The sequence below is a fragment of the Raphanus sativus genome, unplaced genomic scaffold, assembly GCF_000801105.2.
Source record: "Raphanus sativus cultivar WK10039 unplaced genomic scaffold, ASM80110v3 Scaffold0125, whole genome shotgun sequence".
NCBI classification, from domain to species: Eukaryota; Viridiplantae; Streptophyta; class Magnoliopsida; order Brassicales; family Brassicaceae; genus Raphanus; species Raphanus sativus.
Window position 1 is genome coordinate 1 of NW_026615445.1, and position 63,389 is coordinate 63,389.

Here is a 63,389-nt window from a genome sequence, read left to right on the forward strand (position 1 = left end):
TTGTTGTGCATGTTTGTTTATGTGGCAAGGAGGTAACTTATATACATGTTCTCTCTCTTTTTTTTTCTTTATACAGTTGGTGACTTGAACCATTTGATATTTGCTCCTCTCACCTCAAAAGGATCTCAGCAGTACCGCTCCCTCACTGTCCCCAAACTCACCCAGCAAATGTGGGACTCCCAAGACATGATGTGTGCTGCTGACCCAAGGCACGGGGCGTTACCTCACAGCTTCTGCCATATTTCGTGGTAAGATGAGCACAAAGGAAGTCGACGAAGCAGATGATGAACGTGCAGAACAAGAACTCTTCCTACTTTGTTGACAGTCTGTGACATCCCTCCCACCGGTCCTGAAGATGGCATCCATTTTCATTGGGAACTCAACATTGAGATGGAGTTCACAGAAGCAGAAAGCAACATGAACGATCTTGTCTCAGAGTACCAGCAATACCAAGTGTGTGTGCAATAGTTAGGAATATATAAACATATCAAGAGTGAACTAATTAGCTTTTTTGTATCATCAACACTTAAGAACTCATAATTAAGTAACACCATTGCACACACTTTTGTTATAAGAATCCTTAATTATTTAAAAAATAAAAAATAATATTAAACTAATCCTAAGGATTCCATCCACAAATCCACTATTGCACATGCTCTAAGAGGTGGGTTCCACAGTTTTTATAAAAACTGTGTCTTCCGCGTCTTATATAAGGACCGAGTTTAAGTTAGTTCTTCCACTGTTCGTGGATCCCACTGACACGTTGTAGTCTTCGAATTTTAATTTTTTTTTATCAGACAAAAAAAATCAAACAAGAACCTGCGCAGAATTAATCATGTTCTTAGGGCATTTACCAACTATATTTAGTAGTAGGGAGGCGGAGTATAAAACCCATCATAGTATATAGTTATTAAATTAAACTATTAACTTCTAATCTGTAGATATGAACTTCAATACATTATACATACAAAAACTACCGAACCTCAATACATTATATATATACAAAACTACAGCTCCAATTTGCCGACCCAATCAAGTTATCTCTCTTGTCTATCTACCTATCTGAATCAATATTTTTATATTTATTTTCAGATTTGTTTTTCTTTTTTTTGGGGGGTTGATTTTTATTATAAATAGGGCTTGCCACATTCTGTTACAATCACAAAATCTAAAGATAACAAAACAGAACAGTAATGGCAAGCTCCGAGTCTCTCTTGCTGGTCAGTTCCCAACAAGATTCATTTTCCGATTCAAGTTCCAACTCGATCTCGGAGACAGTCCGGAGAAGACCCATCAAAGTCTATTTCGCTGTCTGTTCCGGTTTTCTATTGGTCGCTTTGTACGTTGCTTTTGTCGTCACAGACGGTTCCACACCTAAAAATGGCACAAATGATGAAACAATGGCGGAGACTCGTGCTCGTTTGGCCGGCGTGTCCGAAAAGAGGGTTTGGAATGTTTTCGATGATCGGAATGGAGAAGCGTTTGCATGGAACAACACCATGTTGTCGTGGCAACGAACGGCATTTCATTTCCAGCCCGAAAAAAACTGGATGAACGGTATTAACAACAAAGCTTGGTTTATTAATTATATATAAAATTATAGCTAAAATAGTCTTTTTAAAAAATGCTTCCACTTTTTCCCAAACAACATCGAAGAATGTTTGTATTCTTTGTTTTTCTTTAGGTATTTAAGTTCCATAACGAACACAAGTTAAGAGACATAGTAACGGAGCAAGGAAAAAGAAGTTAAGAGACATATAGTTATTTAGTTAAGCAACTCTGATATCCAATATTTACAATTTCAAATACGGAGAATTTTAATAGTAATCAAACAATTCATTGTATTTCGGTTACATATAGAAGATATATCATTTCATTTTCTTATTTATTTTATCTTTTATGTTTCTTGTTTTTTGTTTCCCCATTCGATGGCGTATTGTGAATGGCAAAATTTCTGATTCTTCGTCTGCAGATCCTAATGGTAAGCTCTAGATCCTACATTGAAGTCTCCTTCTATTTTTGTGCTTTTAGAAGTTTACATATTTTTCCTTTGACCTTATAATTTTTCATAAAATGGAAAACTTATTATCAGAAATGGATATATCTAAAACCCAAAAATATTGGTAAATGGGCAACAAGGCACGTCGATTGCAGACCACAACTGATAGTATCATTATTACAAAAATATCTCACCAAAAAAAAAATTATTAAAGAAACTAAAAAAAGAAAGAAGAGAATTATCAACAATATTGAGGGACTCTTAATAATGAGCTCCAGTTGCATAACTAAGTTACATCCGAATTATTCTTAGGTTCACCCGAACCTCAAGGTTCACCAACCAATAGTGTTTGAGTATTTGATATTTGACATCTTTTAAAAAAGAAAACAAAATTTAATTTCCAAACTATATTGTATTTTAAAAATAAAAAATATAAATACATAAAAAATAGTAATAGTTACAAAAAATAAATACATTAATATTATTAAGCTTTTAGTAAAATATTAAATCCTATACTCTAAATACTAAACCCTAAAATCTTAGGTAAATCCTAAACCCAAAAATTTTAGATAAACCTAAACCTTTTTATAAATCCTAAACCCTAAATCACATATATTAAAAACTAAATCATAAAACACTAAACCCTAAATCATAATCACTAAACCCTAAACCATTGGGTAAACCCCGAACCCTTGGATAAATCATAAACTCAAACATTATATATTGGTCGGTGAACCTACAGGTTCATGAATTATCCAAGGGTTCGAGATTTACCCAAGGGTTTAGGGTTTAGTGATTAGAATTTAGGGTTTACTGTTTTTATGATTTAGGTTTTAATATTTATGATTTAGGGTTTAAGATTTATCAAAAGGCGTAGGGTTTACCTAAAATTTTTGGGTTTAGGATTTAGGGTATATGTTTTAGGATTTAGGGTATATGATTTAGTATTTTAGTGAAGGCTTAATAATATTAATTTTTTTTTTGTAACTATTACTATTTTTTATGTATTTAATATTTTTTTTATTTTAATCTAATTTGAAAATTCAATTATGTTTCTTTTTTTTAAAGATATCAAATATCAAATACTTAAAAACTATTGGTTGGTGAACCTAAAGGTTCAACATAGGGGGTGAACCCAAGAATAACTCATATTAATATATTAGTTTTTAGAAAACGATTTGAGTAAACTCATCAATAGTATTGCTCCTATATCACTGGAACAAACCATTGCTTGCCCATTATCGTGTGTTGAGATATTATTTTCTGGTCTGATTTAACTCGTTTTACCAACCCAGTAATCTTTGGAACATCATACTTTATAGGGGTGATATATTTAGTAACACGTGATCAACTATATAGATTTATGCTAATTTTCTAGATGCTAAATATATATCTGTTGATTTTATATATCTTAAACGAAAATTTTAGACATTGTCTTATTATGGCCCAACTATACATTATGATAAAGTTTGACCTTTTGATCAAAAAAAAAAAAAGATAAAGTTTGACCTTTTCTGGTCTCTATAATTTAATTATTGAGAAACGGAAGGTTAAACAGCTGTCCAGGTCCATTGTTCTATAAGGGCTGGTACCATTTCTTCTATCAATATAACCCAAATGCAGCCGTGTGGGGTGACATTGTTTGGGGTCATGCCGTGTCAAAGGATCTTATACACTGGCTTCACCTCCCCTTCGCCATGGTTCCTGACCGATGGTATGATGCTAACGGCGTTTGGACCGGTTCGGCTACTTTCCTTGACGATGGTTCTATTGTCATGCTCTACACTGGTTCCACCGTCAACTTCGTCCAGGTTTTGATTTTTGAAGATCCTTATCTTTGTTAACTAAGTCTTTGATTCATAATGCTTTTGAATTTATATCAGTTACTCTTTTGATATACTTATGAGAGCCTAATATAAAATATATATAATTCTTTGATAATTTTAAAATTAATTATTATTATTATTATGCATTTAGGTCCAAAACCTTGCCTATCCTGAGGACCCCAATGATCCACTTTTGTTGAAATGGACTAAGTTCTCTGGCAACCCGGTTCTCGAACCCCCTCCGGGTATCGGTGCTAAGGACTTCCGTGACCCAACAACTGCGTGGAAGACATCAGCTGGCAAATGGCGGATCACTATTGGCTCCAAAGTCAATAGAACAGGAATATCTTTGGTTTATGACACAGTCGATTTCAAGACCTACGAGAAACACGATATACTGTTGCACCAAGTCCCAAACACAGGAATGTGGGAGTGTGTTGACTTTTATCCAGTCTCAAAGACTAAACACCATGGTCTTGACACTTCGGTTAATGGACCGGACGTTAAGCATATCGTGAAGGCTAGCATGGACGATACTAGAATTGACCATTATGCCATTGGGACATACCATGATTCTAATGGAACATGGGTCCCGGATAATCCTTCGATCGATGTCGGGATCAGTACCGGTTTGAGATACGATTACGGTAAATTTTATGCATCCAAGACATTTTACGATCAACATAAGGAACGGAGAATCTTATGGGGTTGGATTGGTGAATCTGATAGCGAAGCAGCTGATGTACAGAAGGGTTGGTCTTCTGTTCAGGTTTGATTTCTTAACCTTACGTGGTATGAAAAATAGGGTTTTAAGATAATACTTCCTTGTTGTCTAAGTTAGGCTTTCAATTCGTCATGGAGTCCCGAGAACTGTTCTCTTGGACACAAAGACGGGGAAGAACTTAATCCAGTGGCCAGTTAAGGAAATCAAATCTCTAAGATTAACAAGCAGGAAGTTCCAAAAGAAGGTTAGACCAGGGACAGTGGTTCCGGTTGTAAGCTCAAGGTTTAGAGCACTTGCGTGAACAACTGAGCGATGTGCTACACGAGTGGAATCGTGTGTAACATGATTCTTTGGAGAGGTTATGAGACAATGACGTGTCGGACGCTCATTGGCTGGAGTCGTTACTTTGGTGCAAAGTAAAGAAGATTTGGTGTTATCGCAATCTTGGGAAAGAAGATATTGTGGGAGGCGTATATAACTGAATTACCTTGGGTAGATTTAGGTTACGCGTTTTATGAGAAAAGCTTGAGCAAGAGGTGTGTTATTGTCAAGTTCTGGTTAGGTCGAAGTTCGTGTGTGAACAGTTCGACTATCTCGAGTTAGAGAGATTAGAAGCTGGTCCGTCTCTAGTCGTGTGTGACTGAGTGTAAATCGGATTAAACAGATCTAGGGAGATTGTTTAAAAGGTTTCTAATATACAAGGAAAGTGTTCTTGAATCTCTTGTTCTGTTCCTTGTACTAGTTGTCTCTGAACTTTCATTTGGTATCAGAGCGGGAAACCTCTGTGGTATCTACTACTACTAACAGGTTGAGATCCTGCGAGTTTATGGACAACATGAAGGAACTTGTTACTCTACAGAAACCGATCATCCTCGATGGATCCAACTTTGGGCATTGGAAAGCTAGAATGCGACACCTAATACGAGGGATTGATGAGGATGCTTGGACGGCAGTGGAAGATGGCTGGTCTGTCCCTACCGTTCTTATGGATGATCAAACCCTGAGTCCCAAGACCAAAGACAAATGGACTGACTCTGAAAAGGCTGCATCTAAATTTAACTCCAAGGCACTTACTGTCATCTTTGCTGCAGTTGACCTGGAACAGTTCAAAATCATCCAGGGGTGTGAGTCAGCTAAAGAAGCATGGGATACTCTCGTTAATCACTTCGAGGGTAACACCAGTGTTAGAAGAACTAGAATTGATCATCTTGCTTCAAGATTTGAGAACCTTAGGATGGAAGATGATGAACCAATTGATGGTTTTATCTCAAAGATCAGTGAACTAGCCAGTGAATCATCTGTCCTCGGGAAGAAGTATGAGGAGAAGGACTTAGTTAAGAAACTGCTGAGATGTTTACCACCACGTTTCGAAGCATACAAAGCAGTTCTGAACATTGCTGTTGACACTGATGAGATGAAATTTGATCAACTATCTGGCATCCTGAAGGTTCACGACCTTGAAAAGTCTGATCGTTTGGCGAGCACTCAGAAGAGCATTGCATTCAAATCTGAATCAAAGGAGGATGACAGAGTATCAAAGATCGAAGAAAATCTGGGATTGATGGCACGAAACTTCAATAAATTTGTGAAGCGTATGGAAAAGGGTGGAAACCGGTCAAATGGACGCTTTCACAAAAATGAGTCTGATAGAGGAAGCTCACAACACTCAAGACAAGATTCATCCAAAAGTTCTAGAAGGAAGGATCTGCAGTGTCACGAGTGTGAAGGATATGGCCACTTCCGGAACGAATGTCCTCTAGCCAAGAGAAGAGAGCTGAAATGCATTGAGTGCAAGGGAATTGGACATACCAGAAGTGAATGTCCTAATACCTTGAAGAAGGATAAATCCTTAGCCTGCTTCAGTGACACCGACTCAGAAAGTGACAGTGACGGTGAGGAGATGCATCTTAACTTCATGGCGCTGATCGGAGAAGAAGAAGAAAAGATATCCAACGACACAGCAGTCGTAAGTGATGAAGAAGAAGATGATGAGCTTATACATGATTTGGAAACAGGGTACAAAACTCTGTTTGACAAATTCGCTGAACTAAGTCACGAGAATCTACAGTTACTTAAGGACAAGGCGATGCTTAAGGCGCAAGTCAATATACTGGAGCTGGATCAACCCTCTGTGGAAACTGCGAGTCACTCAATCATCAACGTAGCTGATCAGGAGATATTAGCTTTGAAGAGAGCTATGACTGAGCAAGCAAGAACACAGAAGCTAAGTGAGACAAGGATTGATGAGTTGAGAGATCTACTGGTTTCAGAGATTGATAAGAACAAGTTGCTGGAGTCCCAACTTTCTGAAAATCTTAAGAAAGTCAAAATGCTCTCATCTGAACAGCTAAACTTGATCAATTCTTACTTTGGGACAATCTCCGAGTGCTAACTGGGGCTTAGGATTTCAAGGCTCTACATCAAAGTCAGCTGTAATTGGAGAACACACAGTTTTTGTGAAAAGTGCTACAACGGAGGAAAGAAAACTGGAATCTGAGACAATCAAGAGAACAGCTGAGACGACACTGAAACCAATAGCAGAAATGCGTGTGACTAGAAGACGAGGCAATGGGTGCCAATTTTGTGGAAAACGTGGACATCATGTCAGATACTGCTACCGTCGTCGTCAACAGTATGAAAGAGCCTGGAGAATGAACGTATGCTTTGTGGAGCCATCAGCATATGGACATGTCTGGATTGCCAAACGAGATCTCTATCCAAACTACAAGGAAGCTTCGCAGACTGTCTTACATTCTGAAAATGCTGTGCTACACACCAAGTCTGAACAAGAAATTGTCTGCAATCTCACCGTGATGCACAGTATAACCAATATGACAAGCAATGTTGCTTTCACAAGCACCGAAGATAACAGTCAGGAAATCACACCATGGTACTTTGATAGTGGTTGTTCCAAGCACATGACTGGGAGACAAGACTACATCGAGAAACTTGAGTGCATCAAAGGAGGCAAAGTGACTTTTGGTGATGGAGCTCAAGGAAAAATTTGAGGTGTTGGCGTTCTTGAGAGACCTGATCTTCCTAGACTTATCAATGTGTATTATGTGGATGGACTCAAGGCCAATCTTATCAGTGTAAGTCAACTCTGCGATGAAGGACTGGAAGTTATATTTAACAGCAAGGAGTGTCGTGCAGTTGATGCTAAAGGAAACATAGTTCTATGTGGAGTTCGTTCAGGAAATAACTGTTACATGTGGAAACCCTCACATACCCGTCTTTCGGCTAAGGAATCAAAGATTGATCTCTGGCACAAGAAACTTGGTCATATGAATACTAATGGTCTGACAAGACTAGTGAATGCTGAAGTTGTACGTGGAGTGCCTGATCTGGAGAGTCAGACTGATACGGTGTGTGGAGGATGTTGCCAGGGTAAACAGATCAAAGTCCAACACAAACAGATTGCTGAGATTCACTCGAAGGGAGTTCTGGAACTGATTCATATGGATCTCATGGGTCCAATAACGCCTGAAAGCATTGCTAGAAAGCGCTATATTCTCGTTCTAGTTGATGACTTCTCAAGATATACCTGGGTTGATTTCTTGAGGAACAAGTCTGATGCTCTTAAGAGCTTTCGCATCTTGGCATTACAACTCAAGCAACAGAAAGGAGGTATAGTTCAGATCAAGAGTGACCATGGAGGTGAATTCCAAAACGAGCAGTTTGATCAGTTCTGTCAGAGTCAGGGGATTCGCCATCAGTATGCAGCACCGAGAACCCCACAGAAAAATGGAGTTGTCGAAAGGAAAAACAGAACTTTGCAAGAGATGGCCCGAGCCATGTTGTGTGGTAATAATGTCCCGTCTGGATTCTGGGCAGAAGCAGTAAGTACCGCTTGCTATGTGATCAACAGGGTCTATGTGAAACCTAAGACGAAGACTACACCATATGAGATCTTCAAAGGAAAAACTCCTAATCTGAGTCACATGCATGTGTTTGGTTGCTTATGTTACATTCTGAATGATAAGGACCACTTAGGAAAATTTGAAGCCAAGAGTGATATTGGGATGTTTCTTGGATATGCAACTAACAGCTCAGCTTACCGAGTGTTCAACAAACGCACAAAGTTGGTTAGTGACAAGATAAATGTTGTGTTTGATGATAGTGTTGGATTCTATCAAGACAGTGTAACACAAACCATCGACTGTGTAACACCATCTGTCACAGCACCGGCAAAAGCACAAATCAAGGACGAGTCCGAAGAGGAAACTGAGCCAAATGCAATAAAAGTTGATCTTGATCAGGCTAAAGTTCATAAAAATCATTCAGCTGATGATGTGATTGGTGGTGTGTTTGATGAGAGAGTCACACGCAAGAAGCAAATCGATTTTAAGGAGATGGTAAAGCTGGCTTGCTTTGTAGTCAAAATGAACACAGTAGAATGTTTCGTCTCCTTGATCGAACCAAAAAATCTTCAGGAAGCTCTGGATGATGAATACTGGACAGACTCAATGCATCAGGAACTAGAGCAATTTGAACGATTACAAGTGTGGGAGTTAGTTCCAAGACCCGATGGAGTTAACATCATTGGAACCAAGTGGATACACAAGAACAAAACTGATGAAGAGGGCAATGTTATCAGGAACAAATCGAGGCTTGTAGGGCAAGGATACTCTCAAATAGAAGGTGTTGACTTTGATGAGACCTTTGCACCAGTCGCAAGACTTGAGTCAATCAGATTACTGTTTGGAATGGCTTGCAATCTCCGAATCAAGCTCTACCAACTGGATGTCAAGAGTGCTTTCTTGTATGGAATCTTACAAGAAGAGGTTTATGTGGCACAGCCAAAAGGATTTGAAGATCCTCACTTTCCTGACTATGTGTATAGGCTCAAGAAAGCTCTGTATGGACTCAAACAAGCACCACGCGCCTGGTATGAGAGACTGACTGAATTTCTTATCAAGGCGAGATTCCAACGAGGAGGAGTTGATAAAACCCTGTTCATAGGAGAAAAAGGCAATGATATCCTGATTGTTCAAGTGTATGTCGATGATATCATCTTTGGTGGGACATCTACATCGATGGTAAACGAGTTTGTTCAAACGATGACGAAGGAATTTGAGATGAGTATGGTTGGAGAGCTCAGCTACTTTCTTGGACTACAAATCAAGCAACAGTCGGATGGCATTACTGTCTCTCAGAGCACTTATGCTAAGAACCTTATCAAGAGGTTTGGGATGCAAACAAGCAAGGTTGCTCGCACTCCAATGAGCACAACAATGAAACTATCAAGAGATGAGGATGGAAAGTCTGTGGATGAGAAACTATATCGAGCTATGATTGGCAGCTTATTGTATCTCACGGCAAGCAGACCCGATATATGTCTCAGTGTGGGCATCTGTGCACGCTACCAAGCTCGACCAAAGGAATCACATATGAATGCTGTCAAACGCATCATCAAATATGTGAAAGGTACGTTGGATTTTGGACTTCATTATACATTTGAGACTAATGTGAATCTTGCAGGTTTCTGTGATGCTGATTGGGCAGGTTGTTTGGATGATAGACATAGCACGTCTGGTGGATGCTTCTTTCTCGGAAATAATCTGGTTTCATGGCACAGTAAGAAACAGAATTGTGTGTCTCTGTCAACAGCCGAAGCAGAGTACATAGCCTTGGGAAGCTGTTGCACACAATTACTTTGGATGAGACAGATGCTAGTAGACTACGGTATCATTTCTGATCACATGCTAGTCCACTGTGACAATATGAGTGCCATAAATCTATCCAAAAATCCTGTTCAACACTCACGTACCAAACATGTGGACTTCCGACATCATTTTGTGAGGGAGTTGGTTGAAATGAGAATTGTGATCCTTGAGCATGTATCAACTGAAAAACAACTGGCGGATCTCTTCACCAAGCCATTGGACTACAACACCTTCCTAGGTCTCAGGAAGGCGTTGGGAGTTGTCAATCTCTAAATGAGTCCTATGCGAGAAGAAGGTACCTGTACATATACTTGGACTACACACAGTGAACTCATCGCAACACAAACACTTTGAACCACCAAGCTCTCTCTGGAAAATTGGTTACTTCAGTTCCTTCTGTCACACTCATTTGTCTCAAACATGAAAGTGAGTACTTGTGTCAAACGACTAAATCGATGTGTAACACACTGAATGAGTAAGCAAGTAAAAGGCCTGGCGTGATGGATACTCGTGTTGGAGCTGGGTGTTACCACACTTTGACTTTGAGTTCGATCACTGTCCTGACTAGGCAGAGACGACATCCTTCTTTAGGGTTAACTCAATCGGAGCAGGATGTTATACCATTTTGCCTCTGGTCTCGATTATTAACTCGTGAATATTGATTGATTCTCTCTTGATGAACAACTTAAAATGGACTGTCGAGTTGAAGAGACAAATGTAAGGCCTGGAATGACAGACACTCGATTTGGAGCTGGGTGTTACCACACTTTGACTCTGAGTTGATCACTGTCTTGACTAGGCAGAGGTGATATCACTCTCTAGAAGTAGCTCAGTCGGAACAGGCTGTTACCCCACTCTGTCTCTGGTCTAGATTCCTACTTCACCATATTGAGTGATACTCTCTTGGGACACGAGAAGGAATAGTGCATCGAGTAGAAGAGATGACCACACAAGACACCTAAAACATGGTTCCAAGACCAACACAGATGAGTGTTACAGTGGAGCTTGGTTCGACTGATAGACTTGAAAGGACTTGAGTTGTGTTCACTGATTTTACTCCATGAAACTTTTGGTGCTAAGCTGTGTATGGTTCAATGGTGTCTGGTATCTTTCTCTCGAACAAAAGGCATAAGAGTGTGCCTTGCTGGTGTGTTTAATAAATGGTTGGTTGTTGCTCAGTTGATTAGCTGCTTGTGGAGGTACAATTCAAATCTCTTTCTCCTCCCTTACATCTTATAAGTGTTGTCGTTCCACTTTTGGTTACATGTTCTTATGGGTTTTAAAAAAAATGAAAGATTTCTTATGTTGGTTTGGGCTGAGCTTGGGCCTTTTGCCATAAGCAATACTAATGAATGGTTGAGTGTGTTAGGTTTTTTTTTTTAAAGGCAAAAAGGCTTTTTGTGTGCTACCTCTCTTTCTTCTTGGCCGACACATCTCTCTCTCACACTCCCAAAGGCGACATGCAACCTGTGCGCAGAAGCTCGCGACTTCGAAGCTCCGTTGCAAGCTCCTCCGGCAATCAGTCATCCTCAGAGCCTCCCGCGACTCGAACAAACTCATGCAAGCAAGCTCGTCGGCGCACCAGATGCACTCCACCGCCGGAACCATCTGAAGAGGAGGTCGAATCTCTGTCCGAAACCAACGCCTCCGACGAGGACTCCGGTGACTCTGATGCTTCCATGGAAGAAAACTTTCTTCCTCAAGAAACGAGATATGAGGCGAGCAGAGCTACTTTTCAGGCTCTCTACCAAGCTAATCCTCAGTTTCTCCGACCAACGAAACCTCCTCGGTCTGCTCGATTTGCGACGTCTGCAGCGCTAGCACGGTATCGGGATCTGAAGGAGCGAAAGTTTGTGGATCATCAGAGCCTGACTCTTACTGATGAGAAGCTTGCAGACATTAAAAAGGTGATACTTCATTCCGGACTGATTTACGCTGTCATTGATGCTGATGCATATCAGCCGGCTGTGGTTCGTGAGTTCATCGCAAACATACCTGATGCTGTCAAGCGAGGTGATGGGCTTGGTGTCTATGTCCGTGGATCGCTCGTTGATTTCTCTCCAGAACTGATCAACACGATGTACTGCATTCCTGAGGTTGCGGAGGATCCAGATTGGCTTCATGAGGATATTGATAAAGTCTGCAGCTTTCTCAGTGGAGAACGAGTCAATCGTTGGGAATGCATGGCCTCTAAGTATCCCACTCTTACAAATCAGGTTCTGTATAAACTCGTGTGCTCTAACTGGCTTCCTACTATGAACTGCACATCCATGAATCAGGAGCGGCTCAGGTTCATCTACATGATGTATCACCATCGTGGATTCAACTTTGGGAAGATTGCGTACAATCAGATTCTGACAATGGCTGGGAAAACCGACAAGGATAAGAAGCGTCGGATCATTTTTCCCACTCTCATCCAGCAAGTGTTGCTTTTCCAGCGTGTGGTTCCACCGGATGATCATGATGAAGAAGAGACTGGATTTCCTAAAACAGTGGTCAAGGATGGAAAGGCAGGGAGAGGATCAGGTGCTGATTCAAGTCATCCAGATCTTGCTGACGACATTGACCGTGCCATTAGTGCTCTTAAGGCCATCCGTATTCGTCTAAGGAGTAAGCGTATCCTATTGGTTGTTGAGTTAGTTCTCTGAATTCTTAACATGTGTTTTTGTCTGTATGTGCAACCAAGCAGGGGGAGATTACACGGTTCAGGAGGCTTCGCAATCACAGGCAGCAGATGAAGATGCAGGAGAAGACAGTGGCTGATCAAGTGTGATAGGCATCTCAGCTTTTTGAAGGCACTCTTGTGTCTTTCGTGGCTTTCTGTTTCATTTTTCTCTATCGGTGTTGTATGAATCAGAACTTATGCTATGTGATGTTTGAACTCCTTGCAATCTTATGAATCTATCTTTGATGATTGATCTTTGTGCTATTGTGAGTGAGTGTCATGAATTCTGGTCTGGATATCTTGGTGTGTTCGGTGTGAACTGATCTTTTTGCAGGATGCTTGGGTTGTCACATTCAGACAAAAAGGGGGAGAATGTAAGCTCAAGGTTTGGAGCACTTGCGTGAACAACTGAGCGATGTGCTACACGAGTGGAATCGTGTGTAACATGATTCTTTGGAGAGGTTATGAGACAATGACGTGTCGGACGCTCATTGGCTGGAGTCGTTACTTTGGTGCAAAGTAAAGAAGATTTGGTGTTATCGTAATCTTGGGAAAGAAGATATTGTGTGAGGCGTATATAACTGAATTACCTTGGGTAGATTTAGGTTACGCGTTTTATGAGAAAAGCTTGAGTAAGAGGTGTGTTCTTGTCAAGTTCTGGTTAGGTCGAAGTTCGTGTGTGAACAGTTCGACTATCTCGAGTTAGAGAGATTAGAAGCTGGTCCGTCTCTAGTCGTGTGTGACTGAGTGTAAATCGGATTAAACAGATCTAGGGAGATTGTTTAAAAGGTTTCTAATATACAAGGAAAGTGTTCTTCAATCTCTTGTTCTGTTCCTTGTACTAGTTGTCTCTGAACTTTCACCGGTCGATGTTGGTCCCGCCAGTCAGCTAGACATAGAGGCTGAGTTCAAGATCAAAAAGGACGATCTCGAAGTAATCTTTGGAGATGACTCTGTGGAGGACGACAAGGAATTCAGTTGTGGAAGTAGCGGTGGAGCCACCGTACGTGGGGCTTTAGGACCTTTTGGATTCTCTGTTCTTGCTGACGAAAGCTTGTCGGAACAAACTCCGGTTTACTTCTATGTGACTAAGGGGAAAGACTCTAAACTCAAGACTTTCTTCTGCACTGACACCTCAAGGTAAGCAATTCTTGTTTAACATATTAACCAATCAACAAGTTTCCTTTTAATCATATATTATTCAAAGTAACTTTTAACCTATAGGTCGACCATGGCAAACGATGTTGTGAAACCAGTATACGGAAGCTTCGTACCTGTCCTAAAAAGAGAGAAATTGACCATGAGAATCTTGGTAATACACTATATACTTAAAAACCTATTAATAAATCTTAGTATTTGAAGGTGTATGGGAAGACGATGCTGTAGCAGAGCTGAAGTAGTTCATGAAGTGTGACATGAACTACTACATCAGAGAGGTGGTTCGTGAGAAGCACGTATCAAGACCGATGCATTAAAAGAAGATTTAATGAAGAGGAACATTAAAGGAAGACTTGAAGAAGAAGCAATCGATCTAAAGAGAAAAGGAAGATTGGCTTATTCGCTGAAGTAGAAGAAATGGAAAGTTTCCATTGAGTAGATAGATTAGATCTAGGGCTTCCTCAAAGATATAAAAAGGAAGCGTTGGCACTGTGTTGCCGGTTAACACACAGGGAGAGCTTTTAGCAATAGAGAGTTTTGTACGTCCTAAGAAGGAGAAGCAAAGCATCTAGGGGTTAAGAGCTTAGGTGGTTCAGAGTCTGTCTTAGATCTCTGAACGAGTTGACTAGCAAACAAGTCGAGGTTTGTCTTGAGCTTGTTTGTTTTATTGCTTTTAAGAAGAACTTGTAAGAGCTTTTGAAAGAATAAATATAGTCGTATTTCTTGGATTTGAATAACCCTGTACTACTGTGTGTTCTACATAGCGTAGCTTGCTTATCTTACATTAACAATTGGTATCAGAGCAGGTATCTGTGCTTTGTTATTTAAACAGGTAGATCCTGCGGAGTAAGATGGATAGCTATCGCGAGTTGGTGATAAGTTCCAAGGTGATCCTTGAAGTAGGAAACTATGGATTCTGGAAGGCGCGCATGAAGGCTACAATCAAGGGTATTGACCCATTGGCGTGGAAAGCTGTGGAATCTGGTTGGAAATCACCTGTTGCAAGAGCCGAGGATGGGACAGACGTTCCAAAACTGGAGGAGCTCTGGACTGATGATGAGAATAAGATGGCTAAGTTCAATGCTCGTGCACTAACTGTCATACATTGCAGTGTAGCAAGGAAGCAGTTTGAACTAATTCAAGGATGCGAGGCAGCAAAGGATGCATGGGATATTCTGCAGAAGCATTTTGAAGGAACCTCAAAGGTTCAGAGTTCTAGAAAGGATATGCTTGCAACAAGATTTGAAGAGCTAAAGATGGAAGAGAATGAATCTGTTGGAGATTTCAGCTCAAAGATTAGCTCACTGGCACAAGAAGCACTTACGCTTGGGAAGAAATATAAAGAGAAGAAACTTGTGAAGAAGTTCCTGAGGTGCTTGCCGTCTAAGTTCATGGCATACAAAGCAGCTATGACCGTCTCCTGTAACACTGACGAGATGACATTTGATGAAGTGGTTGGAATGTTACAAGCTCATGAGATGGAAGTGGCTGGTGTGTCTGGTGGAATGAAGGAAAAAGGAATTGCGCTTGCATCAGTTGAAAAGGAGCATACGGATGATAACGATCCTGTGAGTCTTCTGGTCAGAAGGTTTGATAGAGCTCTACGAAAAGTGGAGAATGGGCAGAAGAAGTTTGGCCAAGGTAGGAAGACGTCTGAGCCAGAGAAGAACTACAGGAAGAATGATGCTAAGTGCTATGAATGCAAGGGGTATGGTCATTTTCGAACTGAGTGTCCCACTGTGAAAAGAAGAGAGATTCAGTGTCATAACTGCAAGGGATATGGACACACTCAAGCTGAGTGCGAGTCGGATGGTAGAAGAAAGCCAGAAAAATCCATGATAGGAATCAATGACAGCGAGTCCGACAGCGAAAGTGAAGAGGAAGTGAACAACTTTGTGGCGTTTCTAGGAATCGTGGAGTGTGACTCAGGATCTGAGAGTGATGCTGAGCAAGAAAATGACTTAGATGAAAGCTACAAGGAAGTTCGAGAGACGCTAGTGAAGCTGGGAACGGAGAATTTGGCATTGGCTAAAGAGAAGGCACGACTGGAAGTTGAAGTACAAGTGTTGAAGGATGACCTCAACAGAGAAGCTGAGTTGGCTAAGGAAAGTGTGAATCTGATCAAAGAAAAATTGGTTCTGTCTAAACAAGCGGATGAGCTCAGAGAAGAGTTACTGGCTGAAAGAAAGAAAGCAGCTGATCTTCAAGCTGAATTAGATCAGCAATATCGGAAGATTAAGATGCTCACGGGAACCAAGCAACTTGACAAGATTCTGAGCAGTGGAAGAACGGAAAACTCATTGATGGGACTTGGTTACACTGGAAGACAGAGTAGCTCAACAGGTACAACGCGCTTTGTGTCTGGAGGTTTTGCGTATCCTGAAGAAACTAAGACACAAACTACTCCAGCTCAGATGAGTGGATGTTTCTTCTGTGGGAAGTTTGGTCATTACAAGAGATATTGCTACAAGTATCTGGAACGAGTCAAACAAGTATGGAGACAACACAAGTTTTGGAGAATAGGGAAGACTTCTCGAGGCTGGATGAAGAAAACCGACTTGTATCCTAAGATAGTGACTGACCCAAGAAGTACCATACGATGTAACATGGCGCGAGTGTCAAGTGAGTCTGAATCTGAGGAACCATGGTACTTCGACAGTGGGTGCTCTAGACACATGACGGGAAACATTGAGTATCTAGACAAAGTGTCAAAGGTAAAAGGAGGAAAGGTAACCTTTGGAGATGGAGGCTGTGGTGTCATTCAAGGAAAAGGTACGACGTGTAACTCAGAAGTGCCAAAATTGGTGAATGTCTACTTTGTCAAAGGATTAAAGGCTAATTTAATCAGCGTGAGTCAACTGTGTGATGATGGACTTACCGTGTGCTTCTCAGCAATTGATTGCCGTGCTATAAATCAACATGGTGTAACAGTGCTACAAGGTGTGAGATCTGGCAATAACTGTTACATGTGGGAAAAGAAGGTCAAGTGCTTGTCAGCTCAAGGGAATATTGATCTATGGCACAGACGTTTGGGACATATGAACTTCAGGAATCTAACGAATCTAGTATGCAACGACTTGGTTCGAGGAGTACCCAAACTCAAGATCGATGACAAGATTGTGTGTGGTGCATGCAATGAGGGAAAGCAAGTCAAGATACAACACAAAAAGGTACCAGATGTTCAGGCAAAGGCACCATTGGATCTAGTTCACATGGATCTCATGGGTCCTATGCAAACCGAGAGTATCGGAGGAAAGAAGTACGTGTTTGTGCTAGTGGATGACTACACCAGGTTCACTTGGGTTCGTTTTCTCAGAGAAAAGTCAGAAGTGTCTGAGAGTTTCAAAATCTGGGCACTTCAACTCATAAATGAAAAGGGAGGAATCAAGAAGATACGCAGTGATCATGGAGGTGAATTCGAGAATGAAGCCATGACTACCTTTCTTGAATCAAGAGGAATAGCTCACCAGTTTGCAGCACCTTGGACACCTCAGCAAAATGGAGTGGTTGAACGAAAGAATAGAACTCTACAGGAAATGGGAAGAGCAATGCTCCATGGTAACAAGATAGCCAAGAGGTTCTGGGCTGAAGCACTCAGCACGGCGTGTTACACAATCAACCGTGTGTATGTTAGAAAAGGGACAACAAAGACACCGTATGAGATGTGGACAGGCAAAACTCCTAATCTTAGTTACTTTCATGTTTTTGGATGCAGGTGCTACATACTGAATGACAAGGACTACCTTGGGAAGTTTGACTCAAGAAGTGATGAAGGATTCTTTCTGGGTTATGCACAGTCTAGTTCAGCATACCGAGTTTACAACAAGCGGACAGAATCAATTAAAGAATCAGTTAATGTTGTATTTGATGATTTGTCTGTGGTTGTAGGTGATGACATGGGATCAGATGAAGAGGAAGAAGGTGGATCATCCGTAGCTGCTACTGAAGCCATTGAGGAAGGTCCGATCTCAGATACAGTACCGCAACCAGTGATTCAGCAAGTTCATCGCAATCATTCGAAGTCTGATGTGATTGGAGGGATTGAAGAAGGACGAAAAACGCGTGGAAAGGTGATCAACTTTAAAGAAATGGTGCAGTTTGCATGTTTCGTTTCATCAATAGAACCTAAGACACACACTGAAGCACTACGTGATGAATATTGGATTGTCGCAATGGAGGAAGAACTTGAGCAATTCACTAGGAACGATGTGTGGGAACTGGTTGTTAGACCTAAAGGAGTAAACGTGGTTGGCACTAAATGGATCTTCAAGAACAAGACTGATGAGCATGGAGAAGTAGTTCGTAACAAGGCAAGGCTTGTAGCTCAAGGATACTCGCAGATTGAAGGAGTAGACTTTGAAGAAACCTTTGCCCCAGTTGCAAGATTGGAATCCATTCGGTTGTTTCTGGGAATGGCGTGCATTCTGAACTTCAAAGTGCATCAAATGGATGTGAAAAGTGCCTTCCTCAATGGAGTCCTTCAGGAGGAAGTCTATGTTGAGCAGCCAAAGGGATTTGAGGATCCATTGCATCATGATTATGTGTACCGACTGAAGAAGGCACTATATGGGTTGAAACAAGCACCGCGTGCATGGTATGAACGACTCACAAAGTTTCTGTTAGAAGCAGAGTACATCAGAGGGAGTATAGACAAGACGCTGTTCTTCAAGGAAGTTGGAAAAGAGATAATCATTGTTCAAATCTATGTGGATGACATTATCTTTGGAGGCACGTCACAGAAGCTGGTAGATGAGTTTGTTCAGAATATGACTCAAGAGTTTGAGATGAGCATGTGTGGTGAACTGAAGTACTTTCTTGGACTTCAAGTGTCTCAGTCAGAGAAAGGTGTCTTCATTTCTCAGAGTGCTTACGCTAACAGTTTGGTAAAGCGATTTGGTATGGAGAACTCCAAAACTTCTAAGACACCCATGAGTACATCACTGAAGCTGGCACGAGATGAAGCAGGAGAAGATGTGGATGTCAAGCTCTATCGAGGGATGATTGGCAGTCTATTGTACTTAACTGCGAGTCGACCAGATTTGTCATTCAGTGTTGGTGTGTGTGCACGATATCAAGCTAAGCCAAAGGTATCACACCTGAATGCAGTAAAGAGGATCATCAAGTACGTCAAAGGAACAGAGAACTTGGGCGTGTATTACTCGAAGAATTCCAACAAAAACTTGGTGGGATACTGTGATGCTGATTGGGCAGGATGTGCTGATGATAGAAAGAGTACCAGTGGAGGATGTTTCTTTCTTGGAAACAATCTTATCTCGTGGCTGAGCAAGAAGCAGAACTCTGTATCACTCTCTACGGCGGAAGCAGAATATATTGCCATGGGCAGCTGTTGCTCACAACTTATCTGGATGAAGCAGATGTCAGCTGATTATGGAATGCAATCGGGTCCCTTTCTTGTGTATTGTGACAACAAAAGTGCAATTGATATCTCGAGGAATCCTGTCCAACATTCAAGGACGAAGCACATTGACATAAGGCACCACTTCATCAGAGAATTAGTTGAAGACAATCAGGTAGTAATCGAACATGTAGTCACTGATTTGCAGTTGGCTGATATATTCACTAAATCTCTCGAATTTAATCGATTTATCACATTAAGAAATGCAATTGGTGTGTGTAATCTTGATTGTTGAGTCAAGTTGTGCAGAGAGTAGTGCAGGTGCTGATTCGGGATGTACATATGATTCAGATTGGTTTTGGAACCCGAGAACGCTGTGGAAAAGAGTTGCTTGATATGCCGTCAATGTTGTAATGGTACATGTTTCACGTCAATCTGTGCCCCCCCCCCCTCTCAATAAAAGAGCCAGCAATGATACAGAAAGATGCTCAGAAAATAAAATAAAAAGGGTTTTGATACATTCATGATGGGAAACAACAGGGGTTTCACAGCACGAGAATAAAGAATGAAAACCGGCAACATTGATGAAGGCATATCAATGTGAAAGCTAGCCATAAAAAGACAATCGGCTGCACCAGAATATAAGATCTAGGAAGAGTTATATGTGCAGCTTGAATCAAGTACTGAAGCAACTCGTGAAGCACTTCACACAAATGGTAACTGAACTGAATTGATCTAATGCTGTACAGTAATCTTGATTCAGCCAATTGTGAGTTGTGACTCGTGTTTTATTACTATCTTGAAAGTCTGATGATACATTAATAATTCACGAATGTGCCTAATGATTGTGTGTTTGGATGAGAGAAATTAAATGTTGTAGGCATGCAAAGGAGAGGATAAAAAGTCAGGGACCAGATCTGCAATATCAGAAAAAGTTGATTCAGTTTTATTCCGTTAAGGGAAGTAGTGGGGAACAAGCCCTAGAAAATCTCCATCGTGCTTAAGAAGCTCAATCTTGCAGCCTCTCTTCATCTCTCACACGATTCTCATACAGAAACCGACATCTACCATGGTGAAAGCAAAGAAAGCAGCTCAACAAGCCGAATCATCCAAGGGAGAGGCACATGCAGCGCCTGAAGAAAGTCGAAGGTCACTAACTGATGGTGAACCTGAATCGCCTCCGCCGAGAAACGATATGCCCGTTTCTGATGTTCTACCTGAGGTTACTGAGGAGCTTGACTCGTTCAACACCGCGAATGAGAAAGCTGCTTCAGAGGATAGCGATGAAAGAACTCCGGGTCTTAGGGAAGAACCATCAGCAAAAGTGCCTGAAGCAGATCCGCAACCGCAACTTGGATCTCCTAATGCTGACATTCAAGATGTGCCGGTCTCTGATAAATCGTTGGAAGAGAAGGATGAGTCTCCTCTACCGCTGGTTGTCTTTGAAGACGAGAAGGAACAGAGTGGAGCCGAGGCTGAGTCAGGCAAGACGGTGGATGACGAACCCATAGATGTTGAAGCTTCACAGAAGGAAGTGAGAAAGAAACGAGTGCTGCAGCGATTAGGGTTGCGTTCCGCAAAACAGAGGAAGACAGGGGAGTCGAGTACACCAACTCAATCTCAGTTTCTCACACCAGAAGATGCAGCCAAGTCTCCATATTTGGCTAAGGAAGCAGGAGCCTCGCCTCAGCTGAGATCGAGAAGGTCTGGTGACAAAAGTGCTGAACCAATGTCTCCTCTCATCAAGAAAAGGTATGATCAGTTCCTTAAGCGTAAAGTACTTGCTGAGCGTTCGGTAGATATGAAGGAAGCTGATCAGTGGGGTTACTTGGCCGTTATCAAGAAAGGATCTATGGAATCAACTGTCTCGAGTCTTGCAGTGTATGTTGAGCAAGTTGTAGCTGAGTTCTATGCAGGTCTGCCGAGTACTAAAGCTGAAGCGGATGTTGATGAAGTGGTTGTCTCTGTGCGAGGACAAGAGTACAAGTTCTCACCTGCGCACATCAATAATGCCATAGATTGGGAACCACTTACTGAGGAAGAAGAGGAGGAAGCCGCAACGTTGGATGATATCTCGGTAACTGAGTTGGCTTCATTCATCACCGGAGATACAAAGACAGAATGGGATGGTCTCACTACAGCGGATCTTACTCCATGCTACGGGGCCTTGATGATCATAGCTGCATACAACTGGATTCCCTCGACTCACAAGACATATGTCTCACTTGAGAGAGCAAGGCTGATCTACAAGATGGCTCATGGAGTCCGTGTTGATTTGGGCAAGATGATGTTTAGACAGATTCTTAATCTTGGAGTGATTCAAGTCAATGATGCCCGCTGGTTGATCTTCCCTCGCTTGATCATGGCACTTCTTCAAAGTCAGCAGGCGGTTCCATCCCATCCCAGTGACAAGCTCCAACGTCCGGTTCTCTACAAGAAGGATAAACGAGTGGGCGAGATCTATGAGCAGAGACTAGCGAAAGGAAAGGGACCAGCTAAAGCTGAACCAAAGAGAAGCTCTGCAAGGACAACCCGTCAGGCATCTCCTGCTCCGATTCCTGCTCCACGAACTGCTACACCAAGCTCCAGAACTGCACCACGTCGTGTATCCCTTTATGAACTTGGATCAGTTGCCATCCCTCAAGGACCACTCAGCCGTGTTGATTTGCAAGTGGCACTACAGGACACAACACGAGCCCTTCAAGCGCTAGCTGAGATAGTTCAGGATCTTCAGAGCGCTGTAGCAGGTTAGTATCCCTATCCTTATGCATATGTGAGGTATTTTTCTTGGTGTTTTTAATCCGTGTGCTCACAAGCAGGGGGAGAAGAAGAAGACTAGGATGTAGAAGACCAAGATTGTGGGGGAGCTGTGTTCTGTTGCTTTGTTTTATGTCTATGTTATTTCAATTGCACCACTTGTTGCAATTTCTTGTTATTCATGTTTTCAGACTGGCTAAGGTTATGGGGGAGCATTTGCATATGCTATCTTTTGATATTATGTATTAATTTGCTTGAACCCGTTTTTAGGATAATATAAGTATGTTCTTAATTGTCTTGAGTTGGTTGAATTAATGTTTAGACATATGTACTGGTGCTGTTGTGTGTGGTTTGTTCTTGTCTTCTATCTCAGGTACTTGTGAGACGACGAATTAAAAAGGGGGAGATTGAAGGTGTATGGGAAGACGATGCTGTAGCAGAGCTGAAGTAGTTCATGAAGTGTGACATGAACTACTACATCAGAGAGGTGGTTCGTGAGAAGCACGTATCAAGACCGATGCATTAAAAGAAGATTTAATGAAGAGGAACATTAAAGGAAGACTTGAAGAAGAAGCAATCGATCTAAAGAGAAAAGGAAGATTGGCTTATTCGCTGAAGTAGAAGAAATGGAAAGTTTCCATTGAGTAGATAGATTAGATCTAGGGCTTCCTCAAAGATATAAAAAGGAAGCGTTGGCACTGTGTTGCCGGTTAACACACAGGGAGAGCTTTTAGCAATAGAGAGTTTTGTACGTCCTAAGAAGGAGAAGCAAAGCATCTAGGGGTTAAGAGCTTAGGTGGTTCAGAGTCTGTCTTAGATCTCTGAACGAGTTGACTAGCAAACAAGTCGAAGTTTGTCTTGAGCTTGTTTGTTTTATTGCTTTTAAGAAGAACTTGTAAGAGCTTTTGAAAGAATAAATATAGTCGTATTTCTTGGATTTGAATAACCCTGTACTACTGTGTGTTCTACATAGCGTAGCTTGCTTATCTTACATTAACAATTGGTATCAATACAATAATTTTATTCAAAAACAACTAGTTTAATTAAATGTTGCTAATTTAAAATCATTTATAGGTGGATCATTCGATAGTAGAAGCATTTGGACAAGGTGGAAGAACATGTATTACTTCAAGGGTATATCCAACAAAAGCCATCTATGGAGCTGCGAAGCTATTCTTGTTCAATAACGCCATTGATGCGACTGTCGAGGCGTCTTTTAAGGTCTGGCAAATGAACAGCGCTTTTATTCGTCCTTACTCCACTGCGGACGATCTCGGTGGTTCTTCTAGCACCTGATTATTATCTACAAAAATTATCCTCTTTTTTTCTCTCTAGTATTTTGATTGTTATTATATAATAATGGGTATGTGATGATTCATCATATGATATGAGTCACGAAAATAATAATGAAATTTAGTTTTCATTTTATTTAAGTAAAATGGACTGCGTTCATTGGCTGCTTCAGTTGTAGAATACGAAAACCCTTTGCTTATACTATGAACTAAAATCATTGAAGGCAAAATAATTTATTTTAATTAAGTTTTTAACAAAAATCAAATCCTAAGGTCAACTACTGTTCTGGGATATAAAGTATTTATACCAAAAATTAAGGGCCTCAATGACTCATGGTTTTGGAGACTATGAGCTATGATACAACAACAATGAAGAGATGACCTCATCTTACTTAAGTAGATTAGTTACATGAACGAGCAACCGTGTCATGCAGGTATTCACCAGTAATACGCACCATCTGAATTTCATGAAATCTTAAAGTAGTATAATGAAATTATGAGAACATAGTTTTATTAATATCAGTGCTTATCGGAGTAAATCTGATCACAAGTACTAATAATTATATTGACAATGGCTACTTTCTTTTAATCAAACTTTTTTTTCTGCCTAATAATTGATTTTCTTGTCGAAGGACAAGATTCTCTGTTTCCATAGCGCCTAGTTTCTTGGTGTTTTGCTGCAGCTGCTTGGAGTGTTCTCCAACCTGATCTTTTAGGGTTTGAACTTCTTGGAGAAGTTCGTGACCTCCAAACATGGTCTCCTAAGCTTTATGGAAGTCGGTGATCTGACTCTGAAGGGTTTCGAGTCGGTTGAGGAGCTCGAGTTCCCTCGGGGTCATCTCGGCTTGATTGGCGTCGTCTTCTAGTGTCATCGTCACGTAGTTGGTTTACTCCCCTCCTTCTAGCGCCAAACTGTTATGATATTTTGTGTAGGGTCGTTTTAGTAGTACGGAACATTAGAAGATATGTAATAGAAAGCAAGAAATCGAGGCTAGAAGAGATGTTTTATTGAGTCTATGATTCGGGACTACAACGTTGGTGTATAAACCTAGTTCTAAGTCGCCCTAAACTCTAATCTCTTAGTCTCTGAAAGTCGATCCCTTGTTCTAGGGTTTGGACTCCTCTTTTATAGTTGTAGATGTCGGCTTCAAGTAGGGCAAACTCTTCCATAATCGGAAAAAATGGAAGATTCCCCTTAGGTGAAAAACTTCTATTTTGCTTCAAGGGTCGGTCCGATTGTGGGGGTCGGACCTATAAAAGGGGTCGGTCCTTGGTTTCTTCTTAAGCAGGGTCTGGAAGTTGAGGGTCTATCCGGAAGCTGGAGAAAACTTATACTTGGATATTTTTCCACAACAGGGAGAACCCGAAATATGACGATACCTCCGCTATCAAAGAAGGGACGCCACCCCTGAAGCCTGCTTCCAGATAGGCCTCATAAATAGTCATCTCGCTGATCCCACCATCAGGGGATCGTTCGAATTCGTCTGCACACCTCAGCTCCACCGAGTCGTGAAGCGAATACTTCTTGCGAATCAGCGAAAGAAGCGGTTGATCGTTCGTCATTTGAATCAGCGAAAGAAGCGGTTCCGATTTGATCTATATTCTTCAGGGATATTGTCATGTCCCAAGTTCTAGATAGTGCCATCAGAACGGACCATGGTGCGAGGACAAGCACCAGCCAGGTCATGAGACCTAAAGGCAAGCGTATCATGGTCCAAAATAGTGGTTAAGTGCATCAGGAAGCTGAGACTTAACCAGGAAGGAGGAAAGGTAAGCTCAAAGGAGCTGGACAAGTGTTTTGGTAGCTGGCCGTTGAGGTTTGGAAGCTCGGACAGCTAGGAAAGGAGTGAGGCAAGCTCACAGTAGCTCAGGCAAGTCTAGGACAGCTCCAGTAGCTGGATTCTCAGCTCACACAGCTGGGGAAGCTAGTGACCAGCTCATCTCAGCTAGGAGGAGTGTTTGGCTCTTGGGCGGTTGGACCGGACCATGAGCGGTTATGGGTCCGGCTCGGTGGTGACATGGTCTGGTGTGACCATGGAGCTTGGAAAGTGAGTCAGGTACCTAGCTAGGTGATGGCAAGTGGAGATCGATCAAGGGGAGCGGTTGGGAGCAGTTGGAGGCAGTTGGGCCGAAGGGATGGGAAGGAAACCGCATGTGTCCGTTCGCCCAAAGGTTTGCAACCGTTCGGTCCAAGTGGTTGTCGATGGAATTTCCTATAAATAGGAGTCTCTGCACATCGACTTCAACCACGAAAAATACTAGGCAAACCTCTGCCAAAATTACACCAGAAAGAAAGAGAGAAGAGACCGGCGGTAAGGAAGTGATCCGAGTGGTGGTCCGGTGTGATTCAGGCAGTGGGAAGATTCAGGCAAGGCTATGGCAGGCGGCCAAAGTGATAAGGACAAGAGGAAGGAATCAGAGAAGGATGGGGGCGCAGAGGAACGCACGCCTAAGGTTAGTGATGTACTCCGGATGGTTATCGCCCAAGACCATGGGTTTATATGGTCTGGCCGATTGAACCATGATGTGTTGGTTGCATCCATTTCTTCTTTCTCTTTGTCAATCTCTTCCCTACTATTTTCTGATGTAGTCTGAGGGTTTAAACCCGCGGACAGACCCCCAAGCCTTGGTTAGATCAGAGTAATCTCTCCATGGCCTTGGTTGGGCATGTATGGTCCGATCTCATGGTTCCTGAGGGAATTATTGGGGTTTGGCGTTTGCAATCTCTTAGTTGGGATTTTTAGTGAATTATCAAAGTGATAGATTGAATTTCTAACATTGATTTCGAGATGGTTCAATGTGGCCGGTTTGGCGGTTCATGGTCAAGATCAATATGATTGAGGCCGGTTCTGAGGAATCCAATTGGACCATTCTCTTAGTTTAGATTTATCAGGATTTATCATGAATTTTATTTAGTTTTTGGTCGAGTATTTAGAGTGGTCAGATTTGGGACAGAGATGTGATCTAGGGTCCGGAACCATGTATTGCTAGTACTGATGTTAGGATATCGGTTCATAAATGTATTCATGTGTTGTGGGTTTGATTTCAGGAACAAGCAGTGATCGTGGTAAAGCTAAGGAGTCTTGAAGGCCTGGCCGTGGATGGATGTGTGATGTGTGTCTAGTTAGATTGAACTTATGATAGTCTATTGTGCAACTTGTGTGTTAAGAATGATTTATGGATCACATTGACTTATATATATGAAATGATCTTTTCTTTATGCTTCCGCATTGTACTTGTTTACTTATGAACCTCAAATGAATGAAAAATGACTTAGAAATTATTGAACCTAAACCGGCTGAATTACACTTAGACATCTAGGTAATTACTTGGACTGGTTGGATCATGGGATCCAGGTTCGGGTCTTACAAGTTGGTATCAGAGCCAGGTTAATTCTAGGCTGTTAGGTTAGGGCAGGTCATCACACATCCGGCTGGGTCTCTTGACATGTTTTAGTATTGCTTATCTTAATATTGTTTGAGGTTTGTAAAGTTTTATCAAGACTAACATTTGGTTTGTGTTTGGTTTTGATGTGTCCTAAGGGAACTAAGAAGCGGTCTCGGAAGGCTAAGGATGGGGCTGGGGCGTCTGGTGCTGGAGATGCATCAGTACCTAACCCAAGTGTGGTGCTGTCGGTTCCACCTACGGGTCGGACCGGAGATGTTGTCCTGACTGAAACCCAAGTTAACCAAACTGAGGTTCAGCTGGACGGACTGGATGGACAGCTGAATGAGACCGGAAGGCAGCTTGAGGGAGCTGGAAGCCAGCTAGGTGCAGCTAGTGGGCAGCACCAGGATGATCAGGATGGAGAGGCTGAGTCTTCAGAGATTGGTCACCGAGCTGATCCAAACATCATGGCTGATGGGAGGACTGGTCCGGGTGATCAGGCGGCTGAGCCCTCCATGCAAGAGATACTGGCAGCCATTAGGCTAATGGGTAGTCAGATGGTAGCCATGACTCAGGTGCTCACCCCAGTGGTAAACTCATCCGTGGGACAAGCCACACAAGCTCAAGTGACTGCTGTTGGAGCTGGTGGAGCTGGTGGTCGCGTATTACCAGTAGCTGAAGTGATTGAGCTGGATCCACCATCTGGATCAGCTAAGAAGGTGGACTAACTGAAGGTGCTGGAGCACATATCTCGCCTAGGGACAAAGCACTTTGCTGGAAGTGTTGATCCCATGGAGGCGGATGAATGGAGGGACCGGTTGGTTAGAAACTTCAGATCAACCCGGTGCCCTGAGGAGTACCAAAGGGACATTGCAGTACACTTCCTGGAGGGTGATGCACACAACTGGTGGTTGGCTCTAGACAAGCGTACCAATGGCTCCATTGAACGTTTTGCTGACTTTGAAGTGGAGTTCAACCACAAGTACTTTCCAGCTGAGGCATGGGACCGTTTGGAGGCTAAGTTCTTGGACTTGGTTCAAGGGCGTAGGGCGGTCAGAGAGTATGAGGAAGAGTTCAACAGGCTGAGGCGCTTTGTGGGAAGGGAGTTGGAGGATGAGGCAGTAAAGGTCCGAAGGTTCATCCGTGGCCTTAGGCATGAACTCAAGACCTACTGCTCAGTCCGGACCTTCTCCAATGTGATTGAACTGGTTGAGAGGATGGCTATGATGGAGACTAACCTTGCAGAAGAGGCTAAGCACAAGGTGAAGAGTGTGGTGGTGGCTCCTGGGCAAAGTGGTGACCGGAAGAGAAAGAGGGACCAGGCTGAGGAGGGTAAAACCTCAAGTGGTAAGCATGTGTGCTCTAAGTGTGGTAGGAACCACTATGGCGAGTGCTGGAGAGCCATGGGTGCTTGCACTCGTTGTGGTAAGATGGGACACTTTGCTCGAGAGTGCCCAAACGTGGGAGGTGACCGGACTTGCCATACATGTGGTCTTAAGGGTCATCTCAAAAAGGACTGTCCAAGACAAGCTGATGGACAGAACAAGAACAGGAGTGGGGGTAGCAGGCCGGATCAGAACCGGGGTCAGACCTCAACTCCAAGGGTTTATGAGCTGTCCAAAGATGTGGATGAGACAGGGCCATTCAAAGCAATCACTGGTAAATTCTAATTTAGAACTATGCATGGTACGGAACCTAGAATGGTTAGGAACTTAGATGGGGTCTTTGTAGGGACCTTATGTATTGGTGGTGTGGAAACACATGTCCTATTTGATACTGGAGCTTCACATAGTTTTGTGAGTCCAGAGATGATTGGGAAAGGATTGTTTTGTATTGGTTCAGGGGATGATCCTGGGGTTGTGGTTGCGGCCGGAGGCCAAAGGATGCAATCACAAGGCCTAGTAAGGGATATCCCAGTTATGATAGAAGGGAGGGCATTGCCTGTGGATCTTGTAGTGGTTAGCCTTAAGAATCATGAAGTGATCTTAGGGATGGATTGGCTTGGAAAGAATCGGGCCACCTTAGATTGTCACTGAGGAAGGGTGCAGTTTGAGAGTGGGTGTAGACCCCCGATCAGATTCCAAGGAATCCGACCAACCTCGGGTAGCTTAGTGGTCTCAATGGTCCAAGTGGAAAGTATGCTGAGGAGTGGTTGTGAGGCCTGGTTGGCGACCATTAGCACTAAGGAGGTTGTAGGGGGTGGTAGCCCGGACGGGATTCGGTTGGTTCAAGAGTTCAGTGATGTGTTTCGGGCGCTGCAGGGTGTGCCTCCTGACAGGGCTGACCCGTTCATGATCGAACTAGAACCGGGAACGGTCCCAATGTCCAAAAGTCCGTACCGTATGGCACCAGCTGAGATGGCTGAGTTAAAGAAACAACTTGAAGAGTTGTTGGATAAGGGGTTTATACGCCCAAGTGTGTAAGACCCGAACCTGGATCCCAAGACCCAACTGATCCGCGGCCTTAACCTAAACTTCTAAGTGCAATTGGCCGGTTTATGTCCAAATAATTCTAAGTCATTTTCAAGTGATCTGAGGTTCATATACAATTGATAAGCAATGCGGAAGCTAAGATAAACATTCATTTTATTAATATAAACCATGTGATCCATACAATGTAGTAATATCAATCAGTTTGCACAATAGGCTATCATAAGTTCCATACTATCTAAACACACATCACACATCCATCCTTGTCTTGAGTCTTCACAGCTCCTTGGCTTTCCCACGATCCTGACCAGATCCTGCAATCATATAAAACCCATCAAATACACAATCAAACCGATATCCTAGCAACAAGTCTAGCAATGCATGGTTAAGTCCCTTAGAACTAGTTTCTGTCCCAAACCTTGACCCACTCGGATAGGCCTCTAAAAATTATACAAACATCATGATAAATCATGATAATTCACAACTAAGAGAATGGTCAAGTCAGATCACACAGAACAGGTCCGGATCATACCGATCTCACCCTAGACCCGCCCCCATGGCCATAAATTACCACCTCTAAATCAGTGATATAAAATTATCCTTTCATCATGATAATTCATGATAAATCCCAGTTAAGAGATATATGAAGTCGGAATCCCCAAACCTCAACCGGAAGTCAGGGATCCAGCCTTACATGCCCAACCAAGGCCATGGAGAGATTACACTGACCAATCCATGCCTTGAGGGTCCGACCATGAGTTTAAACCCACGGACAACATCAAGATATAAAATAAAAGAGATAGGATGAGAGAAAAGGGAGAACGGATGCAACCAACATCACTTGGTCCATGCGGACCATCCATCCGGACCCACGGATCATGGCGATGGTAAATGGTTAGCATCACTAACCTTAGGAGTGGCCGACGATGGGTTCTGATCCTTCCCACTAGCCTTCTCGGTTCCTCTTGTATCCATCTTCACACGGTTCCTTCCCACAACACTTCCTTGGTCGCCGGTCAAAACAATTCACCACCACACTCACACGGCCAATAAGTAAAACCGCCGGTCTCTTTCTCTCTTGGATTCTCTGGCAATTTTGGCAGAGTTTCCCCTCTTTGTCTGATGCCAAATATCGATGCCCAAGGTCTATATTTATAGACAAAGGCGTGGATAACTGCCTTTGGGCGAACGGGTGGGAGTGATTGGCCGAATGGGCGCAAATGGATCCAACGCATCCGTTTGGTCCAACCGCCTCTCAACTACCTCTCAACTGCTCCCTGGCATCGATCTTTAACCCTTGGCACTTTGCCAAGCACCTGACTTCATCACCAAACCCATCTGGTCCCATCCGGACCGCACCACCATCTCACCGGACCATAACCGCTCATGGTCCGGTCACACCATGTCAACTCATAACACTCCTCCAAGCTGAGATGAGCTGATCACCAGTGTCACCAGCTGAGTGAGCTAACACTCCAGCTACTGGAGCTGACCAGAACTCTTGTGAGCTACTGTGAGCTCCCTCACACTTTATTCTAGCTGTCCGAGCTTGTTTCACACTTCGGCCAGCTGTCTAAACCCTTGTCCAGCTTCCTTAAGCTTGAACCTTCCTTGCCTTGGTTAAGTTTCAGCCTTCTGATACCCTTAACCCACTTCCCGGACCATGATACGCCTTGTCTTAGGTCATTAGACCTGATTTGGTGCATCACCTCGCACCATGGTCCATCCGGCCGATCCTATCTAGGATCGGGGACATGACAAGTCTCCCCCACTTGATAGGGATTCGTCCTCGAATCCAGACCAAGTGCATCTTCACTAACATACTGATCATACCACTCAGGATACTCAGCCTTCATTCTTGCCTCGGTTTCCCAAGTGATAATGTCCTTGCCATTACTCTCCCACACTACCTTGATCATAGGTACTGTCTTCTTCCTTGTTGCCTTCTCTGCCCTATCTATGATTCGAACCGGCCTTGTCTCTAAGGTTAGGTTCTTACCAAGATCTTTGGGAATCTCAGGCAACACCACATCCTGTTCGGATAGGCATTTCCTTAGCTGGGACACATGGAACACATTGTGGTATGCATCCATTGCTGATGGCAAATCCAACTTGTATGCCACTGCGCCCACTCTCTCTGTGATCCTGAATGGACCCAAGTACCTAGGATCCAGTTTCCTTCTTCCAGAAACCCTGGTCCTGCCTCTGAAGGTAATCATCTTGAGGTACACTAGGTCACCAACCTCAAACTCAAGATGCTTCCTCCTCTTGTCCGCATAGCTCTTTTGTCTATCCTGAGCTTCCTTCATCTTCTCTTTGACAAATTTGATCTTCTCTGTGGTCTCCTCCACAATCTCAGGACCAATCATGCTGCGCTCCCCCACTTGGGTCCAGCATAATGGTGTCCTGCATGGCCGCCCATACAAAGCCTCATATGGTGACATACCAATGCTTGTATGGAAGCTATTGTTGTAAGCAAACTCTACCAAAGGCAAGTGCTTCTCCCAGGTCTCTCCCCAGTCCAAAACACAGGCCCTTAGCATGTCCTCCAACGTCTGGATTGTCCTCTCTGACTGACCATCAGTCTGAGGATGATAAGCTGTGCTCATGTGCACTCTTGTGCCTAAGGCCTTTTGGAAAGCTTGCCAAAAGTAGGATGTGAACCTCGGATCTCTATCCGACACAATGCTTGCAGGTACACCATGAAATCTCACTATTTCATTGATGTAAATCTGCACAATCTCATCCACACCATCCCCCTTCTTGATTGCCAAGAAGTGAGCCGACTTGGTTAGCCTATCGACCACCACCCAAACAGCATCCTTCTTGTTTCTGGTCGTAGGGAAACCAGTCACAAAATCCATGGTAATGTGATCCCACTTCCATTCTGGAATGGGTAAGCTTTGGAGTAGTCCACTGGGCACTTGGTGCTCCGCCTTGACCAATTGGCAAATGGGACACTTTGCCACCCACTCGGCCACATCAGTCTTCATGCGCACCCAATGGTAATACCTCTTCAAATCTCTGTACATCTTGTTCAGTCCAGGATGTACTGAGAACTTAGATCTATGAGCTTGCCTCATAATCTCTTCCTTGAGTTCCCTATTGTTAGGAACACTTATCCTCCCATTAACCAAGATGGTACCATTGCTTGTGGTTTGGTACTCAGTCTTGTCATTGAGAGCAACCTTTTGAAGGTTCTCATCCAGCTTCTGAGCTGCACAAATCCTGGTAAGGAGATCGGCCTGATCCACTGCCTCTAACCCCAATGGCTCATCAGCACTAGCCAGTGTGTTAAGGTTGAGTGACCGGACCATCCCTTCCAATATATCAGCCTCCTTTTCAGCTGAAACCTCAGCCCTTCTCCGGCTCAAAGCATCAGCCACTAAGTTGGCCTTCCCTGGATAGTAAGTTATGTCCAGATCATAATCTGCCACAAACTCCATCCACCTCCTTTGCCTTAAGTTCAACTCAGGCTGAGTGAAGATATACTTCAGACTCTTGTGGTCTGTAAGTATCTGAACCTTGGCACCATAAAGATATGATCTCCAAATCTTCAGGGCAAACACCACAGCTGCCATCTCTAGATCATGTGTGGGGTAATTACCCTCATGCTTCCTCAATTGCCTTGAGGCGTATGCAATGACCTTCCCATGTTGGGTCAGTACACATCCTAGTCCAGTAATGGAGGCGTCTGTGTACACCACATATGGTTGGTCCTCCTCAGGCAGGACAAGGACTGGTGCACTAGTAAGCATGTCCTTAAGCGCAGAGAAACTTCTCTCACACTCCTCTGACCATACAAACTTAACATCCTTTCCTGTCAACTGAGTCATAGGCTGTGCCAAGCTAGCAAAGCCCTTCACAAACTTCCTGTAGTAGCCGGCCAGCCCTAAGAAGCTCCTGACTTCTGTGGCATTCTTAGGCTGAGGCCATGCCTTTATGGCCACTACCTTCTCCGGATCAACAGACACACCTTCACTTGACACAATGTGTCCAAGGAAGCCAATGCTCTTCTGCCAGAAGCTACACTTGCTTAACTTAGCAAAGAGCTGCTGCTCTCTCAACCTTCCCAGCACAGCCCGGAGATGCCTTTCATGATCCTCCTTGCTCTTGGAGTATACAAGTATGTCATCTATAAAGATGATTACAAATTCATCCAAGAAGTCTCGGAAGGTACCATTCATCATCTTCATGAATGCTGCTGGTGCATTGGTCAGACCAAATGGCATAACCACAAACTCATAGTGGCCATACCTGGTTCTGAATGCAGTCTTCTTTATATCACTTGGTTCAATTGGGATCTGATGATACCCTGAAGCCAAGTCAATCTTGGAGAACCACTTTGCTCCCTTAAGCTGATCCAACAGCTCATCTATCCGAGGCAATGGGTACTTATTCTTGATAGTAACCCTATTCAGCCCTCGATAGTCAATACACAGCCTAAAGCTACCATCCTTCTTCTTCACAAAGAGGACTGGTGCTCCCCAAGGCGACACACTAGGGCGTATGAAACCCTTATCCAACAACTCCTCTAGTTGTTTCTTTAGCTCGGCCATCTCAGCAGGAGCCATGCGGTAGGGACTTTTTGACATTGGGGCCGTCCCTGGTTCCAGTTCTATTATGAATGGGTCTGACCTATCAGGGGGAATGCCCTGTGGAGACCTAAACACATCCTCAAACTCACTGACCAGCGGAATCCCGTCCGGGTTACCACCCCCAACAACCTCCTTAGTGGTGATTGTGGCAATATAAGCCTCACAACCCCGCTCAAGCATCCTTTCCGCTTGGACTGCTGATACCACTAAGCATCCAGAGGTTGGACGAATACCTTGGAACCTGATCGGGGGTCCACACCCACTCTCAAACAGCACCCTCCCCCGGTGACAGTCTAAGGTGGCCCGATTCTTTCCAAGCCAGTCCATACCCAAGATCACCTCATGATTCTTGAGTTGGACCACAACAAGATCCACAGGCATTACCCTGTCCTGGATCACCACTGGGATATCCTTCACTCGTCCTAATGAGGGCATCAATTGGCCTCCAGCCGCACTCACTAGGCCAGGATCATCCCCTGTCCCAATCTGGAACAAACCCTTTCCGACCAAACATGGACTCACAAAACTATGTGTAGCTCCAGTGTCGAAAAGTACATGTGTTTCCACACCACCAATACTTAGGGTCCCTACAGGAAACCCAATCTAAGCATCTAATCCATTCTAGGTTCCATACCATGCATTTCTAAAAATTTAAAAAGAATAAGATCAGATCATTACCAGTGATCGCCATGAAAGGCTTGGCCTCATCAGTGTCCTTAGACAACTCATAGACCCTTGGTGCAGATGTCTGGCCACGGCTTGGTTCCGGCTTGCTAACCTCAGACTTCATCCTGCCTGATCCAGCCTGAAGCTTAGGACAGTCCTTTCGGAAGTGTCCGGCCTTCCCACACTGGAAACAAGTCCTAGAGTCACCACCAGCCGCTTGACCACGACTCTGATCCGGTCCAGGACAGTCCCGGACTGAGTGGTCCATCTTGCCACACCTTGTGCAAGCTCCCATAGCTCTCCAGCACTCACCACCATGGCGCCTTCCACACTTTTGGCACTCCGGCCTTCCACCTGAGGTCTTACCCTCATCACCTGAGTCTCTCTTCCTCTTCCGGTCACCAGCATGACCAGTACCACTTGCCTGACTCCTAGTCTTGAGCCTGGCCTCCTCAGCAAGGTTAGTCTCCAGCATTGCCATGCGTTCCACCAACTCAGAGACAGTACGGAAGGTACGGACTGAGCAGTAGGTCCGGAGTTCGACCCTAAGGCCTCTTATGAACCTGCGGACCTGAACCTTCTCATCCTCCAACTCCTTACCCACATACTTCCTGAGCCGGTTGAACTCCTCTTCATACTCCCTGACTGACCTACGCCCTTGGGTCAAATCCAAGAACTTGGCCTCCAAACGATCCCATGCTTCAGCTGGGAAGTACTTGTGGTTGAACTCAACCTCAAAGTCAGAGAACTTCTCAATAGAACCATTGGTGCGCTTGTCCACAGACAGCCACCAGTTGTGTGCATCTCCCTCCAGGAAGTGCACTGCTATGTCTCTCTGGTACTCCTCAGGGCACCTTGTAGACTTGAAGTTCCGGGCCAGCCTGTCCCTCCATTCATCCGCCTCCATAGGGTCAGCACTTCCAGCAAAATGCTTTGTCCCTAGGCGAGATATGTGCTCCAGCACCTTCAGGTAATCCACCTTACCAGATCTTCTAGCTGGCGGATCAAGTTCAATCACCTCATCAACTGGTGCAACTTGTCCAGCAGCTCCTGGTACCACCACCTGAACTTGTGGAGCTTGCCCCACTGATGAATTCACCAATGGAGTGATCACTTGGGTCATAGCCAGCATCTGACTACCCATGAGCCTGATTGCATCAAGCACCTCCTTCATGGTAGGTTCCACCAGCTGGTTTCCTTGGTTGGCTCCACCATGGCTGCACCAATGCCTCGGCCGCCCTGATCACCAGCATGTGAGGACTCTCCCTCAGCCTCCATGTCATCTTGCAGCTGCCTTGCAGCTTCCTCAGCTTGCTCTTGCAGCTGTCTAGCTAGTTCAGCTTGCTCCAGCTGCTGCCTAGTTTCCTCAGCCGCCTTTTGCTGCTGTTCCACTAGACCTCCATGAACCTCAGTCGGATTGATCCGAGCCAGAGGCAATCCAGTTGTACTGTCCACGCCAAGGCTTGGATTGGGCAGCACCACACTTGGATTGGTTCCATCCGCGCCACCTTGGCCAGATGCTCCAGCTCCATCCTTAGCCCTCTTGGACTTGCTCCGACTCTTACCACCCTTAGGAGCATCAAAAACAACACACAAGATCAACGTTAGTAACACTTAACCAATGATCCATCAAAACAGTTCCTAAGACCAAATATAAATCAAGCCCTATACTGTGAGACCCCAGCCGGATGTGTGATGATCAAACCATAACCCCCAAGTCCTAGAATCAAGCATGCTCTGATACCAACTTGTAAGACCCGAACCTGGATCCCAAGACCCAACTGATCCGCGGCCTTAACCTAAACTTCTAAGTGCAATTGGCCGGTTTATGTCCAAATAATTCTAAGTCATTTTCAAGTGATCTGAGGTTCATATACAATTGATAAGCAATGCGGAAGCTAAGATAAACATTCATTTTATTAATATAAACCATGTGATCCATACAATGTAGTAATATCAATCAGTTTGCACAATAGGCTATCATAAGTTCCATACTATCTAAACACATATCACACATCCATCCTTGGCTTGAGTCTTCACAGCTCCTTGGCTTTCCCACGATCCTGACCAGATCCTGCAATCATATAAAACCCATCAAATACACAATCAAACCGATATCCTAGCAACAAGTCTAGCAATGCATGGTTAAGTCCCTTAGAACTAGTTTCTGTCCCAAACCTTGACCCACTCGGATAGGCCTCTAAAAATGATACAAACATCATGATAAATCATGATAATTCACAACTAAGAGAATGGTCAAGTCAGATCACACAGAACAGGTCCGGATCATACCGATCTCACCCTAGACCCGCCCCCATGGCCATAACTTACCACCTCTAAATCAGTGATATAAAATTATCCTTTCATCATGATAATTCATGATAAATCCCAATTAAGAGATATATGAAGTCGGAATCCCCAAACCTCAACCGGAAGTCAGGGATCCAGCCTTACATGCCCAACCAAGGCCATGGAGAGATTACACTGACCAATCCATGCCTTGAGGGTCCGACCATGAGTTTAAACCCACGGACAACATCAAGATATAAAATAAAAGAGATAGGATGAGAGAAAAGGGATAACGGATGCAACCAACCTCACTTGGTCCATGCGGACCATCCATCCGGACCCACGGATCATGGCGATGGTAAATGGTTAGCATCACTAACCTTAGGAGTGGCCGGCGATGGGTTCTGATCCTTCCCACTAGCCTTCTCGGTTCCTCTTGTATCCATCTTCACACGGTTCCTTCCCACAACACTTCCTTGGTCACCGGTCAAGAACAATTCACCACCACACTCACACGGCCAATAAGTAAAACCGCCGGTCTCTTTCTCTCTTGGATTCTCTGGCAATTTTGGCAGAGTTTCCCCTCTTTGTCTGATGCCAAATATCGATGCCCAAGGTCTATATTTATAGACAAAGGCGTGGATAACTGCCTTTGGGCGAACGGGTGGGAGTGATTGGCCGAATGGGCGCAAATGGATCCAACGCATCCGTTTGGTCCAACCGCCTCTCAACTGCCTCTCAACTGCTCCCTGGCATCGATCTTTAACCCTTGGCACTTTGCCAAGCACCTGACTTCATCACCAAACCCATCTGGTCCCATCCGGACCGCACCACCATCTCACCGGACCATAACCGCTCATGGTCCGGTCACACCATGTCAACTCATAACACTCCTCCAAGCTGAGATGAGCTGATCATCAGTGTCACCAGCTGAGTGAGCTAACACTCCAGCTACTGGAGCTGACCAGAACTCTTGTGAGCTACTGTGAGCTCCCTCACACTTTATTCTAGCTGTCCGAGCTTGTTTCACACTTCGGCCAGCTGTCTAAACCCTTGTCCAGCTTCCTTAAGCTTGAACCTTCCTTGCCTTGGTTAATTTTCAGCCTTCTGATACCCTTAACCCACTTCCCGGACCATGATACGCCTTGTCTTAGGTCATTAGACCTGATTTGGTGCATCACCTCGCACCATGGTCCATCCGTCCGATCCTATCTAGGATCGGGGACATGACAAAGTGTGTCCCCATGGGGAGCACCAGTCCTCTTTGTCAAAAAGAAGGATGGGAGTTTTAGATTGTGTATTGACTACAGAGGGCTGAACAGGGTTACTATAAAGAATAAGTACCCCTTGCCCAGGATTGATGAGTTTCTAGATCAATTGAGAGGAGCCAAGTGGTTTTCAAAAATTGATCTGGCTTCATGCTACCATCAAATCCCTATTGCACCGGATGATGTGCAAAAGACAGCATTCAGGACAAGGTATGGCCACTATGAGTTTGTGGTCATGCCATTTGGACTGACCAATGCACCAGCAGCCTTCATGAAGATGATGAATGGCATCTTCCGAGATTTCTTAGATGAATTTGTAATCATCTTCATTGATGATATACTAGTATACTCTAAGACTGAGGAGGACCATGAGAAGCATCTCAGGTTGGTGCTGGAACGGCTAAGGGAGCAGCAACTCTTTGCTAAGTTGAGCAAGTGCAGTTTCTGGCAGAAGAGTATTGGATTCCTAGGCCATGTAGTGTCTGAGGAAGGTGTCTCTGTCGACCAGGAGAAGGTCAAGTGCATACAAGAGTGGCCAAGACCAAAGAATGCAACTGAGGTTAGAAGCTTCTTGGGTTTGGCCGGGTACTACAGGAAGTATGTCAAGGGGTTTGCAAGTGTGGCACAACCTATGACACAGCTTACTGGAAAAGATGTGATGTCACGCCCCCAATCCTGAGAAGGATTGTCGGGACGGACTATGGTTCGAGGAAACGAACCAGCCGATCCTTGTGATCAAAGGCAAGCATTCCATAGTCCAAATACAAAGGTTAAGTATGAAAAGACTTAACAAAATAAGCTGAGAAAGAAATAGACAGCTAGAACGAGTTAGACGGTAGCTGGACGAAGTATACGAGTAGCTCGATCAGCTCACAGAAGCTCAGTAGAGTGTACTCCAGCTCCCTCACTACTAAGTCAGCTCCTCTAGCTGGACTACTAGCTCACTCATCTGGGTCAGCTGGGAGTCAGCTCATCTCAGCTAGACGGACTGTTCGGGTTTCGGGACAGTGGTCCAGGTCCGGGCCGGTGGCGGGCTGGGTGGCCCAGCCATGTGGTCCATGGACCGGTGGGCTCTTGGGCAAGGCCGTGGGCTGTGTCTAGGGGGCCTGGGGGATGGTTTGGGCTTAAGCCTGACCCAATATAATGGCCTGATAGGCGTTGGGGTGCAAGGGAACAAAGGGGTGCAACCTGTTTTCCAAGTCATGCCTTTTCGGTACAAGTCGTGCCTGTTCGTGGGGCAAGACTTACCCCCTCATTTCCTATAAATAGGGCCTCGCCCCATTCACTTTTCTCATCCAATTCCAGAGTAAAATACTCAGAGAAAGTCGTAGAGAAAGAGGGAGAGATTCCGGCCAAGAGAAAGGCTGATCGGAGCAGCAGTTTCCGGCGAGTTTCTAGACCGCCTGGAAAGGAGTTCCGGTTGAAGATGGGTGGTTCTGGGAATGAGAAGAACGTGGAGAAACCTGAGAAAGGTTCCCAGGTATGGGATGGATCGGAATCCATCAGAATAGAGCCACGGTTCATCCGGGTTCGATTCATGGTCCGATCGGTTCATATGGGTTCGATTCATGGTATGATCAGTTCATTAGTTCCATCTGTTTCTCCTTATCTGTTTCTAGTCTATTTTCTTCTCTTCTTTCTGGTTATACACGTCAGGTTGTTAAGGTTGAGTCCAAAGGTTCGTCCTTAGAATTAGGCCGGTCACACCCTAACCGCTAACTAGACCATGGGTCGGTTATGTGGGACTGTTTGGTTCAGGGATAGTATGGCTTGAGCCATATGAGGCCGTGGCTTATATAAGTCACTAAGGCCAATAGGAAGACCTATTCCTGAAGGGAATTAGGCGCAATGGACCAAGGGTCCAAGGGCGATTAGCCGAGAGACGAGCAGACCAATCGGCAAGGGCTATAGCGGCTGTAAGTGGTTCTATCTATGTATCTTTATATTATTATGTCTATATGATATATATACATATGGAGAACGTGGTAGTTATCCATGTTACCAAGTCATAGACCCTGGTGTCATGGTCGGTTACGTTGATCGCTAACCATAGCCAATAGGTTGGATCAAGGGGTACTAGTCGCCAAAGGTTGCGTGTTGCCAAGAGTCATGAGTTACCAAAGGTTGTGAGATACCAAAGGATGCAAGTAACCAAAAGGTACGAGATACCAAGGTTGCAATTATCAAGGGTACGAGGACCAAACGGTACCAATGACCAAAGGGTGCATCGTGATCCAAAAGCGAATGTACTGTGATCCAAGATCTGCGATCATGTCGTGATCCAAGAGGTACGAACGTGTCGTGATCCAAGAGGTACGAACGTGTCGTGATCCAAAAGGTATGAACGTATCATGATCCATGGGATGTGTACGGGTCGTGACCGAAAGGATACGAACGGGTCGGGACCGAAAGGGTACGAACGGAATGAGACCAAAAAGGGTACGAGTGATTCGATTGATATAAGGACACCATTTGCATTGTGTTGGGCATGGACTCACACGATGGCAGTGAGTTGTCAGTTAGGTCAATACATGAGTGTAAGGAAATAGCGAAGGCTTTAATGGCTAGTGCAATCCATACATCATGATTGATGTCTGAACCATGATCCATGGTTAATGGATGGATGGTTCTACCCGCAAGGGCTAAGTGGGATATCTTACGATCAACCTCGGGTTGGTGAGTAAGATAGGCGCCATATGCCTTACGTAGGGCATGGACCCACATGATGGCAATGGAAGGCCGGTTATGTCAGTACATGCTAAGTAGACGATGGCTTATCATGACTAAGGGTCGGTTCATGTTCCATGACGGTGGATTGATGGCCGAGTACTAGTATAGATAGTCACGTTGCTGGAGTATGAGCATTGATGTGATTATCCAAGATGTCAACCTCAGGGTTGATAACTTCGAGATTGACTAAGAGTCATGACGAAGTGAATGGCCAGTATTATGTGTCGTTGACCATAAGTACTAAGCCTAAGTGTGACTGTTCAAGGAATGCCGTGTAAGGATTGATCATGGTTGAGGCTGGACGACCTGACCATAGATAATGGAACAAGGTGTCGAAACTAACCTGATTAACGAATACATCGGTTGGTATGAACATGTCATATCTTTGTCTGGGTTAAGTCCCAAGGCCGGTAAGGCCAGATGAAGACTCATCGAATCCAAAGTCATGTGAGGATGGTTGGTTGATTGACTTAGGATTATGATGGGCTTTGTTAGTCCAAAAGAAGGACTTGGTACTATTGCCTATAAGGCAAGGGAGTGTGCATGAGCCAAAAAGGGCCAGATGCATATCTCTTATCCGTTCGAAGACTTCTCAAAGGTTACTTATGCATGTGGGGATGGTTGGTTGAATGACTAAGTACCTAGGGGAGCTGTTTAATGCAGGAATCATTATAAGGACCTTAAGTAAGATCATTGAGTGATCGTGGTCCAGTACACAAGCAAGTGTAGTTCAAGTCAATGGTGGTCCGATGAGCTAACCAGCTCCGTAGATGTGGCCAAGGTAAGATCTAGCTATGTTTGCATAGATCGAGATAGAATGGTTTAGGGGAATGGAACCTCAAAATCGTATGACTTGGTTTGGGTTTAGGATTGACCTTTAAGCTGATTGGTAGTTGAGTAAACTGACCAAGGCTAAGGTGATTCTACCAGACAAGTGTTAGATTGGTTTTAGACCAATGGTTAATTAGAGAATATTCCGCTGTGTATCTGTTGAAATGATCTAAGCTATGAATGACAAATGAAGTCTTTAGCTAAGGTCTAAGTTAGCCCTCGCCTTTAGGCGATATTATAAATAAAGGGCGAAAAATTAAGAGGTTCGGCCAAGAAGTGGACCGAGCGACGTGAGGCGTTGACCGCGGCCTAGTCGGCCGGGATCGGGTCTTACAAGTTGGTATCAGAGCATGCTTGATCCTGTTTAGGACAGCGCTCAAAGATGTTGAGTTCCAAACCAAAAATTATTTCTGAAAACTATGATGACTAAGAAACCTTAGTTGGGGTGAGCCAAGAGAGAGCTGAGGTAAGGTGTATCATTCTTGTGAACAGAGAAGTTCCAAGATGAGCCAGCTTAGCCAAGATGACTCTCCGAGGGCAAGATCCTAAAAACAGAAAGGTTGGTCGATCTAGTTATTTAGAAGTAAAATATGGATTGGAGGGATGGAAGCAATGCAAGACTTGTTTATGGATGACCTGGACAAGGGGAGTAACATGGACCAGAGAGTGGCTTAGGTTCAAATAAACGTGCAGCACTCTACTGATGTTAAATGTTATCCTTTGCTGGCCATTCATAACGAGTAAGCATATGCGATGTTAAAGCTGATTTAAGGGATACACTACATGACTACACGAGTGGAGTTTTGGTCAGATGGATCAGATATGACTCGTATAAGTCAAAATAGGTTCCCTTATATCGAGTTGGATGGAATGAACCCATTCCAATCTTAATCCGTCCAAGGAAATAATGAGGAAACTCATGATGTTTGTTCCAATCAATGGAAGAACATGATCTTAAGTATCTTAGCATGATGGGGATTGAGGTATATTAACATTGCTCTTGTGAATGGTGTGAGCATTCGCAAAAGTAAGACGCGTTGGAGAATGGTATGGGACATTTTCCAAATGTGTAATCAAACCGAGATCCTACTCATCTGGAAACCTTTATGATCTGTGGTGTGGAAACACACGTACTTTTCGACACAGGGGCTACACATAGTTTTGTGAGTCCGGAACTGGTCGGAAAGGATCTGTTCTGTCTGGACGCTGGGGATACTTCGGTGATAGTGAATGCAGCCGGAGGGTAAGTAATGCATTCACTGGGCAATATGTCAAATATCCCAGTGTCAATTCAGGGAGGAGATTTCCCTGTGAATTTGTTTATGTCCGCCTAAAGAATCACGAGGTGATCCTAGGTATGGACTGATTGGGAAGGTATCGGGCCACTCTCGATTGCCATAGGGGTCGTGTGCAATTGGAGAATGGACTTCACCCGATTCAGTACCAAGGTCTGAGTTCGGCTCTAGGAAAAGTAGTGGTATCAGCAGTCCGAGCAGTACGGATGCTGAAACAGGGTTGCGAGTCCATTTTGGCCACAATCACCACTACGGAGCCCGACTGTTCTGTTTGTCTGAAAGACCCTGCAGAGGATTCGTTGGTGTCTGAGTTCCGAGATGTGTTTCAGGCGCTACAGGGAGTTACCCTGGTACTGTTAGGCCGAAACCATTTATGATTGAACTAGAACCATGGACAGCTCTATTGTCCAAGAGTCCGTATCTGATGAGAGTTAACCAGTCCTCTTTATAAAAAAAGAAGGATGGTAACTCTTGATTCTGTTTTGGATATTCTGTTATCCAAAAGTCTGATGGTTCCTGCCGAGATGGCCGAGCCGAAGGCGACCACGTCCCAGAGAGGATCCGGGTCGCAGTACAACCAAGTCGGAGTTTGACCTAAGGTTGAGATGAAAATGATCAAGTCCAGTAATGGATGAGGATCAGGCCACGACCTATTCGGAGTTGGACCTATGGTCGGGGTGTAAGGGTCGAGTCCCAGAGTGGACCAGGACCAGAATATGATCAAATCCGTAAATGGACGAGGATCAAATTTTTGACAAGGTCCAGTGATGGACTGAAGTCAAGTGTCTGGCGGGTTAGTCTAGTAGGGACTAAGATCGCAATGTGACCAAGCCTGAAAAGGCTATGGTTGGTTAAGAGATAATCACTTGGGAAACAGAAGCTAGAATGAAAGCTAAGTACCCAGAGTGGTTTGATCCGTTTGTTTCTGAGGAAACAAAGGAATCAGGATTCGAGGACGAATCCACCCTAAGGGGGGGAGACTTGTCACGCCCCCAATCCTGAGAAGGATTGTCGGGACGGACTATGGTTCGAGGAAACGAACCAGCCGATCCTTGTGATCAAAGGCAAGCATTCCATAGTCCAAATACAAAGGTTAAGTATGAAAAGACTTAACAAAATAAGCTGAGAAAGAAATAGACAGCTAGAACGAGTTAGACGGTAGCTGGACGAAGTATACGAGTAGCTCGATCAGCTCACAGAAGCTCAGTAGAGTGTACTCAAGCTCCCTCACTACTAAGTCAGCTCCTCTAGCTGGACTACTAGCTCACTCAGCTGGGTCAGCTGGGAGTCAGCTGGGTCAGCTGGGAGTCAGCTCATCTCAGCTAGACGGACTGTTCGGGTTTCGGGACAGTGGTCCGGGTCCGGGCCGGTGGCGGGCTGGGTGGCCCAGCCATGTGGTCCATGGACCGGTGGGCTCTTGGGCAAGGCCGTGGGCTGTGTCTAGGGGGCCTGGGGGATGGTTTGGGCTTAAGCCTGACCCAATATAATGGCCTGATAGGCGTTGGGGTGCAAGGGAACAAAGGGGTGCAACCTGTTTTCCAAGTCATGCCTTTTCGGTACAAGTCGTGCCTGTTCGTGGGGCAAGACTTACCCCCTCATTTCCTATAAATAGGGCCTCGCCCCATTCACTTTTCTCATCCAATTCCAGAGTAAAATACTCAGAGAAAGTCGTAGAGAAAGAGGGAGAGATTCCGGCCAAGAGAAAGGCTGATCGGAGCAGCAGTTTCCGGCGAGTTTCTAAACCGCCTGGAAAGGAGTTCCGGTTGAACATGGGTGGTTCTGGGAATGAGAAGAACGTGGAGAAACCTGAGAAAGGTTCCCAGGTATGGGATGGATCGGAATCCATCAGAATAGAGCCACGGTTCATCCGGGTTCGATTCATGGTCCGATCGGTTCATATGGGTTCGATTCATGGTATGATCAGTTCATTAGTTCCATCTGTTTCTCCTTATCTGTTTCTAGTCTATTTTCTTCTCTTCTTTCTGGTTATACACGTCAGGTTGTGAAGGTTGAGTCCAAAGGTTCGTCCTTAGACTTAGGCCGGTCACACCCTAACCGCTAACTAGACCATGGGTCGGTTATGCGGGACTGTTTGGTTCAGGGATAGTATGGCTTGAGCCATATGAGGCCGTGGCTTATATAAGTCACTAAGGCCAATAGGAAGACCTATTCCTGAAGGGAATTAGGCGCAATGGACCAAGGGTCCAAGGGCGGTTAGCCGAGAGACGAGCAGACCAATCGGCAAGGGCTATAGCGGCTGTAAGTGGTTCTATCTATGTATCTTTATATTATTATGTCTATATGATATATATACATATGGAGAACGTGGTAGTTATCCATGTTACCAAGTCATAGACCCTGGTGTCATGGTCGGTTACGTTGATCGCTAACCATAGCCAATAGGTTGGATCAAGGGGTACTAGTCGCCAAAGGTTGCGTGTTGCCAAGAGTCATGAGTTACCAAAGGTTGTGAGATACCAAAGGATGCAAGTAACCAAAAGGTACGAGATACCAAGGTTGCAATTATCAAGGGTACGAGGACCAAACGGTACCAATGACCAAAGGGTGCATCGTGATCCAAAAGCGAATGTACTGTGATCCAAGATCTGCGATCATGTCGTGATCCAAGAGGTACGAACGTGTCGTGATCCAAGAGGTACGAACGTGTCGTGATCCAAAAGGTATGAACGTATCATGATCCATGGGATGTGTACGGGTCGTGACCGAAAGGATACGAACGGGTCGGGACCGAAAGGGTACGAACGGAATGAGACCAAAAAGGGTACGAGTGATTCGATTGATATAAGGACACCATTTGCATTGTGTTGGGCATGGACTCACACGATGGCAGTGAGTTGTCAGTTAGGTCAATACATGAGTGTAAGGAAATAGCGAAGGCTTTAATGGCTAGTGCAATCCATACATCATGATTGATGTCTGAACCATGATCCATGGTTAATGGATGGATGGTTCTACCCGCAAGGGCTAAGTGGGATATCTTACGATCAACCTCGGGTTGGTGAGTAAGATAGGCGCCATATGCCTTACGTAGGGCATGGACCCACATGATGGCAATGGAAGGCCGGTTATGTCAGTACATGCTAAGTAGACGATGGCTTATCATGACTAAGGGTCGGTTCATGTTCCATGACGGTGGATTGATGGCCGAGTACTAGTATAGATAGTCACGTTGCTGGAGTATGAGCATTGATGTGATTATCCAAGATGTCAACCTCAGGGTTGATAACTTCGAGATTGACTAAGAGTCATGACGAAGTGAATGGCCAGTATTATGTGTCGTTGACCATAAGTACTAAGCCTAAGTGTGACTGTTCAAGGAATGCCGTGTAAGGATTGATCATGGTTGAGGCTGGACGACCTGACCATAGATAATGGAACAAGGTGTCGAAACTAACCTGATTAACGAATACATCGGTTGGTATGAACATGTCATATCTTTGTCTGGGTTAAGTCCCAAGGCCGGTCAGGCCAGATGAAGACTCATCGAATCCAAAGTCATGTGAGGATGGTTGGTTGATTGACTTAGGATTATGATGGGCTTTGTTAGTCCAAAAGAAGGACTTGGTACTATTGCCTATAAGGCAAGGGAGTGTGCATGAGCCAAAAAGGGCCAGATGCATATCTCTTATCCGTTCGAAGACTTCTCAAAGGTTACTTATGCATGTGGGGATGGTTGGTTGAATGACTAAGTACCTAGGGGAGCTGTTTAATGCAGGAATCATTATAAGGACCTTAAGTAAGATCATTGAGTGATCGTGGTCCAGTACACAAGCAAGTGTAGTTCAAGTCAATGGTGGTCCGATGAGCTAACCAGCTCCGTAGATGTGGCCAAGGTAAGATCTAGCTATGTTTGCATAGATCGAGATAGAATGGTTTAGGGGAATGGAACCTCAAAATCGTATGACTTGGTTTGGGTTTAGGATTGACCTTTAAGCTGATTGGTAGTTGAGTAAACTGACCAAGGCTAAGGTGATTCTACCAGACAAGTGTTAGATTGGTTTTAGAGCAATGGTTAATTAGAGAATATTCCGCTGTGTATCTGTTGAAATGATCTAAGCTATGAATGACAAATGAAGTCTTTAGCTAAGGTCTAAGTTAGCCCTCGCCTTTAGGCGATATTATAAATAAAGGGCGAAAAATTAAGAGGTTCGGCCAAGAAGTGGACCGAGCGACGTGAGGCGTTGACCGCGGCCTAGTCGGTCGGGATCGGGTCTTACATGTGAGGTTCACATGGTCTGATGCATGTGATAAGAGCTTCCAAGCCTTAAAGAACATGTTGACCAGTGCACCAGTGCTAGTGTTGCCGGAGGCCGACCAACCATATGTGGTTTACATAGATGCATCCATCATTGGATTAGGCTGTGTGCTCACACAACATGGGAAGGTCATTGCTTATGCCTCTAGACAACTGAGGAAGCATGAGGGCAACTACCCAACTCATGACCTGGAGATGGCTGCAGTGGTATTTGCTCTAAAGATATGGAGGTCATACCTGTATGGTGCTAAGGTTCAGATCCTAACCGACCACAAGAGTCTCAAGTACATTTTTACTCAGCGTGAGTTAAACTTGAGGCAGAGAAGATGGATGGAGTTTGTGGCCGATTATGATCTTGATATTGCTTACCATCCGGGCAAGGCAAATCTGGTGGCAGATGCTTTGAGCCGGAGGAGAGCTGAAGTTTCAGCAGAGAGAGAAGCTGATGTTTTGGAGGAGATGGTCAGGTCCTTGCATCTAAACACCTTGGTCAGTGAAAATTAACCTCTAGGACTGGAGGCTGTGGATCAGGCTGATCTCCTGAGTAGAATCCGACAAGCACAATGCTTGGATGAGAATTTGCAAAAGGTTGCAAAGAATGACAAGACAGAGAACTAGACGGCCAGCAATGGTACCATTCTGGTACATGGGCGAGTAAGTGTTCCGAGTGACCGGGGACTAAAGGAAGAGATTATGAGACAAGCTCATAAGTCTAAGTTCTCAGTGCACCCGGGGCTGAACAAGATGTATAGGGACATGAAGAGGTACTACCATTGGGTGAGAATGAAGGCTGATGTGGCCGAGTGGGTGGCCAAGTGTCCTACCTGCCAACTAGTAAAGGCCGAGCATCAGGTTCCCAGTGGCTTACTTCAGAACCTCCCTATACCTGAATGGAAGTGGGATCACATCACAATGGACTTTGTGACTGGGTTCCCCACGACCAGGAGCAAGAAGGATGCAGTTTGGGTGATTGTGGATCGTCTGACCAAGTCTGCACACTTCTTACCAATCAAGAAGGGTGATGGAGTGGATGAGATAGTGAAGATTTACATTGATGAGATAGTGAGGCTGCATGGAGTGCCGGCCAGTATATTCTCTGATAGAGACCCAAGGTTCACCTTTTACTTCTGGAGGGCTTTCCAAAAAGCCTTAGGAACTAGAGTGAACATGAGCACATCCTACCATCCCCAAACGGATGGACAATCAGAGAGGACCATCCAGACTCTAGAGGACATGCTAAGGGCATGTGTACTGGACTGGGGCGACTCATGGGAGAAGCATTTGCCACTGGTGGAGTTTGCATACAACAACAGCTTCCACACCAGTATAGGCATGTCTCCCTATGAAGCATTTATGGGCGGCCTTGCAGGACACCCTTATGCTGGACCCAAGTGGGGGAGCGCAGCATAATAGGTCCTGAGATTGTTGATGAGACAACAGAGAAGATCAAGTTTATTGTGGGCACAGGGTCAGGCCTTCCGGAAATATGGAACTGAGGTTTAGTCCAATAGTTCGGATTGGTACCTGAAACAAAGAGTGAACCTTTTTATGAGTTTTATAAGTTTATGATGCAAACAGAAGCAAACATGATTATGAATCAGAATGATAATAAGAATAAAAGCAAATAGAAAAGGGATAGATTGATGGAGATGGGATCTTTGTTGCTGGACTGAAGTCACTCTCAACAAGATCAATGGATGGAAGATGGATGGATATGGGATTTGCTTGCTGGACTGAAGTCTCTCTCAAGGCAAATCAGTAGATGGAAATGATGGGGGGATTGAGGACGCCACAAAGCTCTGTGTAAGGATGCTTTGATAAGTCAGGTTGCTCAAGAGCTGCTTCTCACAACACTCAAAAGACTTAGATAATAGTTTTAAGAAAAACTAGAAAAACTGCATTTTCATTCATAAAATTCAAGGGTGATTAACAAAGACAAACTAAATGAGCTTATATAGGCTCGACCTTGGGACTCTCTAACAGTCTAAAAATGACTTAAGGAAAGAAATAAAATTGAAATAAAAGTCTTGGAAGCAAAGGCTTTGATGGTTCCATGTAATCTTCCTTTAGCTTGATTTATGCCTTCTTCCAAATGAGATGATCTTGTATCTTGATATCTTCTTGAACCTGGATGGTTTAAGGGGATAAGTGAGCATTCTTGGGACCTTCTTTACTGTCTGGAATGAGCTGAAGTCGTGCCTGATCTGAAGAGAAAGAGCTGTTGGAGCTTTATTGCAAGAATCTCCAAATAAGGCAGTTTTGGTGTAAGTGTGGATCCTCCTGATCCAATGGGGGCTGGTGCAAGGTATGAACTCATGGAACTCTTCTTGAACTCCTATAATGTCTCCTGGACGTCCTGGTTCAGTCCTGATGTCTTCTGGTCGGATTGGAATTGGTTGGAAATGATCAAACCGATAGATTGTCCAATCTTTCCATAAATAGCTCCGGTTTGATTTAAGTGACTCTTCATTGAACCAACTGATCTCCTGGGCTCTGGTGTAGCTAAGGACTTCTTCAATACCTCCTGATTGGTTGGAATGATCTCCTGGACGCCAATGTCTGGTTTGAAGCTGATTGAACAGGTTAGCTTCCAATTGAGGCAAGTGTAGAACTGGTTTGACCGGTTCTGGCAAATTGGGCATAACTTCATAATTCCGTGGCCATTTCTCCTGATATTGGGCTTCCTGGAAAGATGAGAGACTCCTCTTGAATCCTATGATCGGCTTTGGTTCAGGCCGCTCCTTCATTGGGCTTGAATCTCCTTCAAAAGTCGGGTACTCACAGATGGATGGGCTGGGGAACCTCCGGTTTGTAAAATTCATAACTCCTTGGTCCGGTAAGATTTTCTGGTTATTCCAATTGGACTGGACTCTGTCTTGAGTGTAGAATCCATTAAAATTTGTTTCACTCCAAAAATCCTTTTGGTTGTCGCGATATACGCCGTGGACTGGACCTATGTCGCTGGTACCTCCAAAGTGGCCGGTTTGGACTGCTTGGTTGACCTCTGGTTCAACCACTGGTTTGATGACCACATCAAAGTTGGTCAAGGAGAAGATGAAAGAGGCACAAAACCGCCAGAAGAGCTATGCTGACAAGAGAAGGAAACATCTTGAGTTTGAGGTTGGTGATCTGATCTATCTCAAGATGATTACCTTCAAGGGTAGGGCCAGAGTTTCTGGAAGAAAGAAACTGGATCCTAGGTTCCTAGGTCCGTTCAGGATACTTGAAAGAGTTGGGGCAGTGGCTTACAAGTTGGATTTGCCATCCGAGATGGATGCTTATCACAATGTTTTCCATGTGTCTCAACTAAGGAAGTGTCTGACCGACCAGGACATTGTGTTGCCTGAAATTCCAAAAGATCTTGGTAAGAACCTAACCTTAGAGACAAGGCCGGTTCGGATCATAGATAGAATGGAAAAGGCAATGAGAAAGAAGACAGTTCCTATGCTAAAGATAGTATGGGAATTCAATGGCAAGGACATTATCACTTGGGAAACAGAGGCAAGGATGAAGGCCGAATATCCTGAGTGGTATGGTCAGTATGTGGATGGTGAACCATCAAGTATGAACTCGGGGACGAGTTCCTTCCAAGTGGGGGAGACTTGTCATGTCCCAAGTTCTAGATAGTGCCATCAGAACGGACCATGGTGCGAGGACAAGCACCAGCCAGGTCATGAGACCTAAAGGCAAGCGTATCATGGTCCAAAATAGTGGTTAAGTGCATCAGGAAGCTGAGACTTAACCAGGAAGGAGGAAAGGTAAGCTCAAAGGAGCTGGACAAGTGTTTTGGTAGCTGGCCGTTGAGGTTTGGAAGCTCGGACAGCTAGGAAAGGAGTGAGGCAAGCTCACAGTAGCTCAGGGAAGTCTAGGACAGCTCCAGTAGCTGGAGTGTCAGCTCACACAGCTGGGGAAGCTAGTGACCAGCTCATCTCAGCTAGGAGGAGTGTTTGGCTCTTGGGCGGTTGGACCGGACCATGAGCGGTTATGGGTCCGGCTCGGTGGTGACATGGTCTGGTGTGACCATGGAGCTTGGCAAGTGAGTCAGGTACCTAGCTAGGTGCTGGCAAGTGGAGATCGATCAAGGGGAGCGGTTGGGAGCAGTTGGAGGCAGTTGGGCCGAAGGGATGGGAAGGAAACCGCATGTGTCCGTTCGCCCAAAGGTTTGCAACCGTTCGGTCCAAGTGGTTGTCGATGGCATTTCCTATAAATAGGAGTCTCTGCACATCGACATCAACCACGAAAAATACTAGGCAAACCTCTGCCAAAATTACACCAGAAAGAAAGAGAGAAGAGACCGGCGGTAAGGAAGTGATCCGAGTGGTGGTCCGGTGTGATTCAGGCAGTGGGAAGATTCAGGCAAGGCTATGGCAGGTGGCCAAAGTGATAAGGACAAGAGGAAGGAATCAGAGAAGGATGGGGGCGCAGAGGAACGCACGCCTAAGGTTAGTGATGCACTCCAGATGGTTATCGCCCAAGACCATGGGTTTATATGGTCTGGCCGATTGAACCATGATGTGTTGGTTGCATCCATTTCTTCTTTCTCTTTGTCAATCTCTTCCCTACTATATTCTGATGTAGTCTGAGGGTTTAAACCCGCGGACAGGCCCCCAAGCCTTGGTTAGATCAGAGTAATCTCTCCATGGCCTTGGTTGGGCATGTATGGTCCGATCTCATGGTTCCTGAGGGAATTATTGGGGTTTGGCGTTTGCAATCTCTTAGTTGGGATTTTTAATGAATTATCAAAGTGATAGATTGAATTTCTAACATTGATTTCGAGATGGTTCAATGTGGCCGGTTTGGCGGTTCATGGTCAAGATCAATATGATTGAGGCCGGTTCTGAGGAATCCAATTGGACCATTCTCTTAGTTTAGATTTTATCAGGATTTATCATGAATTTTATTTAGTTTTTGGTCGAGTATTTAGAGTGGTCAGATTTGGGACAGAGATGTGATCTAGGGTCCGGAACCATGGATTGCTAGTACTGATGTTAGGATATCGGTTCATAAATGTATTCATGTGTTGTGGGTTTGATTTCAGGAACAAGCAGTGATCGTGGTAAAGCTAAGGAGTCTTGAAGGCCTGGCCGTGGATGGATGTGTGATGTGTGTCTAGTTAGATTGAACTTATGATAGTCTATTGTGCAACTTGTGTGTTAAGAATGATTTGTATGGATCACATTGACTTATATATATGAAATGATCTTTTCTTTATGCTTCCGCATTGTACTTGTTTACTTATGAACCTCAAATGAATGAAAAATGACTTAGAAATTATTGAACCTAAACCGGCTGAATTACACTTAGACATCTAGGTAAGTACTTGGACTGGTTGGATCATGGGATCCAGGTTCGGGTCTTACAGATATCAAAGCATCCATATATATACCCGAAAAGATACTATTTTCCATTAAATCGCGGGAATGGAAAAAAGATGATTAATAAAAAGAACATGCACCAAAAAAAAGGAAGGGACGAAACTCGGGAAGATTTCTTATATTTCCTTTTCGGGGAAACTTCCAAAATTCCTCCTAAAGGAATCCGCCGACTTAACTCCCCAAACGCAACAGCTAGGGTTACTCCATTTCCTTTTTTTGTGATCGAAACCCCGTTCGGTCCTAGGGATTATATCCTACTCGACCATTTCAGTCATCAACATGGCCTCGGCATAAATCAAGCATGAAAACCAAGGCGCCTAAGGTAATCTCCAGCCTAGGAGAAAACCACCAAGACAAAGTCCAAGAATACAAATTATCTCTTGATTCCAACGACGAAATAAGGAATAAGGGGCAAACTGTTGGTGAAAAATATCCAAGCACTACTTTCCTCCAGCTTCTGGATAGGCCCTCGACTTCTAGACTCTTGCTTGAGAAGAAACCAGAGTCTAATCCCTGCTATCGGACGAACCCCTTCTATCGGACCGACTCTTAAAGCAAAATAGAAGTTTTCCGCCTAAGGGGAAACTTCCATTTTTCCGATTATGGAAGAGTTCGCCCTACTAGAAGCCGACATCTACAACTATAAAAAAGGAGCCCAAACCCTAGAACAATGGATAGACTTTCAGAGGCTAAGAGATTAGAGTTTAGGCGACTAGAACTAGGTTTATACACCAAACGTTGTAGTCCCATACAAAACACTCAATACTACATCTCTTCTAGCCTCGATTTCTTGCTCCTGATTCAAATCTTCTAGTGTTCCGTAGTATTAAAACGACCCTACACAAAAATACCATAACAGTATTATCTTTTGGACGTCTAATTCACATTTTTTAGTCCGAGGATCTTGCCAAGACAATGATGGTTGATTCCATGTAATCTCTTTTACCATTCTTTTACCAGCTAATTATTTTCTCCTCCTAATCCGTGTACCTGGCCTTTAAACAAATCACCCATATTTGGCTCAATGTACTTTAAAATCGTGGGAGAATCATATCCAACATATATCCCCATCCTCCTTTGAGGTCCCATCTTAGTTCTCTATGGTGGAGCAGTTTGTACATAGGCACATCCAAATGTCTTAAGATGGGATATGTCTGGTTCATGACCCGTGATTTAATTGAAGGGGAATATCTATGCTCACTAGATGGTCTGATGCGTATTAACTAAGATGCATATGAAATTTCATGATCCCAAGCTGAGGCTGGGAGTTTTGACCTCATAAGTAACGGTCTAGCAATCAGCTGCATGCGTTTTAAAAGATACGGCCAAAGCCATTTTATGTATGGACATGCGCCAATGTTCCACACTTGCCCCCATGAACATACAACTAAACATTAAACGCTTGGGACATGAATTCACCAGATTATTATTTACTTAGTCACTTTGGGATAACTCTTTCTTTCTTTCAATGTGTGCCCATTTGTATATCAATTTTCACATCATGTTTGAACCGGGATGGCCAAAAACCAGTTGTGCCATTTAGTGAACTCGTGGGTAAACACTTTGTTTACCGTGGCATTTGCCTTTATCATACTAATCTTTGCATAGTATAGATCAGTAGAGAATGTATGTATAGTCTTGACCACTTTCTTATGGCCTTAGGCGTATTTCATTATTTGAAGGAAACTTTGTTTCCTTTGCCCATTGTTTCAATATGGAAACCATTCATTGTTATATCTTTAAAATTCAATGGACCTTTCTTAGGTGAATATAATGCATCAGATAACTCTAGATGCGTGCCCTTTAGGCAACAATACACTTTCCTGGCCGTAGCCCTTTATTGGACTGACTATACCCGCAATTATATTGATGTAGACTTTATATCTTAAAATCATGCATTTGGCTTTATTAAGTATATAAATCAGACAAAGCAATAGCAATAGAAATAATTCATAAAGCAAGCACAACACAGAAGTCGAAACCAACATTATTCTTTTAGACAATCAGATGTTTCATATTCCATAAGGTCATCTTGTTCACGATCAAAATCATCTTCCCCATCTTGATGGACCAAATGGGCTTCTGGATTCTTCCCTTTTTGACTCTCTTGATAGAGGTCACAAAGATTTCTGGGAGTCCTACATATCTTAGCCCAATGGTTATCCATTCCACACCTATGGCACGCTGATTTGGTCGATTGTGTGGCTTAGAAATACCACTTCTTCTGTCTCGACCACTGCCTCAATGGGATTGATATCCACGGCCTCTGCCATAGCTATTCTCGCGGCCATATGAGTTGTATTGGCCACGGCCACGTCCTCTCCATCCACCACGGCCACGTCCGTGTGGTTTATCATTATGGACATGGTTACTTTCTTTGGATTCTTTCATTTCCTCAGCAGCCTTATTGGCTTCAGGTGATGGGGTTGATCCAGGAGGTCTCAATTCACTGTTTCTCATTAGAAATTCATTATTTTGCTCAGCTAGCAATAATCATGAGATCAGATTTGCAAAAGTCTTGAAGCCTTTTTCACGGTATTGTTGTTGTAACAACACAATACTTGTGTGGAAGGTGGAAAATGTCTTTTCAAGCCTATCTTCATCCGTGATCTCCTCACCACACAGCTTCAATTTAGAAACTATTTTAAACATGACTGAGTTATACTCATCCATGGACTTGAAGTCCTGGATTTGAGATTCCTCCAATCATATCTAGCCTTTGTTAACAACACCGTCCTCTGCTGATAACTTGTTGTAAACTAGAGAAATAATAGTTGTACATTTATTCATAAACATAAGGTCTCCTTATATTGGGAATTACACCGTCATGGAAATATGGAAATAGTACATAAACATAATCCCAAAGTAAAAGGGAAAACTGCCACTAGTAGATAAATGAAAAGAGTTAGCCGACTATAACATAAACGGATGGGCCGGTCTGGGCTGGTTATGGTCGTCCACCATATGATTTATAACACTTTTATATTAGTTGTTCAGTTTTGTATGATTTCTATTTCCAACAATAATTTAAACTCATTGATCTGATAATAAATTTATTTTAAAAATAATTATACCAAAATTCATAATTTTTGTGAACTAGAAATGGAAACTATTTTAATTTCGTTTAAATATTAACAAAAAATATTATAATTTTATTTTAAATCCCAATTAACTATTTTTGTGTTTTAAACTGTTTCTATTAAATGGATTTCAATACTAATATTTTTCACACTCAAAATTATTTAAATTCTTTTAGACACATTTGAAAGTTTTTGGAATATTTCATGATAAAAAAAAATTCTGTATATGATTTAAGAGTTTTATTATCGATTGGGTCTATTGTAAAAATTAATTTATCTGTTTTATTTGTTGTTTTGTGCGTTTGTATTTGAAGTTTTGTAAATATTTGAATAATATTAGTTTTAATATTATTTTCAAAATATTAGTTAAAAGTAAAAACAAAAATTATAAAAAACTGCTTTATTTTGTTTAAGTTAATCACAATCAAAATTATACAATAAAATATATATTAAAAATAACGAAGTAAGGTGATGAATTTTATTAAAAATTTGTAAAACATAAAAATGAAATGAGTGCTAAATAATTAGGGGAAAGATAATAAATGTGTGAAATGTTAAAAAGTGAAAAGAGGGTGTTGAATGTACAAGCCGAATAGTTGTGATATACTTTTTTCTATAAAAAAATGTAGTTGTGATATTGACATCAAAGATTGATATATTGTGTTTTCACATCATTATATATATGTTTTCATTTGGTTTAACCCGTGTTAGTCTAGTCCTTTTTGATCCTTTATAGGGCTGGAGTTGGTAAAAGAGTAAAGAGAAGGTGCATAAAGAAACGATGTCATTTCGGAGTAATCTTGCAGAGAACACCCAAGGAGAACAGTCCCGAGACTGTTCTCATGCGGAACAGCCAACCGGAGCGGTCTGAAGGTTGTTCCCGACGGATGAAGAAACTCCTATTTCGGGAATTATGACCTAGTTGCCCTAATCTCTCTCTACCTAAATGCGCCTCCATATAAAACGCCATCTATTAATTTTATTATTTTCTTACGCTAGTTTTTACAAGATAACTATTAACTTTTGTGATCTGCAACTTGAAAGGGAGAAGAATTCAATCTCTCATAGAGAAGATCATCTGAACCCTTGTTTCTACTCTTGTTCTTATGCAGTATTATTCAGGATTTATGTCTTTTGCAAAGGGAACACTACCACGACAGTGGGTTGTTCCAGTTGAGTGATCCGAGTTCTAAAAAGCACTCCATCGCCCTTGAATAATTGTTTGGCTCTAATTCAACACTCGATGAAACACTTTAGGCTAGCTTCTTGTCAAATTGAATCAGTCTCTAGTTTACTTGTTTCCTACGTCACTATTTGAAATCAAAACTCAATTTTCTTCTGGTAAAGTGTAAACTGGTTCTCTCGATTGAATCTATAGTACTGCAATCACAACTGTTAATTTGACAGTAGTAAAGATTCATTTTTAGTGTATCAAAGATTTAAACATGTCTTTATAACAAACGTGAGATCTATGATGAAATGCTATAGCCCATTTGTTATTATTTTATCAAAACAGAAAAAATATTAAATAGAAACCATTAAATCAAACTAATTAAAAATATTGTGGTAATGGATGCGCAGATGAAACAATGATTGTTGGGGATGGATTGTGACCACCCACAAGGCCCAGCGAACAGGAGGCCCATTACTATCGACGAGAGGACGATCGGCTCGGAGCCGGCTCACGACGAGCCCTGACTCGGCTCGTGACTGCTTTAGCTAGAGGACGAGTAGCCGAAGAGAGCGATCAAACGGTCCGGGCCGAACAGTCATTGCGATTGGGCTTGTGCATCGAAAGGCCCATGACTAAAAGGGATGAATTAGGTCAAGACTAACCGACCTGAGGGACTATATAAGGAGTTGAGGACAGGAAGGAAGGGCATCACCACTTAGACACACAGACTTGCGGCTAGATTAGGGTTTCCATTTACTCTCTTAGTATCTCGCCGCTTTCTCTTGTACTTCCGGCTAGGAGCTTACCGAGCATCGACTAGCCGGCTTTCTTACTCTTGTACCCTCGTTATTCCGACTCTAATAAAACGTCTCTGTTCATCCCACTCTTGAGTTCTTTTACTTTCTGTTGACCAAACTCACCTCAAACAATTGGCGCCCACCGTGGGGCCGATCAGAGTAACGTTTCTTAGACCGATATGACGATTGGTGACTCGAACCCCGGCACCTCCGGCGAAGCGCCCGAGCTTACGCCTCCGCCTCCTCCTCCCTTCCTCTCATCAGACTTTATGAGCTCCGTGATGGCTCGTCTCGCACATCAAGAAGAAGTCCAGAAAACGACGAACGAGCAGCTCGCCGCCCTCGTCGCTGCTCTCACCGCTCCTGCTGGACCGACCAGCCGTTCTCAGCCTGTCTGCCGCCATCTTTTCCCTCCAACACCGGCGGAAGACCACGCCGTCAACGAATCCGACCTTAACGGACCTCATGCTGTCTATCCTACGACGACAGCAGACCCGACGACGATTCGCGAGATTGCCGAGCTCAAACTCAGCCTTCAACAGATGAGCTCGCAGATTCACCAAGCGACGAGCGCAGCCCCTCAGATTGACAGCGTCATCGCCTCCACTTCGCGCTCGCCCTTCGCTAGCGAGCTAACCAGGGTCCAGCTCCGTAAAATAGAAAAGCTTCGTCTCCCCGAGTACAAACCTGGTGGCTACCCTGTCGAGCATCTCACAGCCTTCAACATAGCTATGGCCAGAGCCCGCCTTTCTGACGAAGAAAAGGACGCAGGATACTGTCAGCTCTTCGTCGAAACCCTAAACGAACAAGCGCTAACCTGGTTCTCACAGCTCAGCGAGAACTCGATTCGCAGTTTCCGATACCTCTCGGCTGTATTCCTCAAGACTTACATCATGTTCACCAAGCGAGCAGCGACCGCTTCCAGCCTGTGGAATATGGCGCAAACAAAGGACCAAAGCCTCAAGGACTACATGGAAAAATTCAAGACAATCGTCTCGCGAGTCGACGTCCCTGATCACATCGCTATCGACGCCTTGATGAACACTCTCCTCGTCAACTCGAAGTTTCGTAAGGACTTGTATTCCAACCCTACGACTTCGCTCCCTGATGCTATCGCCCGATCTCACAACTTCATCCGAATGGAGGAAGATACCAAGGCGATAATCCGAAAGCAGAACGCCGCCAAGCCTGCAGCAGCCAAGAGTGCGGATGCTCGGACCGAGCCGCGCCAGCACGCACCAGGCAATAATGGAAGCAAAAAGGGGGGTCTCCTCTACGTCGTGGACGAGAACAACGCCCCTGTTTCAACCATGGTCATGCACGATAAAAAATGGAATGTCTATCAACGAGAAACCGACTCTCCCGACGCGTTTCCCAGTACCCCGAGTGCTGGAACCGTGGCTAAAGTCGATTCGGCAACGGGACCGACCAGAACGCCCATCGATCTTACGAAGCATTGCAAGTATCACGACGTCAAGGGACACGACACGACCGAGTGCAAATCTCTCTACGCCCAGTTCCTCTCCTCGATCGAAAGCGGAGATTACAAGATCCAGCCGCCAAAACCCAAACCAAAAGGGGAAAACAGCTGGAGCAGAAACAAAGACAAGAAGGCTCAGCGAAAATCGCAGGGCAAAAACCGTAAAAACGACAAACAGCCAAAGGACGCAGAGAAAGCTGCCCGAGAAACCGACGATGACGACGACTCTGCAGATGACGATCAGCCGGCCAATCGCCAGCGCATCGAAGTGATCCGCGTCCGACCTCAAGGAGAGAACGAACCAGGATCCTCGTCCGACGAGGACGACGACATGGAAACCCTAGACAGCACCACGGACCTTCGTTCCCTCCTCGAGCGAAAGCTCCGACCCACTACCGAGGAAACGCCAGTCTCCACCGATCTCACCGATCTCCGCCGACTAATCGACTCCAACCGAGCCGCGAAAGCTTCAGCGCAAGGATCCTCTCACCAGCAGTCCGCCGAAAAGCCGAACTGCGATTTGCGAGACAAACTCAACGCGAAGATCGGCGATTTGCGGACAACCCTCAACCGCAAGAAAAGAGATACTGCCGACACGAGTAACGACCTTCGCGATATGCTCCGAGCAAGGCGCGCACAAACTCGTCCCCGGATAAATGTCATCATGGGTGGATCACCCCCTTGCGGCGATTCGGTTAGAGCAGTAAAAGACCATCGAAGGCAAGCCACCACTTCCCAACGATGGCCCCAGAAGCAAGTAGACGATCAGCCGATTACTTTTTCGTCTGACGATACACTCGGCGTGCACCTCCCTCATAACGATCCTTTGCTCGTCGTGCTCGGCATCGACAAGTACGACGTCACAAAAGTGCATATCGATACCGGGAGCTCTGTCGATATCATCTTCCGCGAAACCCTCGTGAAAATGGGAATCGATCTCAAAGACGTCAAGCCTTCTACTCGTACCTTGACAGGATTCAACGGGTCGTCAGAGGTAATCGCAGGCACAATCCGTCTCTCGGTTCATGCATGCGGAGTCACGCGAACGGTCAAGTTTTCTGTGGTCGGCTCCAGAGCACCTTACCACGTTATACTTGGCACCCCATGGCTACATTCAATGCGAGCAATCGCATCAACGTACCATCAGTGTGTTAAGTTCCCGGGATCAGACGGATCGATCAAAACTCTGAAAGGCGATCAGCAGGCTGCGCGAGATCTCCTAATCGCCGCGGTTAAAATTCAGCGCTCCCAGTCACTCGTCAACTCGGTCTCTCCCCCCGCGAGCAAAGTTTGTCCGCAAAAGGAAGACGTTCTGGAGGTGCCAGTTGACGACTCGGACCCGAGCAAATCAGTCCGAGTAGGCGCATTCCTACCCGACGAAATGCAACAGAAGATCCTCGAGTTTCTTAGGCAAAACCTGTCCTCATTCGCCTGGACAATGTCTGATATGAAAGGAATCGACCCTGCTATCACAACTCATGAACTCAATGTCGACCCCAACTTCAAGCCCATCCGGCAGAAGAGAAGAAAGCTGGGACCGGAGCGATCCAAAGCAGTTGCAGAAGAAGTCGAGCGTCTACTCGGCGCCGGCTCGATCACCGAAGTTCGTTACACGGAATGGCTGGCCAACCCGGTGGTCGTTAAAAAGAAGAACGTTAAGTGGCGCGTCTGCGTCGATTTTACCGACCTCAACAAAGCATGTCCTAAGGACAGCTACCCGTTGCCTAGCATCGATCGCCTAGTCGAATCGACGGCAGGTAACGAGATGTTGACGTTTATGGATGCCTTCTCGGGCTACAACCAAATCCTGATGCACCCGGACGACCGGGAGAAAACTGCTTTCATCACTGATCGGGGAACCTATTGTTATAAGGTGATGCCATTCGGGTTGAAAAACGCTGGAGCAACCTACAAAAGGCTTGTCAACCGGATGTTCGACGACCAGCTGGGGAAGACGATGGAAGTCTATATCGACGACATGCTGGTCAAATCCCTCCGAGCCGACGACCACCTAGCGCACTTAAAGGAATGCTTCGCCATCCTAAACAAGTACGGGATGAAGTTGAATCCCGCCAAGTGCACCTTTGGCGTCTCCTCGGGTGAATTCCTTGGTTACATTATCACGCAGCGAGGAATAGAAGCTAACCCGAAACAGATCTCAGCAGTCCTAAATCTCCCCAGTCCGAGAAACTGCCGTGAAGTGCAGAGACTAACAGGACGCATCGCCGCACTCAATCGCTTTATCTCCCGATCTACCGACAAGTGTCTCCCCTTCTATGATCTCCTCCGAGGGAACAAGAAGTTCATTTGGGACGACAAATGCGAGGACGCATTCGTTCAACTCAAGCAGTACTTGACGACTCCTCCCGTCCTGGCCAAACCGGACGTAGGAGACGTCCTGTCTCTCTATATCGCTGTCTCCTCGGCAGCTGTCAGTAGCGTCCTAATCAAAGAGGACCGTGGCGAGCAGCGTCCGATTTTTTACACGAGCAGACGGATGACCGGTCCGGAGACCAGATACCCAACCCTTGAGAAACTGGCTCTGGCCGTCGTTGATTCTGCGAGGAAATTACGACCCTACTTCCAATCACACTCTATCGAAGTGTTGACCGACCAACCGCTCCGCAACGTCCTGCAAAATCCCAACAGAGCTGGCCGGTTAACTAAGTGGGCAATCGAACTGAGCGAGCTTGTGATTACGTACAAATGCCGAACAGCCGCCAAATCTCAAGTCCTCGCCGACTTCCTTGTCGAGCTCACACCAGATCTTGCACAAGACCTCGACATTCCAAGCCCCAATTGGATTCTTCATGTCCACGGATCATCAACGAGCAAAGGATCCGGTGCGGGAGTCCAGCTTCAATCGCCAACAGGAGAACTCATTCGCCAGTCTTTCAGTTTCGGCTTCCCAGCCTCTAACAACGAAGCAGAGTACGAGTCGTTGATCGCCGGTCTCCGTCTCGCCCGAGCCGTCAAAGCCAAACGCTTGAGTGCTTATTGCGACTCGCAGCTCGTCGCTAGCCAGTTCAGCGGCGACTACGATGCTCGCAATGATAGAATGGACGCGTATCTCCGGGTGGTTCAAGAGCTTGCTAGAGAATTCGATTTCTTCGAACTCACCAAGGTTCCCCGAGGAGAGAACGTTTGCGCCGATGCCTTAGCCGCACTCGGGAGCAAACTCCACGACCAGGTCAAAAGGACGATACCCATACATCGGATTGATCGACCGAGCATCGATCCTCCTTCCGACGAAAAATCTCCCCATCGCTCCAATCTTCGCGACAACTCGACGATCCACCACCGATCAAGCTGACACTGAGATGCCCGATCATGACGACACCCCAGTCGACTGGCGAGCAGAGTTCCTAGATTACCTCATACGTGAAGAACTGCCAAAAGATAAGTGGGCAGCGAGACGCCTGAAGAGACGCAGCGCCCACTACGTAATCATGAACGACGAACTTCACCGAGTAACCGCGAACAAGGTCTTTTTAAAGTGCATCCAGGGCGATGAAGTGCGACGAGTAATGGCTGAAACTCACGACGGAGCAGGAGGAAACCACTCGGGAGGCCGAGCTCTTGCCCTTAAGGTTCGAAGCTTGGGATTCTTTTGGCCATCTATGAACACTGACTGCGAAGCATACGCCCGTCGATGCGACAAATGCCAGCGTCACGCTCCGAGCATCCACAGTCCCACCGAGCTGTTGCGGACATCTGCTGCCCCTTATCCGTTCATGCGGTGGGGGATGGACATCATCGGGCCAATGCCGAACTCACGCCAACGTCGTTTCATCCTGGTCCTCACTGATTACTTCACTAAGTGGATTGAAGCTGAAGCATTTTCTCAGGTAACGGACAAGGAAGTCCGCACCTTCGTCTGGAAGAACATCATCTGCCGCCATGGTTTACCATACGAGATCATAACGGATAATGGCTCTCAGTTCATGTCCGGAAACTTCAAAGAGTTCTACAACAAGTGTAATATCCGCCTAAGCCCTTCGACTCCCGCTACCCGCAAGGAAACGGACAGGCGGAATCCTCCAACAAGATTATTATCGATGGGATCAAGAAGCGACTCGACCTCAAGAAAGGCCATTGGGCCGACGAACTGGACGGCGTCCTCTGGTCGCACCGACCGACTCCTCTCGTGGTGCAACCAAATCCACCCTTTCTCTCTTGCTTACGGGATGGAAGCAATGGCCCCCGCCGAAGTTAACGTGACGAGTCTTCGGCGCGCCAAGATGCCGCAGTTCGTCGAACTTAATCAAGAT

The 63,389-nt window shown here is 44.6% G+C and overlaps 2 protein-coding genes across 2 annotated transcripts; both read left to right on the plus strand.

Annotated features, from left to right (window-relative positions):
* The first annotated feature begins 1,193 nt into the window (after positions 1-1,193).
* Positions 1,194-23,447, plus strand: LOC108833023 (acid beta-fructofuranosidase 3, vacuolar-like). Its single transcript, XM_056996096.1, has 8 exons — positions 1,194-1,557; positions 1,973-1,981; positions 3,566-3,810; positions 3,977-4,594; positions 4,683-4,813; positions 13,742-14,020; positions 14,105-14,192; positions 23,226-23,447. Exons 1-8 carry the CDS (start codon positions 1,194-1,196, stop codon positions 23,445-23,447), a joined length of 1,956 nt encoding a protein of 651 aa, XP_056852076.1.
* On the plus strand, positions 11,635-13,126 carry LOC108833024 (uncharacterized). Its single transcript, XM_018606475.2, has 2 exons — positions 11,635-12,825; positions 12,905-13,126. The coding sequence occupies exons 1-2, from the start codon at positions 11,676-11,678 to the stop codon at positions 12,976-12,978; spliced, it is 1,224 nt and encodes a 407-aa protein (XP_018461977.2). The 5' UTR covers positions 11,635-11,675; the 3' UTR covers positions 12,979-13,126.
* Positions 23,448-63,389: the final 39,942 nt, after the last annotated feature.

Coding starts and splice junctions, on each gene's coding strand:
- LOC108833023 (XM_056996096.1), top strand. CDS start 1,194: ATGGCAAGCTCCGAGTCTCTCTTGCTGGTCAGTTCCCAACAAGATTCA. Junction 4,595..4,682: donor AGGGTTGGTCTTCTGTTCAG/GTTTGATTTCTT, acceptor TCAATTCGTCAT/GGAGTCCCGAGAACTGTTCT. Junction 4,814..13,741: donor GTTAGACCAGGGACAGTGGT/TCCGGTTGTAAG, acceptor CTCTGAACTTTC/ACCGGTCGATGTTGGTCCCG.
- LOC108833024 (XM_018606475.2), top strand. CDS start 11,676: ATGCAACCTGTGCGCAGAAGCTCGCGACTTCGAAGCTCCGTTGCAAGC. Junction 12,826..12,904: donor CATCCGTATTCGTCTAAGGA/GTAAGCGTATCC, acceptor GCAACCAAGCAG/GGGGAGATTACACGGTTCAG.